At 38.7% G+C, this 60,948-nt stretch overlaps 2 protein-coding genes across 3 annotated transcripts; one reads left to right on the top strand and one right to left on the bottom strand.

Annotated features, from left to right (window-relative positions):
• Window positions 1-11,452: 11,452 nt before the first annotated feature.
• mrpl27 (mitochondrial ribosomal protein L27) lies at window positions 11,453-14,596 on the bottom strand. The gene is made up of 4 exons (XM_006796922.3): window positions 14,491-14,596; window positions 13,851-13,979; window positions 13,320-13,387; window positions 11,453-12,160 (listed from the first exon to the last, which is right to left on the bottom strand). Exons 1-4 carry the CDS (start codon window positions 14,528-14,530, stop codon window positions 11,954-11,956), a joined length of 444 nt encoding a protein of 147 aa, XP_006796985.1. The 5' UTR covers window positions 14,531-14,596; the 3' UTR covers window positions 11,453-11,953.
• A 3,942-nt stretch (window positions 14,597-18,538) lies between these two features.
• On the top strand, window positions 18,539-32,830 carry eme1 (essential meiotic structure-specific endonuclease 1). 2 transcript variants are annotated; one of them, XM_006796920.3, is made up of 9 exons: window positions 18,539-18,598; window positions 19,248-19,966; window positions 20,119-20,246; window positions 20,411-20,500; window positions 22,824-22,945; window positions 25,152-25,290; window positions 27,968-28,083; window positions 28,181-28,370; window positions 32,252-32,830. In XM_006796920.3, the coding sequence occupies exons 2-9, from the start codon at window positions 19,270-19,272 to the stop codon at window positions 32,426-32,428; spliced, it is 1,659 nt and encodes a 552-aa protein (XP_006796983.2). In that variant the 5' UTR covers window positions 18,539-18,598; window positions 19,248-19,269; the 3' UTR covers window positions 32,429-32,830. The 2 variants fall into 2 exon arrangements, with proteins under 2 accessions (XP_006796983.2, XP_006796984.2); XM_006796921.2 differs by lacking the exon at window positions 18,539-18,598 and adding an exon at window positions 18,874-19,008.
• The last annotated feature ends 28,118 nt before the right edge of the window (window positions 32,831-60,948 follow it).

Raw genomic sequence — 60,948 nt, 5'->3', positions numbered from 1 at the left:
TACAGTCCTGTGGTCTCAGCCTCAGATACTCAACTAATCAAAGTGATGTCATGACAAAAATGAATGACCAACAAAACATTTTTTCTCCTTCATTTATGTCACACAATCTCGCGTTTCTCGCGGTTAGTATCATGGTTGCTAGGCAACCTGAACAGCGCAACGAAGGCTAGACCGTCCCATTTCACAAGCCTCTCACTTCCTCACTTCTCGTACTTATAGTACGCACTGTATGTAGTACGCGTAGTGCGTGTACTTAAAGCGTGCAGACCCTGAATTGGGATACAGCCATACATACATGTTTTGGTTCGTGCAACTGGTCCGTCCGGTTATTGTCTCCCCAGAAACATTTCCGTTGTCTTTTTTTCCTATTTTTGTTGTGCTTTGTGTGCTTTTGCAGCGTTTTTCTTTTTGCAGCATTTTTCTTTTTGCAAGAGTTTTTCTTTTTGCAGCATTTTTCTTTTTGCAAGAGTTTTTCTTTTTGCAGCATTTTTCTTTTTGCAAGTGTTTTCTGACGTTGCAGTCCGTTTGGCCTCTCAGGGCCACCGTAACCTTCTCTTGAATATCTTCCCCACCAAAACAGCAGGCATTCTTTGATCGGCATTGCCAACAATGGGCACAATGCTGCCCGGAACTTGAGAACTATTGGACCAAGGTAAGGATAGTCTGTTTGTGTCAAACTGAGCTTCCTAGAAGGCTGTTCATCATCGGGATACCAAATAACTATCACTTAGATGGACATTTCCCACCAATGTCTTTCCATTAGCTTTTTCATAAGGAGGACAGGCAGAGACAGATCTAGAGCATGATCGGCCGGTACTTTGACCGTATAGGCTGCCATGACGAGATGAGCTGGAGATAATTAGCCTCACTTAGCATAAAGACTGGAAGTGGGGTCTAACAGCAAATCTGACCTGCTGTTGAACATCACAAAGGATTCTGTGCAGGCCAGTCAAGTTCTTCCACATCAAACCTGCTTATCCGTGTCTATATGTTGGAATACAGGCACTATCCCCAAACTGTTCCCTCAAAGTTGGGAGCACAAAACTGTCCAAAATGTCTAGGTGTGCTGAAGCATTAAGAATTAAGAATTCCCTTCACTGGAACTAAGGGGCCGAGGTCAGCTCCTGAAAACAACCTTACATCATATTCCCACTTCCACCAAACTTTACACAAGTACCGTTCTCTTGACAACCACCAAACCCAGACTCATTCCCCAGACTGTAGGACAGAGAAGCGTGATTTGTCACTCCAGAGTCCAGTGGTGGCATTACAATAGGGCATCTGACAGATGAGCAGTCATTGGATGTTCACCTGTCAAACCACACTTGGAAGGACAGCTGAAGACACACAATGGCAGAGTCAATCATATGCAAGGCTTCAGAGACCAACTTCCACTTAATGCACTGCACAGGCCTCAAGGATTATGCTCTTTGAGGAGGCTCTTCATCAAGCCACAACATGAGGGCACTTTCCATCTTTTGCAGCTGGTAGATTGACAACAGAGCCATCAGAGAAAGGAAAGGAGTTGTGGGAAGTGAGTACTTATGCTTTGAGACTGCTGATTGAGCTCTCTGATTCTCGAGTATTCTCATGATAATGACCATGACTCAAGCAGTACATTCCTTAATGATGTGAATGACTTTGTCATTGTCAGAATTGTCTATTCCTTTAACATCAGTTTCCAAATAGTAACTGTTCTGAGTTCACCAGTGACTGTTAGTTCCCTTTGAGAGGAAGGAACATGAATGCATGTTTGATCTTTAACTAGATCAAACATTTACCATAGAAATAAAAAACCACAGAGCATCTCAAAGATGCACTTTGAAACTTGCATGTTTTTACATATATTGAGAATGGTCCACACTGACCTGAACTTTGGGTATTCAGAAACTCTAAGACTCTTTATTAGGAGGATCATCTATATTTTAAATCCAAATACATATACAGTGCTATGCTTTATTTTATTTATTTATTTATTTTTTTTTTTTTGCCTGTCCCGTTTGGTTCTTTCTCAGAATTATTGTCTAAAGGCGAGGAAAGATGCCCAATGGATTTACTTTACCAAATTGACCATCCCAGCCTTGCCGTAATGGTCTATTTGATTCATCTTTTATTGTTTATTTTATTTATTTATTTATTTTATTTTCACTTGCTAGATACAGGACAGACTTGAATGAGGAAAAGAAAAGGGAGAAAGGAAGAGGGGGGAAAAACAGCAGAGAAGAGGGACGGGGATAAAGGGCAAAAAAACCCAAAAACCAACTAAATAAGCAGACAAAAAAAATACATATATCAATCACCTGGATCACCTGTTGAGAAAGAAAAAAGAAAACAAGCAGAAGAAAATGAGAGCAATACAATAAACAACATCACGATGATATATGGGAATATAACAGTAAATACTAAATATTAAACATTATTGTGCAGCACGTAAGATCGACAGCACAGTCTGCTTTGAGGTAGGAGCCAAAAACGGTGTCATTTGTGTGTGTGATCACCCGTGTGTACACCTGTGAGCATGGACGCGTTTGTTTTTAAAAGTTTCCTTTATGTAATGATCTGCTAGAGGGTGTGGGGGGCCACAGCCCCGTCCTCCAGGGCATGAAGCAGATATGGAGGAGATCAAGACTCCAGACATCCAGAGACCCTCAGAACACAAGAGACGGAAGACCAACAGAGGGGCAGCTGCGCCACAGTGCTATGATTTAAAAAGTAAACTTCTCTGGTGCATTGTCAGAGTAAGCAGTGGATACCAAAAGGTTGATTCTGTTCATCTGGATGTAGCGTTTTCAGTGGGAGAAATGTTTCGTCACACATTGTCTCATATGGCAGCATTCCAGCTCCTGTTCAGAGTACCACACATCACGTGTTCAGAAACCTCTAAAATACAGCTGTTCCTGTTTAACTCATTTCAAGAGACAAACTGTTTTCCTGATTAGTCCAGATTATTCACAACTGATCTGGCACAGAACATGATATTTATTTATCTGTAAAGATTTTTTTAAAATAAAAAAATTAAGATGAAAAGTCTTTGCATTGTAAATGCCAATGTATATAAACAAAAGAGATCTTTTATGCCCGTGTGCAGTTTAAGTACCAAGCCTTGTGTACATTGCTGTGGAGCATACACAAGATTGCATGAGTGTGTGGACAAATCTTCAGTTAGAGCCAGATAAGCCCCTTCATGTGATTAGTGAAGCACTTATGTGGTTAAAAATGAAATGTAGGATATGAAGGTGCAGAGATAAGCAAGCAAGCAATTCTAAAAATGATCATTGGGCTGTCCTCCAATGAGTGTTGAGTATGCCCAGAACACACTACCCAGGAAGTGCCCATAACCGGGCCATAATGGCAGCTGGCTTTTATGTGAAGGAATAACGTGTCTTGGCAAATGAGTAAAACTCAGCTGCAAACAATCCCAGTGCGAGCTGGAGGGCACGTAATCTGCAAAAAGTACAGATGAGATCCTGAGACCACCAAAGTGGAAGCCTTCTACCACTTGGCTACACCAGACAAAGCTCTAGGTGTGGGTGTAGTGAGTCCAACCTTAAAACTGAACAATGTTATTAATATGATGGAGGAAATATCTTCTTTTATAAGATTTAGAAACAAATATTAAAAGTATGAGGACGATGCATTGTTTCATTAGTTCCTGTTTTCTTACTCTCCTGTAAATTAAGTATTGAATTGTTTATATATGTTTATGACTGCACATGGGTTTGATTAGGTGGATTATGTGTAGGTGCTCGTAAGTCTGTAAATGGGCTAAAACAATAGTTAATCAGAATCAGAATATTTAATTTATCCCAGAGCAAATTATTTAAGCAAGAGAGTTTACATAAGCTTACATAATAATAAGCTCAGTTATTATTGTTGTTATTGAAATCTGGGTCTTATTTTAATGTTGGAGCTGCCAAGACCACAGAGAAATTTCATGGATGTAAAAAAGGAGAATATGCAGAAGACTGGTGTGACAGAAGTCAGTGCAAGAATAGGGTGAGATCTGAGTCATCTGCTGTGACTCAGATTATCTGGTCTGGTTTGGAGATGGTGAAATTAACAAAAAGACACAAATAACAAGAGCCAGAACTGAAGGTGGCAGAGTTAATAAGGCAAGGTTCACATGGTTTGGACGTGTGCACAGAGAGGACAGTGGATCTACTGGCCAACAGATGTTGAATATGGAGGAGGAAGACCTCAGTAAAAGTTAATAGATGTAGTGAGGAGGACTTGCAGGGTTGGTGTGACAGAAATGGAGGCGGATGATCTACTGTGGTGACTCCTAAAGGGAGCAGCTAAAAGAAGAAAAAAAAGTAAACTGGTTGTGCTATGTTGCATTGTCCATATTTATAACAGTTTGTACAGTCTGTGTGATATAGATGCACATTTATTTTGTACATTATCATGTGTTATTGTTATTATTATTATCATGTGTTATTATTATTATTATTATTATTATTATTTATATGGTTTGGCACTGGATTTAAAAATGCTTGGTGATGTCAAAGTGCCATTGAGGGAATAAATTCATCAGTTATTGAAGGACTGTGCAGGAAATGATACTGGTGGTGGGAGATCACTGGCTTAATTTTCTTAATTGCTTATCCAGTTGTGGGGAGGGCTATTGCAGAGTAAGACACAGAGTACACAATAGGGCCAATTTAGTCTCACTAATTAAGTCAGAGTATCCCCAAAGGGGCAGCATGCAAACTCCACACAGCAAAGCCCTGGTTAAGGTTTGAGTCTAGAAGGTTCTTGCTGTGAAATGAGGGCGCTAATGACTGCAGCATTGTGTTCACTTATTAGATTAAATCAGTAATTAAAAAAAAACACCACCTGCTCTGCTAATAAAATGCTTTCCCATAAGAATGAAACCTCTCCCTCCCCCCAAACAAACAAAACCATCTTCTGTAGGTCAGCAAAGATTGGTGCATCAATAACTGGTTTACATCGTGATTTGTTCAATTTGGACCATCGTGGGCTTAAATCAAAGTACATGGAGAACAGATTACTTTGCGCACAGTAGCAAAATTATTTCACAAAAAGTTACCACTCTCAAAAATACTAGCCTCCATAACCATAATCATTGTCAATCATTTAGTCTATTTGCTTTGTGCAGGCCGTTTGCTAATGTTCACTGGAGGTACTTCTTCACTAGGAGTGATATATGTTGTGGGTTGTTGTCATGTTGGAAGACAAAGTGGCCCAGACTCACTTTTCCTGAAACCTTATCATATTAAGGACATACTCCTTCACGGACTTGAGCCTGACTTTAATGTTGTACCCCCTTAAGTTTGACCTCTCATTCATTTAATTTTCTTTTAGTCTTAAATTAAACAAACAACATATGAAACAAAAGTAAAGCAAAACAAAACAAAACAAAAGAGAACTACAACACCATTACCAGCATCATTTCAGTCCTGGGTTAACCCTGTTTTCTTCATTAATACTTATTTAAAATGAGGTTTTTATATTTTAATTTAAACTGGTTTATGTTTTTACTTTCTTTCATTTCTTCTGTTAGACTGTTCCATAATTTAACTCCTGCAATTAAGATAGAAATAGTTTTTAAAGTTGTTCTAACACTTTGTATTTTCCCTCTTAATTATACCCACCTTCTCTTTCTATGAACAATTTACAGATTTCTTTTGGAAGCAATTTATTTCTTACTTTATACATTATTTGCACTGTTTTAAGCTTCACCAAGTCTTGGAATTTAATAGGTTGCATTTTGACAAAGAGTGCATTTGTATGGTCCCTGTACCCCACATTATTTATTAATCTAAGGGCCCTTTTCTGTATTATAGTTATTGTTTGTGTGTTACTTTTGTATGTGTTTCCCCAGACCTCTACACAGTAGCTCATATACGGCAGTAGTAAAGCACAGTGCTTTCTGATCCAACATATGCTTTGCTTTCCCCAGGACAGCAATGCCCCGTGCCAATTTCCCCAACATAAGTAATTTGTGGCTTCCAACAGAGCTTGTGGTCAATGATCACACCAAGAAATTTTATTTCATTTACTCTTTCTAAATATACATAGTCAACACATATTTCTACTTTGATGTTTTTCTTTTGGTTTCCAAATAACATAAATCTGGTTTTATCTAGATTCAATGATAATTTATTTATATCAAACCACTTCTTTAATATCGTTAATTCCTGTGTGATCATCTCCAAAACCTGTGGCAATTCCACACCTGAACACAGTATATTTGTGTCATCTGCAAATATTACAAACTTTAAAATATGCGATACTCTGCAGATATCATTTAAGTACATAATAAACATTTAGGGACCCAGTACTGAACCTTGAGGTACTCCACAAGCTATATCCATCAAATTAGATTTATATTCATTTATTTGTACATATTGTTGCCTATTCCCTACATAGCTTTTTAACCAGTCCAAAACCACTCCCCTAAACCCGTACCTTTCATTTTTTTTATTAGAATTTCATGATTAACAGTATCAAACGCCTTCTTTAGATCTAAGAAAACGCCGAGTGCATACCTCTTATTATCCATACATTCCATTATCTTTTCCATTAAATCTATCAGTGCCAAAGCTGTTGATGTGTTGCTTCTGAACCCATACTGACTATCTGTCATTAATTCATATTTTTCCACAAAACTGTCAAATATTTTTATGAAAGGTTTTTCCAGTATCTTAGAGAACTGGGAGAGTATTGACACTGGTCTATAGTTTGTAAAATGATGCCTTTCACCGGTTTTGTAAATGGGAATAACTTTAGCAACTTTCATTATTTGTGGAAAAACCCCTTTTTGAAACAAGTTGAATATATATTTTAATGGTTTTACAATACCATCAATAACCGTCTTTACTGTTACCATATCAATATCATTCCAATCTGTACTCCAATCACCCACTGATAGTGGGTTGAACCATCTGATGAGAGCTGAGGGGGGGAGTAGGTTGAATTTTCAGTTTGATTTGATTTAGTTAGTTGGGATATTGTTTAGCTGGGGGGGGGGGGGGGGGGGGGGGGGGTTTGTAATCAGATATTTGTGAGGTTTGTCAAAATAACCTCAGTATTTTACTGTATAGGTTTTTGTAGCTGGGCTGTGTCGGGGTGGGAAGACCTTTTACATTTTATTGGTGATGGTATGACCAGCATCTATTTAAGGAGGGGTTTGTTGAGAGGCTGGGTGGTTATTTCTAGATGTGTTGCTGGTGAGCATGACAAAAAACCTCTGTACCAGAAAAAAGAGAGAATATATTCAGAGCTTTGAAAACAATTGAAGGCTCGTGTGGTTGTTTTTTCCATTTGGTCCCCTTCACATTGCCTTGCCACCCCTACAATACAGTTTAATACATTCCATATATCTCTTGCGTTATCTTTATTGTGTTCTAACCTTTTAATGTAATACTCTCTTTTACAGGATCTCATTACATTAGTTAATTTATTTTTGTAAGTTTTATACTTCCTTTCAGTTTCTATGGTTCTCTTTTTTATGAATTCTCGATATAGGGTATTCTTTATTTTGCTGGCATTTTGTAGTCCTTTAGTCATCCATGGTCTTCCTACATAGTTGTGTTTCCTGTTGATTTCAATTACTGGGCAGTTTTTATCAAGTAATGTGTTAAATGTTCTTAAAAATACTTTGTAAGCTTTATTAACTTCTGTTTGTTCATATATAATATTCCAATCTTGCTTTAAAAGTTCATTTCTAAGACAGTTTAATGTCTTCTCTGTTCTTATTCTTTTGTAAATAATCTTGTGTCCATCGTTGTTCACTTTATAATGGCAATTATAAGATGCAGAGACTGGTAAATGGTCACTTATATCGTTGATTAATAGCCCACTTTTTATATTTTCTTCTATTATATTTGTAAATATATTATCTAATAGAGTTGCGCAATGAGATGTTATTCTGATCGGTCTTGTTATCAGTGGAAATAAACCCATGCTGTACATGGAATCAATAAATTCTTCTGTACTCTTATTATGATTTGGATTCAATAAGTCAACATTAAAGTCCCCACAGATAAACTTTCTTTTCTGATTTATATTTGTAAATAAATCCTCCATATTATCTTTAAATATCTCAATCTTAGATCCCGGTGTTCTGTATATACAACTGACAATTAGGTTTTTCCTTTTTTCCATACTTATTTCACTGTTAAACATCCCATCACTCCATCAATAACAGTCGTCATTCTTCCCATTCTTTCCTACTTTAGGTTTTTATCAATGTAAAGTGCCACCCCACCTCCCTTCTTGTTGATCCTGTCTACATGAAGGAATTCATATCCATTTATTTTAAAGTCTTCTTCTTTCCAGGAGTTATCACCTTGGCTGTTCAAACTGTGTTATGTAGTCTTTGATGGATTGAAAGTTTGCATATAAGCTTCGACTATTAAAGTGAACCATTGTTATACCCTTTTCTACCTTGATTTTCTTTTTAAGTTGCTCGTTTGTATAACAACTGCATTCATTTGTCTTATTGTTAAAGAAATTACAATCAGGATCTATGTCTATCTATGTTCAATATCTATATGAGTTGTTAGTTGAAAACTGTCAGACGTCTGAGTTGGTTGTGCAGCTTAGACGGTCCCATCATATTTAGCACTGCTTTGCATTCTGATTTATCAGATTTATTTCTATATTATATTATTATATATTTTCCGTCATCTCTTTGATGACTAGAACCTTAGCCTGCTCTGGTGTTCCATTTAACTTAATGAATATTTTACAGTCTGACGTCCAAGTTGACTGTATTTTCTTCTGTTTTCTTAATATTCTTGCATACTTCTCAGTCCAGTTCTTAGAAATGCTGCGATAACTTTCTATATCCATTTCCTGCTTTGTGAGCAGCAACAGTTTTTTGACTTGATGCTTTCTCAAGTTAAAGGTCAAACCCTTATTGGAGATTTTATACTGTATGTACGCTGATAACTTGTTAACTTGATTTTATTAGTCTGAGCATTAAAAAGCTAAAGTACATCATTACTCACTAGGAGGCTAAAAAGATTAACCCTAAAATTAACCCATTTTTCTGAAATTATTTTGTTATTGTGTGCAAATAGAAATAATTTATGCTCTCTAAGAAAACAAATAAACCACTATATTTAGAAATCCTATGTTGAAAGTCCCCTTGCTTTGTTGAAAAAAGCAGTTGGGAACATTTTAACCAAAACATGAAGTTTAATTGGATGTTTTATCCTCATCTGTAACAGGTGAGATAGATGTGCCATCTTGTGGTTGTTGTTGTTTTTTTTTAACTTAATTAGATATAAAAATAGAGCACCAGAAAAAAAATCAACCCTTCATTTCAAATCAGACCTCTTTGTACTTTTTAGTACTCCAGCTTCCATCAGACAGTAAACACTGTTTTGTGGAGTTTGCATAAAACTGATCCACCATACTTAAGATTGTTCCTTTCACAGTTTTGCTAATGTAAAGCTGTGCAAAGGATTCTGGGTCAGAAAAGCATGCTTCCTGCATTCTGCAAGTGTCCACATAAAGGAGAATATTTTAGGCATACTGTTATAAACATTTTAATCATTCTCTAGCATATTAAAGAGTATGTTTCTATGGGTAAATGAGTGTTTGTTTGATTTTATCCAATTCTAATTAACCTAGTTACATTTAAGCTATAAACATATAAACTATAAACCACCTACTTTCCACTTGTGACACTTCTTGGTTAATTAATTAATTATGCTGATCACACCATCACTAAGCTGGTTCTAAATTAGTGATACTAGGAATTGGGCATTGGATGAAAAGAAGTATATACAGCAAGTAAAATGAACATTGAACGTGTCACCAGATTTCCAGATGAGTATATTTGTAAATGTGCTATTGACTTGAAATTCACAACTCATCCAATCCATACATGCCAGGAAATCAAACCACAGATGTCCATAAATTAAATCATGTGTATTAATGAGAAATGACACTGGAAAAAAGTACTGATAACACTTACTGAAATGTGTTTAATACTAAAAGCGTATGTTGGTGATGACAGCTTTAAGATGCCTCCTGTATGGAGAGGTTAGTCCCATGCATTGCTCTGGTGGGATTCACTCATTTGTCCACAGTCAGGTTCTGTGGGCCCCTTTTATGAACTCTGACCTTTAGTTCTTTTCATAGATTTTGGATTGAGGTCAGATGTTTAGCTGGGTAATTCTTGCAGCTTTATTTTCTTTGTCTGAAACCACATAAGAGTTTCCTTGTCTGTGTTTGGGATCATTCTCTTGCTTAAATGTCCACCCTTCAGCCTTTCGTCAATTGTGCCATGGTGAAAAATGACCACACCATGATGTTCCCACCTCCAAACCTCACTGCTGATATGGTGTTTTCAGGGTGCTATGCAGTTTCCTTTGACCTCCAAACCTGGTGTGTGTCACAGCAAGCAGAGAGTTCAGTGTTGGTCCTTTCTGACTAGACTATATTCTCCCAGTATTTCACAGGTTTGTCTAAATGTTGTTCAGCAAGCTTTCAACCTGCTTTTTCTCATTAATGGAGTCTTGCATGGTGAGCATGCACACAAGGTGGTTGAGGTACTTACTGTTTTATTTCTTTTTTTGCAACAATAAGGTTCCAAAGATTTTGAAAGTACTCACTGGTTTTGCCCATCATGAAGCCTTGGTAACGAGATACCTTATTAAGGCGATCACCTGGGACTGAACCAGCTGATATTAATTTGCACTAAGTGGCAAGATTGTTTTTTAATCACTGATAGATTTCAGCTGGTGTCATGACTTTTCACACCTTCCTTTCTTTTCTCTTTGTTTAATACACTTTCCCTGTGTCATTTTTCCATTATTAGACATAATTTATTGACACATATGGTTTGATTCCTTTGTATGATTGGAGCGGATGAGCTGATACTGACGTCTGGTGAGAATTTAATGTCATTAAAACCTTTAGAAATATATTTACCTGGTGTAAGGACACTATAGTTGACCCTGTTGCACAACTATAACAATAGCAGCAGATCCCTTTGTCAGTAAACAGAAGCCTATTCACAATCAGAGAGTAAGAACAAATGCAGACAAGTTATATCTCCTATACGACTTTGTGCAATGTCTAGAAATAGATTTTTTTTGCCCCTTTAAAAACTTACATGGGTAAATGGTAAATGGACTGGTTCTTATAAAGCGCTTTTCTACTCATCTGAGCACTCAAAGCGCTTTACACAACTTGTGCATTCACCCATTCACACAAGCACATCTCTCTAAGTGCTTTATAGCTAACATTCACACACATTCATACTCCGATGGATGCATCGGAGAGCAGTTTGGGGTTAGTATCTTGCCCAAGGATATTTGGCATGCAGACTAGGCGAAGCCAGGAATCGAACCACCAACCTTCCGATCAGTAGATGACCTGCTCTACCACCTGAGCTACAGTACCTGTAGAGTGCTTTTCTACTCTGAAAACTCACAGCACTTAAACACAACAATGCTCTTGACACAACTCATTCAATGTAAGACTTTCACATAGAAAACTTTAATACACTAAATATATGTATATTCAATATGACAGCAATGATGCCTCAGTTCAGTCTGATGGGAATTTCTGTGTGAACTGAGTCCAGTTTACAATTATAATTTACTATCTTCACTTTACTTGTCGTGTACTGTACATTTATTTTCATCACACTTCCTGTATCATGGACTACTGGAATGACACCATGAAATATTGGATTCATAACATTTTTAACTCTCATCTCAAAGACTTATACTGAATGAAACAACAGATGTCTTTCTTCATTTCTGTTTTGTAAAGAAATTGTAAAATTCTGTGGGAGTTTGACCCAAATTTTTGTTTATAAGTCAGACTGAGAGAGTCGTGTAACTCCAGGGATCCCAGCAAAGATCTTTGAGGTCAGCAGCCATCCTCTTGAAATCCCTGGAATCCAAGTCAGGGTGAATCCTAAACAATCCTGACCAACATACGAATGAGCTCTATGTGCTCAGTTTTAGACCATGTCCACTAGCTTGAATTTACCCTCCTGCTTGACTGGAAAGACATTGATGAAGGTCTTGTAGAGGACGGCTCCTCTTGGCAGCTTGGTGATGACCTGAGTAGCCTCTGGGCTCCGTGGTGGTGGGACATAGACCTCCTTAGTGAACCTGACACAGCCATCCTCCAGAGCAAAGAGTGTCTTGTTGGTTCCCATTCCAACCTTCAGGGCAAGGAAAAAGGACCAGGAGTGAAACAAGATGAAAAGCAGTTACACCAGCTCTTCACTGTCTGCTACAGCTCACTAGGGATGGGTATTGATAAGATTTTCACGATTCTGATTCCATTTTCAATTCTGTTTAATCCAATTCTTTATCAATTCTTATTTTCTTAAAAGGAGAACACTAAGGTCGATTAGCTTAGAACTTTGTTTTATATCTTCTCTTTGAACAAGATAGAAATTTAGGAGTAACATGGCCTTACAAACCCAACAGTGAGATCTTAAGAGATCCAGCCTACGGCTCTTCAATGGGGTGTCACAGGATCCCCGGAGAAAAAAAATTGTAAATGTAAAATAATAAATAAATATTCTTCTGTAGCAATAACAAAGTATAACATAAATTATTCTGTAGCAATTACACAAGAATATCCAGTAATGTCCCTGCCTATAATTGTTTAATTGTAGGCTTTCACTTACTGAAAATCGGGGCCATCTGCTGTGGCAAATGGGTGCAAGCCTTTGACCACAAACTTAGTCTCTGCTCGGTGACATTCGTCTATCCTGGCCTGAAAGGAGACGCTAACGGTAGACTGCAGCGAGAACTGCCAGCATCTGAGCCAGAGTCTGTCTGTCTCATCATGGTCACCTAAATGCACAGTAATGGCAGCTGGCTGCTGCTGGGTTGAGATTCACGAGTCCGGAGCGGAATTAAAAACAGGACATTCATTTAAGGTCATCGCGTGTTTTGTGAGTAAATGCTTTTGCATATTCGTAGTGTTTCCTCCCTTAAATGAAATATCTACTTTGCAAGTATTGCAAGTTGCCCTGTTGTCATCCGTTCTCGTAAAGTATAATCAAACGTTTGAGCGTTTGAGCCGCTTAGGCGCCATGTTTCCTGCCAGGTAAATGACGCTCCGCAACGTGGTGACGTCATTCAGGGCGACTGGAATTGATAAGAGAATCGTTTGCAAAAATGGCAAACAATTCCAAGGAATTGAAACAGTGGGAACCGGTTCTCAACAATAATCGAGTTTCGATACCCATCCCTACAGCTCACAGTGCCACATGGAACTAACTGCTGACAGTGTGGTGTTAAGATGAAACTTTTAATTCTAGGCTGAAAGTCGATCACACCAACATTTTTGGATAGTGTGCAACTTACATGAGCTCCTGGGTGATACCGCATCAGCCTCTGTGTTGCAAGGATGTTACCAGCATGGACAAAGTTTCCTACCACACGGAAGAGGGGAAAAATAAATAAATAAATAAATTCCAGCCCCGACCTTTTATGCCAATTCTAGCTATTGTATACACTTCTTGCTTACACTATGAAAAGTCAAATTCAGCAATGCCACCAGTTTTAGAAGCCATCAGTACATACATGTGTCAAGTGTCTGTATTGCTGTATCACTGCATTCTTCTGAATTTCTCAGTCTGACAAATGCTGCTCATATCCTAATAACAAAAGCTAAACATGAAACCAATATAAACTAAAATGCATTGAGCAGACCCATTCTGGGGGAAAAAACACAAGCAAACATTAAAACTAAATGCTAATAAAAACTAATGGAAAGCACAAAAATACATTAACTGTCCCACATCCTGTTAACTTCACCTGCACATCCCAACACTGCAGGCTAGAACAGGTCCTAACTTGGAATACAAATATATGGATATAATTGTTTGCTGTTACCATCTTGTTTCTTGAAGCCATATCTTTTCCCAGGGCTCTTTCCTCCGAGGTTCTTGCTGCTGCCGCCGGCTTTCTTAGACGCAAACCTCACCGAGTCCAGCAGAGAGAGCTGACCAGGTACCAACAAACCTGAAATCAGAAAAACAAGCGCGTTCACTTGAGTTTTTTTTCGCTTTAAATTCAGTTTCGGCACGTGACACTTTAAAAAAAAAAAAAAAATCTATATGTAGGACATGATATTGCCCCACTATTATGCCCTGACCGTTACCTAGTGGTATGAGATCTTCAATCAACACACAGGGTTAGCTTACAGTGAACACGATCTACATTGCATTTATTGAGACGAGTCCCACGTATCTTAAATTAGCAGAACTGAGGAGAATCAATAAATTGCAACAACACTGTCAACAGTGAAGTGTACGTTAATATTTTTAAAGAACTAATCCTATTCGCTCTTCATTTGATCTCCATCGTGACATTCAGCGCTACCTCACATGCAGACACGTTAGGACACAGTGGTTGCTAAGTTACACTTCGACAGAAACACTTGCTCAAAGTTCAAAGCCACTCGGTGCTCGCGTGAGCAGTAATCTGTAATGTCCGTTTGAAAGTTTGCCGCACTCATTGAAATGTTTGATACCTGTTCTGGACTTGACCATTAACGACACCAGCGTAGCCATCTTGAGCAATGTTGCCTACGTCATTCACCTACGTCACATCCGTTTACCTTTGCTACGTTCATGTTCCTCAAGAAATACAGAATAGTCCGAAATAGAAACCAAAATGCACTACTTCTTCTTCCGTTATAAGTATACCTGTCCAACCGGCATTCCAGTTAAGATACGTGCTTTCAGTTGACAAATAGATGCATTTGTTTGTTTGTACATATGTTGAATAAAGGCTTGTTGAAAAAAAAAGAACTTATTCTTCTTCCTTCTGTTATTTCTGTTGGCGGTTTTCAAACAACGAAACGGTGCATTACCGCCACCATTTGGTATGGAGTGTGGACCGAAATTACTAAAAAAAAACCAAAAACCCACGGTGTGTTAAAGAGCACAACATGACCTGCTGAGACACTTCTTGAGCTCTTTTGAAATAAATCAACAAAGTCCAGTAATCCAATTTTTTGGATTAGCTGTCTTCTCTCAACCTCATATTTCCGATAACGCACTAAATCACGCTCTATGGTCTCATCTTCTCTATTGCTGTCATATTTTCCTGTATAATGCTATCCTATTAAAAATAATGTGCTGTTTAAACCTGTATGCCCAAGTCAAAGATGTGATCTTCTCTATGCTGTTCCTTCCTGTGCTTCTCCTCTCTCCTACTTTCCTTTGGATTTTGTAAAACCAACCTTCCTTTTTTTTTTTCATCCCATTGCTTTTTCCACCTCTTCTTCATTTTCTTATTATATGCCTTATTATGCTCTTCATATCTGTCATGCTGACACTGAGTGACTTATTGTGGCTTTCTTTCCTGTTCTATCTGTCATTTCAGAATCAGAATCAGAGAGACTTTATTAATCCCAGAAGGCAATTGAGTTGTCATAGCAGCAAATATACAACAAAGATCAAGCGCTTATATAAAATGAGTCATCATTTGGTAGAAACAGAGGTTTAATTTCCTTTAATTCCATATTGTGCTGGTAAACACAAAAGTAACCCTAAGTCCCATCAAACTGACTCTGTAAAGTGTTTGATGACTCTGCATTGTATGTGAGTTTAAAATAAAAACGCGTCCTTTTTCTTCTGACCTGATCCAGATTAAATTCAGTTGCTTTCCTACTCACCGTCCAGCCAAAGCTCTGTATTCCTCTTTTCTCTATTTCCCAGCTAATCTTGGATGATCTTGTTCATGTCCCTGTAGATTTGCCCAGTAGTTGAGTGTTAGCTGCTCTCTTCAGATTTTATCCTGCTGAATTATATGCTATACACCTGTAATCTAATACCTAACTAATAGTAATATTTGACTGTCTGTTAAAAAGACAGAAAAATACAAGTACAATTGACCATTTATACTAATTAATAGACCTTCTCTCCACATGATATGCTTTTTCTATATAAAAGAAAACTGCCAATACACTCTCTTTGTTTACCTGTGGCTTAAGGATGCTGGATCCACTGTACTTCTCCCTCTTCTAAAACCACTCTGATATTTCGACATAAATCCTTTATCCTTTATTTATATAGTATGTTAGTCTTTCATTTTTCATTCTCTCCATTATTTTGCAGACATTAGATGTTAAAGTTATTGGTCTGTAGTTTCCTGGTTTTGTATCATCCTTCCCTGATTTATGTATCGGTATAATCATTGACTCCTTTGGCTTTGTGGCAATTTCCCAAACTCCCAAACTCTGTTATATAATTTTAATAAACCATTGTATAACAAACCTGATCCTTTGTCTTTGCAAACGGTATATTCAAGAAATCCTTTGTGTCATTTTCTAGATCTGTAATGCCTCTAAGTATTTTCCCGTCGTCACTATTGTTATTTAAACTATGAACTTTAGCAAAGGTTTCTACTAGCACACCTGCCTTCTCTTCATGATTCTCTGCTGCAGCTTCCTTGTCATTTTTAATGGTTCTTCTTAGCCTGTGACCTTTTATGTTCAATAATATTCTGAGATTTCTGATTCCTTTTTAATATCTTAAAAGCTTTATTTCAGCTCTTAAATGCTTTATCACATTCCTTTGTTTCCTCGGGTACAATCTTCTTTTTGCTCTTATTTTCTTTCTACTCTGGTTTGCTGCTTCTTGAATAGCATTGCAGACAGAAGAATTTAAATCATCATTATTAACATTCATATGATTTTTTTTTGCATCTGCTGCTCACTAACAAGTCTAAATGTCTTCCAATCTGCAGAACTAAAACATCACTTTTTGTACGCCGCCTGTATCACACTCCTCTGTAGTTCTGTCATTTCCTGCTCTTGTTTCTTTAACTACCTGCCATGAACAAACACATACCAGTGAACCTGATACTAATGTGAGATCAACTGGTTATTCCGTACCATCGTGAACATTGCTTCTTGGGCGACCGTGGCTCAGGGGGTTGGGAAGCGTATCTGTAACTGGAAGGTCGCCGGTTCGATCCCCGGGCTCTCTGTCCTGGTCGTTGTGTCCTTGGGCAAGACACTTTACCCTACCACCTACTGGTATTGACCAGAGGGGCCGATGGCGCGATATGGCAGCCTCGCTTCTGTCAGTCCCAGGGCAGCTGTGGCTACAACTGTAGCTGCCTCCACCAGTGTGTGAGAGTGAATGAATAATGGCATTGAAAAGCGCTATATAAATCCAATCCATTATTATTATTGTACCACTTCCATCATTTAGGCATACCAGATTTTTCTTCTTCTTTAATTCTTCAGTTACTGCTCCTTTTTGATCATTATGTTTTATTTCTGATGTAAGTGGCCTGAAATGTTGAGATATTAAAACAAAAAGATACAGACACAACTGCTATTAAAAGACTTCCATCTCTAAGGATTTTAGATAGTGTGACCTCTCCTAACCTCTTTTTCAGTTCGTGCAAAAAAATTATTGGGCTCAACTGCACCCCCCCCCCCCCCCCCCATCGTCCTTGCTGAATTTTAGGATTATTTTAAACTCTTCTCTTATAATCTCTTTCCAGACTACACTACCTTCATCTGAACTATTTTCCTCTAAATTTTTGTTTGCTGCTCTGTGTTCCTAATAAATTTCCATCCACTCTTCTGTTTCTCTCTTCGTGACTCTTTTTCACCATAGACCGGCATCGAGTCTCCCTAATCCATGTCGTCCTCATCCTCTACCTGAAATGTCATTCTAGTCCAGCCACACACCAGCTTATGCCAAGCGCAAAAATCTGTGATCCAAATCAGGAGGGCGTATCGATCCAGTTATCGATACCAAAAAGTGTATTGGCATTAGATCAGCACTATTGCAATAGGATCAATACTTTGTTTCTGTCCTCCAAGTTCAGCAAATAGCTCACTGAATTGTGTTAAATCTATTATTTATTAGGAAATGAAAAAAATACACCTCAAACACGGACTATGAAAAATATCTCAACCTTTTTGTATTGACTGTCACAACTATTTCATAGCATATAGCACGTTTATACAGAAGCTGACCCAACGTGCTTTATAAACAGGGCTATTGACATTACAGGTCTCAAAGAACCCACATTTTGAAATACATGAAAGTTGTGTTTTGTTGTGTTAACTAAGTATTGTAGAAATTAAAATTCTGAGTGATTTAGTGGTCGATGACGATTCATCTCATAAATCATTACACACTGCACTTCCCTACATAAGCTGCCTTTATAGGTTAAAAGTATCAGCACCGACAATACTGGCCCTGTATTTATTTGATATCGGATCGATGCCGACATTTGCAGTATTGCACAGCCCTAACGTAGTCCAAAACCCAAAAAAAAACTATGATTCACTTTTGTTTGTAGTTTAAATCTCGCGCCGTCACGTTCTTTCCGTCTGCAAACCTCTACTTCTAAATGCACTACTACTATCTCTACTACTGTTAGGGCCACATTAAAAAAAGTTAGTTTCTATTTTGGGATTAAGGTCGATACTTCGAGTTTAGAAACATTATTTGAAAAACATTATTTGAAAAAGTTTTTTTTTCTTAATGTGGCCACAAGACCCGGCCTCAGTGTCCGCGGAAGTTTCAGAAAATCCTCGTCCTCGGGGAACCCCTGAATGCATCATTACCCGGGGAAATCAAACAAGTCTCGCAGTTCTCTGTGTTCGGGTAAATAAATAAATAATTTCTCGCTGTAGTTTGAAGTTAGAGCGAGTAGTTAATATGTTTTTCTTATCTATGCTGCTTCTTTATTAACTACTTAATTGCTACTGCCTTGTAATTTCAAAGAGTTAAGCGAACCGCAGTAAGCGACGCGTTAAGCTAGTCTGCTAACCTTCAGCTGATGCCTGCAGTCGGGTAAAATGTGCTCGGGTTGTCCTTCCTGATCGTTTTAAAAGAACATTAATGTCGTGCCAAACTCAATTTAAAAAGTAATTTCTTTATCGCCAGGTCCTGTTTGGTTAGACACAGCGTAGCTGTAAGTTGGATATTCAATTAAGTGAGAGAAGTCAATAACGTTACACCAAGCGACTCCTATAATTGGCCTTGCTTATCTTCTAACTCCAGAAAACACTACGGTGGGTGGTAACAAGCACTGCGCACTGTTTATTCAAATAAGAATTTCACTGAAATAAGGCTTGCTGGTTGGACTGTGTTCAAGTCGAATTTACGAAAACGCTTTTACCTGTTGCTTTAGGTTTTGATTTTCAGGTTTACCTAATAATTTGTTAATTATTTAAGAAGCATAAAGACTTTTGTTTCAAATCTTGTTGAGTGATGATGCTCTTGTTGTTCTTGTGTCACACAATATGGACAGTAACCTCCTTGGACATGTGAGCATGGGGAGCATGGCAGGAAGTGACTGCACCAGTGACCCAGATGAGGAGCTGCCTGTGTTTGACTTCCTCCAGCCAGCCTCCCACAGACGTGCAGAGAAACCAGACTTGGTCGACTTTGATGGTTCTGATGCTGCAGCAGCAGCTGTCTCCTCCCCAGGGAGGGGGAGTGGTGGCGTGTGCATGGGAATGGCTAATGTAATGATAATCAGCAGCAGTTCCGATGATGATGATGCACCTTATGTTCCTTTGGCACAAAGAATCAAGGCAAAGCGAGACAATGTGATTAGCGCCTCCTCCATCGTGACTAACGAGAACGATGCTGAGCACTGTTTGCCGCTCTGTCTGGCCAGCTCACAGTTTTCTGGCCAGAATGGCTTTCCAGAGTCAGAGTGCCCGCTCGGCTCACATCAGGTGAGAAAAATGAGCCGTGGACAGGAGCTTCCTCTGAACGGAGCAAGGAACACAGACACTTCTCCTTCCAAGAGGAAACTTGGCAAGCGAACGGTTGAGGAGATCCAGGCCTCCAGGGAAGTGGCTCTGAGTAAAAGGGAGGCTAAGAAGAGACAGCAGCCAGACAAGGATGTGCTCAGGGAGGAACGAGAGAGACAGAAAATGGAGAGGAAAGCTCTGGCAGAGGCAGCTAGGGCCCTGAGGCCAGAGGAATGTATGAAGCATATGGTGGTGGTGGTGGATCCAGGTACATTATACTTGGCAATGTAGATAAATGCAGATCATTACAAATTTTATTTTAAACTGCACATGCAGCCAGTCTTTCATCTGCAGTATTATTGAAGTCATTAAATGTGCTAATTGTGGCTGTAATTGTGCTGAGTGTGTTTGTGTGTGCAGCTCTCCTACAGCTGGAAGGAGGCGGCACTTTGCTGGCCTCGTTACAGGCTCTGGGTTGTAGCTGCGCCATCAAGAAACAATCCCTCCCACGCAGTGTGAGCTGGATGAGAAGAGCTCCCTGTGCGCAGGTGATAAGACACATGCGATATTTTTCTCTTTACCTCACTTTACTCAAAGTGAAGCATGAATGTGAACTTGTCAAATTTGCCGTAATTGCCATAACTGAATGAGAAGTGGTTTCAAGAGTGCTTATTTAGCAGTAACACCTTTTACTATCTTTGCCATGTTTCAGGGAGATGAAGGAGCATCTGTACCAGAGGCCTATGTTGTGATACAGATGACAGTGGAGGACTTCATTACTTTGATCCACAACTACGTTCAGGTTTGTTGTGGGTGCTGATGATATGCTTGAAGGATCAACAGAGCAGAACCACTGCTACTTCTACTGACTTCTAACTTCTTCTACTGTTTAGAAGAAGTCTAGATGAAGCATAACTGCATCTGATCAGAAACTAGGCGAGTTTAGGAACAACAGGAAGAAAATGGAGAAGGCAAAAGGCAAGCGCCAATTAGAAAATGACATTAGGTAATGTTAAAGGAGTTATGTATTTTGGCCATTAGGGTAAAAAAACACACAAATGATAAAAACTTCCATCGGTCCATTTAAAAAAAAAAAAAAGATCAGATGGTTCAAACCATAAAAATTCTCTGTGAGACAACAGTGCTAACCATAGAACAATAAAAAATGAGGATGAGTGTGAAAATATTTTGAGAAAAATATTTATTTATTCTTTACTTATTTAAGAGGGTGAGTAACATACTTCCTTGACCTACAACCATTCATGTAACTATTTAACTTTTTTCTCTGCTTGTTCTATCGCAGTGCTTTCCAACATTCACACACATTCACACTCCAATGGCTGCATTGGAGCTTTGGGTTACTATCTTGCCCAAGGATATTTGGCATGGAGACTGGAACAACCAGAGATTGACCCACCAACCTTCCGATTAGTAGCTTTATAGCTATTGCTAATTTCTACCCTTAGAAAACCACCTGCAGTGCTGCTTATATGTACAGCTAGTGTGAGCTTAAACATCGATGACATCCACGTTTTGTACATCAACCAAGAAAATTAGATTATGCTAAACATTAGGGGTGCAACGATACACAAAATTCACGGTTCGGTTCGATATTTTTTGATACAAAAAAAAGTTCATGCCTTTTTAATTTTTAATTTATTAAAATTATAAATATATATTTTAACTCAAAAGTACAGTTTTTAAATTTAATGTTGCTGAAACAACAAAGTAATAAAAAAAATCTATCTGAATTCCTCATCTTTGGAAAAGAGAGTTTATTACAGAGAAATGTCTCTTTCCAAAATAAAAGCTATACTATACGCTTCTTCTGGGCTATATTCTCAGCAGCATATTAAACATATCAGGTCCCCATAAGGAGAATCATGTGCTAACGGCTGTCTAAATGACTCGGCTAAAGTTTGTAGCATGCGTGCTTGTTGTTTTTGTCTGCTTCCACTTGTCTTTGCACTAGGATGATGTCGGAGTAAATGTGCAGTCATATTCGTTGTGTTCCCACTAGTGCTGTCAGCGTAAATCTCGTTGAAATGACGTTAACGCCACAACACAGCAAATCTCCATTAACGAGCTACCGCGGATCGCCCCGTGCGTGGGGCTGGACGGCCAACACGTTAACGAGCTAACTGCGCTAATGCACTAGTTCCCACCAATGTAATTGAGCATTGCGTGGCACATCCAACATACTGTTTTACTTTTGTCAATGATGCGCTTACCTTCAGGGTCATACGTCACATGAAAACCAAAATAGTTCCAAACGCCAGATCTGAATGAGGGTGGGGGAGGTTCAATTTGCTATGTTGCAACGAGCTTAGCTTCAGTCTGCTAGCTTGTCCTGCGCTCATTGAATCTGCGTTCGACTACTCCGCCTAGGCTGCACTGTCGAGCGCAGATCCACTGAGCGCTCAACACAGACAGCATCGTCAGAAGAAAAGTTGATAAAATAAATTACAAATTTTGTATTGTTTGATACATATGCGTACCGAACCGAAAGCACTGTATCGAACGGTTCAATATCGATACGAGTATCGTTGCACCCCTACTAAACATGTACAAGTGGTCAACTCCAAGCTAACGAATTCCCCATAAAATGTAAATATGTTTAAAAAAATTACAAATATAGTACCATTTAACAAAAGACTTACTACATTTCTGAAACAGGTAGTTTTAGCAGTAGTTTTCAACAAACCTTACTAAGACTAGGGTAAATTATGTATTTGTAGCCAACTGTTTTCACTAGTGGATTCATATATTCTTGGTGGTATAGAAGGATTTTTATTGCAGAAAGAAAGACATGTACAACACTGGAGCTTCACAGCACAGAGAAATGATAGGTATGAGGCTTTCAATATTCAATACACGCAATCATAAATTGTGTGTATTGAATATATTGTAATTGTGAGTGTTGTGAAAAACTGACTCAGAAAATTGCTTATGCAGGACATGGCAAACAAGAAAATATGTTATTACATGTAAGAAATAAAGGTAAACATTTACATAATTTTCATTCTTGTCATTAGTTGCATAGTATAATTAATTTAAAAGAGTTCTAATTGCATATCAATAGAGTTAATTTTTTTTCCTAATATCTACCTCCCTGTCTAATCCAGAATGAGAGGCATGGCAGATCAAACTGTGGGTCCACATTGACATCCTGGGTCCAGGAGCAGCAGAGGCGTCACCTTGGCAAGACCCTTAGCCTAGCAATTATTGAGCTTGAGAAATACTTCAGGTAAGGATTTGAAGGTTGAGCTGTAGAACATTTTAAAGGATAATTTGGTTATTGTTGCTCTATAGCATGTGCTATCGTTTTAGCCCCTCTATTAATGGGATAGTTGTTCATCTGGCTCAGGATCCATCGGATTTTAATTAATTTAATTATGAAGTTCCACAGGGTTCTGTGGTAGGACCGATTCTGTTTACATTACAAATTCCCTTGGGCAGTGTAATTAGAAAGCTCAGCATACATTTTCACTCCTGTGCAGCTGACTTTATCTATCTATGAAACCAGATAAAACAAACCAGTTAGATCTTCATGACATAAGGACCTTGATGACCTAAAATGTTTTGCTTCTAAATTCAGCTGAGGTCAATGTACTCGGCCACCAAAAATCTCAAAAATATTGTCTCTAACCAGGTGCTTACTATGGGATGGCATTACTTTGACCTCCAGTAACACTGTGAGGAATCTTGGAATCGGTTTTCACCAGGATATGTCCTTCAATGCAAGTATTAAAAAAATATGTTTGACTTTCTTCCATTCGCAATATCTCTAAAATTAGAAACACCCTATTTCAAAGTGACACTAAAAAACTAGTTCATGCATTTATTACTTCTAGGATGGACTACTGTAATTTGTTGTTATCAGGATTTCCTAAAAAACTCCCTGAAAAGCCTTCAGTTGATTCAAAATGACTGGGAAAGAGAGCATATTTCAGACGATATCAGACTGGAGGCTTACTTATGATTCCCAGACAATTTAAGTAAAAAGTAAGAAAGTAGAATGGGAGGCAGAGCCTTCAGCTTTCAGGCCCCTCTTCTGTGAGACCAGCTTCCAATTTAGATTCAGGAGACAGACAGCCTCTCTCTACTTTTAATATTAGGCTTCAAACTTTCCTTTTTGTTAAAGCATATGTTTAGGGCTGGATCAGATCACCCTGAACCCTCCCTTAGTTACACTGCAATAAGCCTAGGGTGCTGGGGGAGTCCCATGATGATGAGTTTTTCCTTCCCACTGTCACCAAAGTGCCTGCTCATAGGGGATCATACGATTGTTGGGATTTCTCTGTATTTCTTTGTATTTTTGTCTTGTATTTGGGTCTTTGCCTTACAATATTAAGTGCTTTGAGGCGACTGTTGTTAAATTAAATATATCACCAAATAGATAATCTCTCAGGCTTTATTACTTTTCTTTCTCACTATGAAAAAACACTTTTTTTAAATGATCACTGCCAGAAACAACACCACCCAGTCATGAAAGCTCTTATTAAAACCCATTTGATGTAAAATGCAAAAGAATATTTTTTTGAAACACATCTTCTTTAATGTATTTTTCAAAAGTATCATGATCCATTTTAAAGTTGCTGCCCCCCCAAGAAAAAAGGCTCATTTTTTAAGTTGAATAATTTAAAAGCCCTATGACTTTGACTACATCAACACTTGTGGTGGTATCTGTTTCTCAGGAGGCAGAAGGTCAGGAGATTGATTCCACATGCCCAAGTGTCCTTGAGCTACATGCTCACCCCAGAGCAATGAACTGTGACTGTGTGGGTCTGTCAGTGAGCTGTATGAATGTGTGTGTGAATATGAATGTGGCTGGTGGTAAGAAGCACTTTGAATGCTCAATTAGAGCAGGAAAGCTGTAAACACTAAAGTAACATCTGGAACTAAATAAAAAACTGAAAGATACTGAAATTAAAATGATAAATATTTACCAGAATTGGGAAATTAATGTGTTACAACTAACAATTAAATACAAATAAACAAGTATCGCCCAATTAATTAAAATCTAAAAATGATACAATAAGGAACTTAAATGTGCAATCAATATATGCAATGAGGTGGTAAAGACTTTCTGTATCTATCTTTGCAACAACTGAGCTAAAACGTGTGAGAGAACGAGTTCAGCTGCAAGAAGCGCAGAGAATGGTCTGTCCTTTACACCGGTTTTATGGTCCTACAAAGGTGTCTCTTTGTGTAACTTGCATAATAGTATAGAGTAAAGTGCTTCATAAAGTGTTTAAAAACAACAAGGCAAGCACTCAGAAACTGCATAACTGCGTAAACACACGGCTGTCTGAAAATATGGCAAGCATCACTGTGTAATCTGAAAAACCTCTGGTGGAAATGCTGTGAGGAATAGGTGTGAAGAGAGTAAATGCATCAATGAAGGTTCTGAGCATTAATGTCTAATATGACCAAAAATGTTTTTTCACAAGATCACAGAAATCACAAAAACAGAAGCATCTTCGAGAGGCTGTTGCAGGGGAGGAGACGCGGGGAAGTAAAGCCAAGAGGAGAAAGAAGAATGGTGGAGCTGGTGTACTGCCTGAGGTGTCGCGAGTTGACGTAGAGGAGGTAGGTTAGGTGGTTGACACAGCACAAGTTATGATTATATAGAAAAAATATAAAATTAAAGAGCTTTTGTATTAATTAAACAATTCCCACGCAACTGAATCAATATATCCCTTAAATATAATAGGTGTGTGAAAAATGAACGTACATGGCCATGTGTGGAAAAAGTGATTGCTACCCCTAAGAAATCACTTAAATGGAAACTGCATGACAAAGTGGAGTAGACCAAAAGATCCTAAAAAGCCAGACATCATGCTGTAATCCAAGGCAAGTCAGCAACAAATGAGAAATAAAGCCATTGAAATTCCAGTCTGGAAGTAATAAATGCATGAACTAGTTTTTCAGTGTCACCCTGAGACAGCAATATTGTGCAAATGGAAGAAAGCAGTCTAACATTTGTTTAATATGTGCATTGAAGGACATATTCTGGTTAAAAATGACTCCCAGCTCCCTCACAGTGTTACTGGAGACCAATGTAATGACATCCATAATAAGCATCTGGTATGATACCGTATAACTTTTAAGACCGAGTGCCAGAACCTCATGTAGAGCAGGGCGATATGACCAAAAATATTTATCACGATATACATTTGAAAATTTGCGATAACAATATAACTGACGATATAATTGACACTGGACAAAATACTTTACAACTCCACAACTTTATTAGTGCAAAAAAACCCAAAACAACAACATTAATGTATTTTCACTTAAGCAAGCAGCTGTTTTTTATGTGCATTAAAGTTATATAAAAATTTAACAGTGCAAATGCAAATTCCTTGCTGAAAGTTTAACCAAAAGGCATTTCCAGTGGAAACTGGCCGACATATCCTCAGCATAACCATGTATAATATCCACAAAACTTAAAAAGATGTTATACACACACAGTACGGTAATATTATGTTAAAGCACAGTACGTATCACTCTGCCGAGGCTCCTGCCTACGATAGCCGTAATGCTCCGACAATCCATCAAGCGGTGCGGGTTCATAGCTTAGCCAAGTCGTACTAAAACATTTGACAGATTTTCGAGCGCCGTGTACATAAAATCGTTTCAAGGTCAGTAAACACAACCAGAGTTCATACATAAGGCCCACGGGATTATAAGGGGCTCTGTCGATTTTCAGAAAAATCAAAGGATTTTAAGTGTGCCGTATTTTCCACAAAACACGGTAATAACGACGGCCCGCTAGCATGCTCTACCAAAAATAGTGCAGCATTTTTACAAACCAGTTCTGGTGCATCCGTTTCATTTAACGATCCGCTTTCGCTCTTCTCATTCTCCGTCGCCGCCATGCTTTTTCCGCCGTGTGTATGAAAACAAAGGCACGCGCGTTTTACCCATATTCTATCGCGATATTTCATTTTTCATATTGTTGCCCAACATTATACCGGTATTACCGTGAACGGTATGATATGGCCCAGCCCTAACCTCAGGGTTATCTGAATTTAGAAGCAGGAAATTAGAGGCCATCCAGGTCTTTATGTCTTTAGGACATTCCTGCAGTTTAACTAATTGGTGTGTGTTATCTGGCTTCATGGTTAAATAAACTTGGGTGTCATCTGCATATCAGTGAAAATGTGTGGTATGCCCTCTAATGATACCTCCGCTAAGATAGGACTGCCTTTAACAGTCTTGATCAGTGATGAACAGTAAGATATTATAGCTTTACTAGTTATCTGCTTTAATCTTTTAAATTAGGACTACGCTTCCTCCTCATTGTCATCCAGCCATCCTGTTTTCCTGGCTGCTCGGGACAGTGTTCTGGGGGAGACGCTATCTTTTGTTGCACCTGCGTTTTTCAAGGGTGTGAAGCTGGGTCTCAAATTCAAATATTGGCCTCCAGGACTGCAAACACACTACATTGATTACAAGTATCATTATTGCTACAGGAGACCAAGAAGTAAACTAAACATCTGACACAATGAGCAGGAAAATGCAGGAGGAACATGTGTAGAGGCCATGGTACTAGCAGGTTTGCTATGAGCTAAGCTAGTGAATCCCTAAATACACAGTGAGTGAATATTTTAAATTAAATAATTTAAAATGTAAAACTTCTTCGTGTGTTTTGGATAAAGTGTATGAAGATGACACTGTGAAATAGGATCTTATCTAGTTTTTAATACACTTGGCTATACAAATAAGCTACACAAAAACACCACTGTGTTGTAACAGGAAGTGATACCATACCGTAGAGAGAGCCAACACCAAGCAGAGCGCCATCCAGAGGAATGTCAGACTCACTGACAGCTATCGCAAATGCTCGATTGCTGCTAAGGATCGGCCAACCAGTTATTAGGTTTAGGGGGGAGTCACTTTTTCACACAGTGCCACGTAGGTCTGCCCCCCCCAACAATAAACACCTGCATTTTGTATTTACTTGTGCTATTTTTGTCTAATGTTTAATGTTGAAATTTGTTTGATGATGTGAATCATTAAGTGTGAGAAACATTTAAAAAAGGGAAATGAAGAAGGGTGCAAACACTTTTTCACACCACTGTAGGATGTTTATTTAGTTTTTTTTATATCGGTCTACAATTTCAAGGATCTGTGGCTGCAGTGGCAAACATGTTGATTTATACTGAAGAGTCTGGTGTGTTTTCAAGGGGCAAATTAAATCACGGTTATTATTTTGCTTAGGCTTATAGTGATTCATGTTTGTTTTCTAATATCCCTTCAGGCAATGGTGCATCTCCAGCTTCACACTGGTGTCTCAGTCTGCTTCTTTTGTACCTGGAGGGACTTCTCGGATCACATCACCATGACAACCAAAGCAGTTGCAGAGGCCCCTTTCAAGTGAGCAACTGTTTTTTTTTCTCTCTCATCACAGTTCAGCTTAACACCACCTCTGCCAGATCAAACAGTCATTTCCCATGTTTCCCTGTTTTTTCAGGAGAGAGAGGGAAACGACTGGCTTTTCCTTCTACCTAGAAAGTGAGTGGGCAGGGGGCCAGCGGGTGGATAGAGGTGGTAAGGGCCTGCTGCAGGTGTGGAAGAGACAGATCCAGCAGTTCAACAGAGTGAGCCCAGACATGGCTGCTGCCATCTTGGCAGCTTATCCCTCTCCACAGCTGCTCAAGAAGGTACAAGCTTGATTATAGCAACAGCTTACTGACAAGGCCATGGTAAAGAATATATAATTCTGCCTTTCTGTTTTACTCCTGCTTCTGTTTGTAATTAGAAGAATCTGATAGAACTGTTCTAACATGAAAAAATATTTTCTATTCTTATGGCAACAACAACCCCCCGATTCACAGCTTGTAGGACTTAAAGGATCCACTGCTAACCTCTTATTGCGTTGCTCAGAACACAGTTGCAGAGAATTAATTTAAGTTTTTCACTGAAGTTCCATATAACGGAGCTCTGCTATAGAGGTGGGAATCACCATACATCCCACGATACGATATTATCACAATTTTTAACGCACGATACGATATTATTGCAATTTTTAAAAATATTTTGCGATATTCAGATTCTGTACATAAAGGTAAACTTTATCAATATTCATTTTCTCTAATATCAAAGTCTCACACTCAGTCTTTCTCTCATTTCAGTTTTATTGTTGACAAACTGAACGGTTTGTATTACAGTCTAGTCCAACTGAACTGAATCAACCATCTGGTACAATTATAGCTATTCTGAACTATGCAGTTTATGAAAACTATGCAGCCCCTTCAGCAACTGAAGAATTTGAAAGTAAATTAAAACAAAATATAATTTTGCATTAAATAAAAAAGTTTTAAACTTAATTAAAATAAAACATGTCTTAAATTAAAATAAGTAAACTCTCATGTTTATTGCTGCCAAAAAAAAAGTTAAACACATTTGGACAGTGAAGGAATGTCAGGATTGTTGCTCAGAAAAAGGATCAACATGCTCTGAAGTCAGAGCAAAAATTTGTAACAAAATATCGATTTCTGCTGTTCCTGTATCGATACATTATTAACAAACAAAATATCACGATACTACACAGTATCGATTTTTCCCCCACCCCTACTTTTGCAACAGTCTTTATGTTAAGGAATGTCAGGATTCTTGCTCAGAAAAAGGATCAACATGCTCTGACTTCCAGCAGTCCACAAAAACTTTTTTTGTAACAAAATATCGATTTCTGCTGTCCCTGTATCGATACATTATTAGTAGGGATGCACCGATACCGATACCGGTATCGGGTATCGGGACCGATACTGTAAAATGTGGTATCGGTTAACTCGTAAAAGTTAACCGATACCACGAACCGATACTAACTTATTTCATTAATCAGAGGGTGACTTGTCATTTTTGTTGTAGTTTTTTAGATTGGCCACTAGGGGGACATCCCACGCTAAACAGGCACAGGGTTAGGCGAGTGAGACTGGCGGCTCCAGATAAAAAAATTGAAACTGGAGGCTGCTGTAGCTAGGCTAAACAAAATGTCAGCAGTGTGGATCGGAACAGCCAACTTTAACTCAGGTTTTGGAAAAGCGAAGAAAAATGTCAAGAGAAAATCCACAGGCAGTTAAAATAACAGAGGCTCTGACTCATTTTATCGCTCTGGATGACCAGCCAATGCCGGTCGTGGAAAACATAGGATTCTTCTCAGCATACTCGAGCTGCGATATGAAATTCCCAGCCGCCCACACATCAGGGAGATAATGGTGCCAAAACTTTCTGAAGAGGTAAAGACCAGCAGTGTGTGCGATGTCAGTCCTTGGTTTAACGGCACAGTGGACTGATGATCCACGGGCAGATGAGGAGTTCGTCAATGCCAAATACTTTCGTTATTTTGTTTGTTTGTTTACAATATGGACACTCTGCAACAATTTAAAAGTTTATTTTATTCTCAAACCTAATTTGTATTTATTTGATTCCAAACAGAAGTGTTTATTTATTATTCTGAAAGCTCGAGACAGTGCCAATAGTTCAGTGGTATTTTGTTAAATTACAATGTGTAGACTCTGCAATAATTTAACAGAAGTGCTTATTTTTCACTTAAAATTTTTTGTGGTCATTTTTATTAAGATATTATTTATTATCGGCAGAGAATAAAATAAAACCTGTCTTCCAATTCATTGCATTTGTGTGTGTGTGTGGTAGAAGTATCGTTTTTTGTACTCAGTATCGGCAAGTACTCAGATCCAAGTATCGATATCGTATCGGTTTGAAAAAATTGGTATTGTTGCATCGCTAATTATTAGCAAACAAAATATCACGATACTACACAGTATCGATTTTTTTCCCCCACCCCTACTCTGCTACAGTCTTTATGTTAATGCAGGTTCACATTGGCTGCTTGAAAGTCAAACAATGTAATGTAATATTTGATCATTTTATTTACAGACTCTGAGGTAATTTTCTTTTTAACTTTTCTTTGATGGTTTGAAGTCCTTCTCTGGATTATCTTCATGTTTGTCATTCATTGAGTTGAGTTATCTTTATCTAATATTAGAATTTGATCCTAAACATTAAATATGTTCAGTAGACTAAAATATACAAAAAAAACCCAACTTTTTCTGCATTACAGTAACAATCTTGTATATTTTTGATAAGCTACATACTTGATACTTGACTAGAGTTAGCAACAAAAGTCTGATGCCAGGCGTTCAATTTGGGGATGGATTGCTGCCTCAAATGGGAGAAGAGTGGAGTCGGACACTGACAGATGGAGTGGCGCAGTGATGCAGGTGCTGTACTGGTCTGTTGTGCTGAAGAGACAGCTGAGCGTGAAAGCAGAGCTTTTGATTTCAATAACAAAATTCTGAAAATGTGGTACTATAGGAAGCAAATGTATCAAGGTTGTAATTCTTCCTGAACTGATGAGAATTGCATACATATACAAGTCTTCTCATCTGTTTTTTTTAGTGCTGTCAGTGTTGATCTTGTTAAAACGACTCTGAACACACCATCCCCACTGTCAAATATGATGGTGGCAGCATCATGCTCTGGGGGGGGCTTCTCTTCAGCAGGGACAGGGAAGCTGGTCAGAGTTGATGGGAAGCTGGATGGAGCCAAATACAGGGCAATCTTGGAAGAAAACCTCTTGGAGTCTGCAAAAGACTTGAGACTGGGACGGAGGTTCACCTTCCAGCAGGACAACGACCCTAAACTTAAAGCCAGGGCAACGATGGAACGGTTTAAAACAAAACATATCCATGTGTTAGAACGGCCCAGTCAAAGTCCAGATCTAAATCCAATCGAGAATCTGTGGCAAGATCTGAAAACTGCTGTTAACAAACGCTGTCCATCTAATCTGACTGAGCTGGAGCTGTTTTGCAAAGAAGAATGGGCAAAGATTTCAGTCTGTAGATGTGCAAAGCTGGTAGAGACCGACCCTAAAAGACTGGCAGCTGGAATTGCAGCAAAAGGTGGTTCTACAAAGTATTGACTCAGGGGGCTGAATAATTACGCACACCCCACTTTACAGTTATTTATTTGTAAAAAATGTTTGGAATCATGTATGATTTTCGATCCACTTCTCACGTGTTCACCACTTTGTGTTGGTCTTTCACGTGGAATTCCAATAAAACTGATTCATGTTTGTGGCTGTAATGTGACAAAATGTGGAAAAGTTCAAGGGGGCCGAATACTTTTCCAAGCCACTGTATGTATGACAATATTACAGTATGTACCTATGCTGAGAATCCAGTTCATCCAAGCATCTTAAATAGAATACAAAGCACTATTTTTCAAATCATGTTGATGTGTGATCACCTCTATTTGCTCTATCCTGCATAAATTTGTGTCGGCTTGCATCTTTTCATAGAATTTGCAAGCAAAACAATTACATACAAACTTCACTTTGTGTTTGGTCTGTGGTCATCATTGCAGGTGGCATGAAGAGATTAGGCTTTTTTATTACTTTATTTATCACAATGTTAAGTGCAGCCTATAAGATTTCTCGGATGTGAGTCAACACATCACAAGGCACATCTGCAAACATGTCAGTTTATTTGTTAATACTTGATGTTTCCTTGTCTGTTTGTAGGCTTACAGCCTGTGCAGGACGAAACAAGAGAAGATCTCTTTGCTCTCTGACCTACTGATCCGGAGAGGAGAAGGTGTCACTTCCACCACTCGTAGGATTGGTCCGGAGCTCTCCAGACGCATCTTCCTGACAATGAGCTCCTGTGATCCAGAACTGAGTCTAGACTCTAATCTCTGAAATTTGAATTTGATTTTGTGGCCCACCTGCTTTGAGTTGGCAGTTTGTGGTCATATCTTTGAATTTAATACTATGTAATTAAAGTTCAGATTTTTAAAACTTTTATTTATGTATTAAAGTTTTATTCAAATAACAGTTTTGAAGACCACTATAAGATATGCACATCAACCATACTTAATTGATTCTGGGGGAAATTGTGTTACAGCTCACTTTAAGCGTTAGTGAGGTGACTGATTTTAGGCTACGTCCACATGTACCCGGGTATTTTTGAAAACGCAGATTTTTCTATGCGTTTGCACCTTTCGTCCACACGTAAACGGCGTTTTCGGTCACTGAAAACGGAGATTTTTAAAAACTCTGGCCAGGGTGGATATTTTTGAAAACTCCGTTTTTGCATTTACTTGTGGACGAGAAAAACAGAGAAAACGCAGCGTCAAAGGTGTGCGCATTTTTTGACGTCACACTGTGTTATTGTTTCGGTGAAATGAATTTCTACAATACTGTTACTGTTAATTGTTCTCTCTGCAGTGTTTAAATGCTTACATATACACACACACAGTTTCTGTCCCTCCACACATACGACTCGGTTCTGCTTCTATGCCCCAGCTTTGTTTACTATTTCCCACCGAGGCTTCTAGACTTCTGATTGGCCAACATTTCTACACGGTTAGGAATATAGCGCCACCTGCTGCTTTGACATGTTCCTAGCAGCGTTTTCCTTCATTTCTGCCTTTACGTGTGGACGGGATTATTTTTTAAAACGAAAACGGAAAATCTCCGTTTTCAAAAATACCCGTGTACGTGTGGACGTAGCCTTAATCTTTGGCACTGTTTTATTTACACATGTATTCCCTCCCTGCTTCATAGCATTGAAAGACACCTTCATTTGTGATAACTTTGAGTTATTTGAAACACATGTTGAAATACCCGTCATCTCACTTCAAAGACCAAACCTGCCATATCAGTCTAAATCATGTTTCACAAAAATGTAAGAAACATATTCAATATATTATTGTAAAATTAGAACAGTCACAATTTATCATCTCATCCACATCTGTTTCCAATCACTGGATCTTAAGCCTCACCCACAGTGCTCAGGTGGCACGCCCCAACACAATGATATTGACCAATCAGCTGAAAGGAAAAAATTTCTGGTCAAAATTCGTATTTGCAAGTTGAAACTCACAAACGAGGGAACTTGAGCGCAGAGTTGTACGCTTTGTATCTGTAAACAGACCTTGACAAAAAAAAATGTGTAACTTGTGTAATTTTTTTCATTTTCAAACACAAATCTTTTTTACACAAATTCTTATCTATATACAAAAATTGTATCTGTAAACAGATCTTGACAAAATGCACAAAGACACAATTTTCAGATATTTTTGTTTACAAGGTTACAAAACTCAGTTCACAACTACACAGTCTGATTTACAAGTACAAAATATTTATGACCACAATTTGAGCCCATTACGTGTGAATAATGTAGAAGTTTGTGGAAAATTGTAGCTGACTAAATGTCACTAGTAGGGCATAGCTTTGAGCCTTTGAAGCTTCAAATGCTCTTTTGTTACAATGAGAAAGATCCAATGCTTCATCTGCCCATCTGTAGTCCAAGTGGATTTGAGGTGTCGCAAACACCTGTCTTCCCCTTTGTCTTCTCCAGGAATTTTGGGCATGAGAATCAGAACAGTATTTAAGGGTTCTGAGAGAGACCAAGGAATAAGTTGGGTGGGGGTAATGCGTGGAGAGTTTGGTAATTATAGGGTTACACGGTCTTCTTGCAAATGGATTTACAGATGCTATTGGCTGATAGTTTTAATTATAAATTCTAATATATAAATGGTTACGGGGCCTAAATGGCTTTTAGGAAGTTTGGAAATACCCCCAGCATGTTATGTAAAGTGTGGCTCATTAGCAGCAGGGTATAAAAGGCTGCCAATTACCCAATTAGCGCTGTTTATATTTGCTGCTGATATAGGTCACTAGTGTTGCACAGAGCTGTTAAGGTTTGAAAATTAAACCTTTCATAAATAAAAATAATAAGACTTGGGTTGTACTAAATCCTGCCTCTGCCTGCAATAATTGTAGCCTGGCTGCTCGATGGTCATTCATCACACTAATATTTGTGGCATGCAATTTACTGCAAATTGTGCTAAATCTAATATGGGAAAAAGCATGTCTTATGCCTGTTGTGAAGCCCGTATCGGTTGCTTCTAGCAGTTAGGGGCAAATCAGAATGAGTGTGTAATTGCCATTTTGGATGGATGATTCGGAGCTGTTAGTGCAATACCAAAGATTTTGTCTGTTACCTTAAACCACTTCACTCATCCCCCTTTTCTCAGTGGTTCACACTCAGCAAGTCACATTTCCCTCTAGAATCTGTAACAAAGCAGTATTGGGGGGTAACGGAATACATGTACCGCCGTTACGTATTTAAAATACAAGATATGAGTAACTGTATTCCGTTACAGTTACCGTTTAAAAAGGTGGTATTTAGAATACAGTTACTTTGTTGAAATAAATGGATTACACGGCGGTACTTCCCTGTTTCATATTGTGGCGGGTCAGGACTGTTTGGGTTTTGTTTGACAGCTACGTTCTGTTGTTCCAGGCGGCAGCGTTTCGGTTGCCATGGTTACAGGGTGACGCTCTCTCTGCGTGTTTCCTGGGTGAGAGAGCGCCTGTTGTTGTTGTGCTAAGCTAATAGGCAGAATGCTACAGGTATAGCTCTAAAGAATGTAGCATCATAGGCAGTGTAGTCCGTGCTGCAGGGAGAATGGACTGCCATACACGTTATGTGTCTGTGAGCGAGGGAGGGAGAAAAAGGAAAAGTACGAGCTGTCATCGAGCAAAAACGGGAGCTGGAAGCATGTAAATATAATAATAACCACTGCAGCCAAGAAGAGAGCCTGACGAGCCCAGTTGTAAGTAAGCTATTAAGACTCGACTGTACACCGTGTACGTGTTTTCCTCTGAAACAATAAGTTCCGTTGGAGCAGCCTTTCAACGCCTCTCTCTGTTTCTCGCTAGCAAAGTTGACCCAGACAACAAAGTAAAGCTAGTTTTCGGCTACGAGCCCGACACGAACCCACCGTATTAGCCAGAGGTCCCTTTACTACGGTTCGGAGCCGCGGACCTTCAGTAACAGTAATAAATAACAGCAATAGTACATTCATGTAGTTGTAAACAGCATGATAATATATTAAGTAATCCAAAGTATTCAGAATACGTTACTCTCATTGAGTAACGTAACGGAATACGTTACAGAATACATTTTGGGACATGTATTCTGTAATCTGTAATGGAATACATTTTAAAAGTAACCTTCCCAACACTGCTTACCATAAACTTCCACATGTGGATGGGAACCATACACCTATTAAGTAAATTCTAAATGAAGTCCACCAGATGACTGTAGATTTGAGGCACTTCTGCATTGGCTTCTGGAACCTATACATTTTCTATATATTGCAATGAAGAAATTATATGAATGTTTTTCTTTTGTTAAAGAGACGTTATACATTCACAACTATTTTATGATATTACTATGAATGGATAGCCACACAACAGGTAGAGAGAGTAGCATTACAGGAGCGTATGTATTTTCTTAAAGATAAACCACATTATTAATCCATTTCCTTTTCTGTACATCTAAATTTCACTTCATTTCTTGCATGGCGTACTTAATGTGTGTGGACTATCACAACCATTACTTCTAGTGAGTTTACACAGTAGGACCAAAAATGTATCACAGACTGGGAGATCAGGAGGTCGACTTATTGTCTCAGGATTTTTCTTGACATTCTTTGAATCAGGAATGTTTTATTAAATTTTTCTTAAAGATAAAAAAGTAAAATAAAAAGGTTCTTGGACACAACCTTTCTCATGCTTCTATCAAGGACGACCAGGCAAGCTTTAAGAAACTTCCTCTAGCAGTATTTTTCAACCCAGAGTAAAGACTGTGAAATGGATCTGGTGGTTATTGAAAACCAAAATGTTTGCCACTTTACTCTTTTCTTTCTAAGTTCTTAAAGCTATAATTTATGGTCTTAGAATACTTGATGAAGATTTTATTGCATCTTTATCATTTAAAGTTTATTTTTCATTCCCACCCTTTTTCCTTTTCCTTCCTTGACAAAATGACCAAAGCAGTGTATGCCATAATAATGCAGTTAAATCTGTGGCTCACTTTTAATTTGGTTTAATTAGCCGTTATACGAAGCGCCTCATACCTTGTGTGTTTTAACCCTTGTCCAAATGAACTGCCTATGCTCTCTGTGTCTTTGCTCTCTGCTTTGTCTGTTCCTTGTGTGTTGAGTCTTGTTGTCTTGTTATAGTGTGAAGTGTTAAAAAGCCTCCACAAATGTGATCCACTTTGCTTTGCCATGCACACGGCTCATTTTAGTCGCATTAGCAAGACTGGAACCTGACCAAGAAGGGATGACAGAGGAACAGAGGAAAAGACGGGGAAAGAGACAGATGGGTAACGAACTGTTTAATGGGCTTAAGTGATGAGCAGCATTCATCACTCCAGGTCCTGCATGCAGAGAGACTCTTAGAGGTACAACAACTTAGGGGATAGGAGGTAGATTTCAGACTGACTCACACTGAAATATGCAGCATAGAGAGAAAATTGCGGTTTATTCATATCTTTGATAAATGAATAAAGAACAGTAAGGGGCTGTGCAAGGTAAAAAAAAAAAAAAAGAAGAAGAAATAAAATGATAAAATAGGAATCTTTCAATATAAACATCAAAAAACTGGTTAGTGATGAAATGGATTGGGCTGCCATGTTGTTTTTTCTTTATTTTGTTTTATTATTTTGGAGCCAGAATGGCTCATATTTGGGAAATTTGCTGGCGTGCTAACTTACCAGCTAAGAATAACAGGCAAAACAGATTATCTATCAGATAAAAATGATTTTTAATTTGGATAAATTTTAAATGTTAGCCAATGGGGATTGACTTCCTTTTGAGCCAGCTGTTTGAGGAACTGCAGTTTTTCGGCACTTTGCCTTCAAAGGTTGCCACTTGATGGGGTCATTTTTTAATGACCATGAGTGGAGAGTTTCATAATTACAAGCATTGTCTTGAGTAGATGTAATCAGTTCCAGTGGCTATGATGGAGATAAAATATGATGCAGCCATTGTGGGAATATTAGACACCCACCTAGTGCAGTTTTAATTTAGGCAAGGTTAAAAAAAAAACTGTTTGGGGATCAAAATAACTTTAATCTTTGACAGCCAAATTCTTATCATTTTATGCTTGAGTGGAAAGTGAACATGCCAGATGTAAAGTTCCCACTTTCCTGAATTATCATATGCATGAAAAGGATAGCCAAACAGACAAAATCTGAAAACATAATGCCTCCAGGCATGGCTGCTGCTGGCATAAAGGCATAAAAATACAAATATCAAACAAAAATGCGTAAAAAACAAACCACTTGCACAGCAATTGATATCAACACACAGTGATTGGAGAACAATTGAGGTGAAGCAATTTCTATCAATGGACATAAGTGATACACACATCATACCTACAGATGTGGGATGTCTTGATTATGACAGATGTTTTGCAACATAAAAATATTCCATTGCAAGCGACATTCTGTGAAGTCTGTAAAATAATGTATTATTACTGTTACTAAATTAACACAAATGCAGCATTTTTCTGCTCTAGCTGGTTGAAGTAAAGCTACTTTTACTATTTTATACAGGTTTGCTTTTATATGTTCAGTGGAAAGGCTGATTCACAAGAGTCCATCTTTTAATGTTAGTTCACCATATACTTTGCAGTATGCAGTATACTGCACTCATGTACTTAGAAATTAGGGCATCCAATCTGATGTTCTGTGTGTGAATTTAAAGACACAAATAAGATCAAACGAAATTCATCTACTTAGAAAAATGATAACGTTCACTGAGTACATAGTTCTGGAAAGCACAGGCAGACATGACAGGATGTAAACGCCAGGGGGCAGACTTGTGCTCTGGCTCAAAATAGTCAGATGGGGGAGGGAGATAGAAAAACATCAGGATGTGTCAGGATTTTGAGGCTGGATAAATTATCAGGCAGGCAGAAAATGAATCCTGTAAACTAAAGGATGGGAAGAGGAAGATAAATATACACACAGAAAGCTGCTGAAGATTTTGATAAATGGCTGAGATAAGTTTGGGAGGATTTCCTATACGCTAAGATAAGATTTCAGAGTGAAGGGCGTGTCAGTGTTTTATTGCTACATAGGATGTTGTCTGGTATATAAGTGGCTTTCACGGATTTTAGCAGTGGAGAACCTTGAAGAGAGAACTAAGCATGTTCATAGTGTGCAGTAAGGAGGGACTGTCATTGTGGATTAAGGTCATACAGGTTATTTAGCTCTGCTCTGTGCCTGATTAAAAATGTATGATCATCAACTGTGATAGAACGTCAGATTATAACTGTACTGTGTACGTGTGTGTTTGTGTATTTTCTGAATGTGTATAAAAACAAACTCCATAAAAAGCATTCATCATGGACATGCACACAACTTAACTTCAATTCATTTCACTTTACATAGCAATCACAAATCACAACAGCATTTGCCTCAAGCCACTTTATACTGTAAGGTAAAGACACTACAATAATACAGAGAGAACCACAACAGTCAGATGACCCCCAATGAGTAAGCACCTACACTTATTGACAGTGGGAGGGGAAAACTCCCTTTTAACAGAAGAAACCTCTGCTATAACCAGGCTCAGGGAGAGGCAGCCATCTGTCACGACCAGTTGGAGGTGAGGGGAAGGAGACAGGACAACAAACATACTGTGGAAGAGAGCCAGAGATTAATACTAATGATTAAATGCAGAGCTGTGCATAAAATCATAGAGATAAAAGAGGCATGTTAAGAAAAAACATTCTGTGCAACATGAGAAGTGCCCAGCAGCCTAGACCTATTGCAGCATAACTAAAGGAGCATCCAGACTCAACCGATTCACCTATAAGCTTTTTTTTTTTTTTAAAGGAAAGGTTTAACTTAGACCTAGTGTCCGTCTTTGCTTTCCTCATTCACACACTTTTTGTGCTTTCTATTTAACATCCACACTCCAATGAATGCATCAGAGAGCAACCTGAGGTTGGTATCTTGCCCCAGAATAGTTGGTATGTAGACTGGAGTAGCCAGGGATCAAACCACCAACCTTCCAATTAGTAGGTGACTTGCTCTAGCTCCTCAGCTACAGCCACCCCTCAAAACTGGGAAATATCTTTTCCCCCAAGAAAGGACAAATCAAGAAAAGTTTTTGAGATATTTATATCAGATGTAGCCAGTGACTTAACTTTAATTATTCCTGTCAACCACTGCAATTGAAGTTAATTTAGATAAGACTTCAAAAGAACTGCTCAGAGGCTTTTTAGCATAGCTACTTCTTGAAGGACTATGAAGGACTTCAGATATCATTCTTTCAGAGCATTTCTTTCCACCTGAAATAAACATCTAACAGGAACATAACTGGAAATTTCCTGCAGTTTGTAATCTAAAAACAAGTCTTAATGCAGCCATATTGAAAGAGCATCTTCTGGTCTCTGGTTCAGGAGTGGCCTGATAATAGGAATGCAACATCTGTAGCGGTGAATCGTAGTCAAAGGAGCTTGCAAAGAAAAGCGTCTGGACTTCTTTAAGTTACTTGAAGACGTTTCACCTTCATCCGAGAAGCTTCTTCAGTTCTAAGGTCAAATGGTGGAGAGTCCCAGATTTAAACCTGGTGGGAGTTTCCCCCCACAGAGGGACAAAAGGACCCCCTGATGATCCTCTAATCACCTGAGCCAAGGTGTGAAACTGGGTGTGGGTCCCAATCAGCCAGAGTTTCGGGTGAGCTCATTGTGAAACCTGGCCCCACCTGGGCGTTAAGGCGTCTGGGAACGCCCACTCACATCCTGGACCATCTGACCTCAGGAATTCGCATGATAAGGTGGGGCCAGGTTTCACAATGAGCTCACCCGAAACTCTGGCTGATTGGGACCCACACCCAGTTCCACACCTTGGCTCAGGTGATTAGAGGATCATCAGGGGGTCCTTTTGTCCCTCTGTGGGGGGAAACTCCCACTAGGTTTAAATCTGGGACTCCCCACCATTTGACCTTAGAACTGAAGAAGCTTCTCGGATGAGAGGTGAAACGTCTTCAAGTAACTTAAAGAAGTCCAGACGCTTTTCTTTGCAAGCTCCTTTGACAACATCTGTAGCCCCTTTCCTGACATTTGTGCATGTTGGCTCTTCATGTGCTGGCAGTCCACTCCTTTTGCAGCTCATGAATCAACATTTCTTGATAATCTTCTCAAGGCTGTGGTAATTGGGCAGCTTTTATTACTATGCTTGTCCCTCCCAGCTAACTTTTTATTAATATGATTTGATACAACACAGCCAGCCTTTTTACCAGCGACCTTCTGTAGCTTAACCTCCTTGTGTAGGTTCTTGATGATTCTTAAATATTCTAATAATAAATGAGATGCTTGTGATTATCATAAGCCAGAGTCAAATTTCAAACATAAAAAAAATAACTTTACATATAATAAATATTATTCTTAAGAAATAAATTAGCCTTTTCACAATAAGTTACAGTGAAGCATGCTGGGTGGTTCATTGGGGGTCTTTTCTAAAGCTGCGACAAGGAGACTTGTCTGATATGAGTAAAAAATGAATCCAGCCACAAGAGAAGTTCTTAAAAAAAACCCAAAAGCTGCTCCAGAGTGCAATGACCTGAGACTGTGTTGATGGTTCAGCTTTCAGAATGACAAAGACCTTAAAAAGCCAACAGTGTGACTTCAGGACAAGTGTGTGACTGTCCCTGAGTGGCCCAGCTGAAGCCAAGACTTAAAAGCAGCAGAGTTTCTGTGCAGAGACGGCACTTCACAGATGCTTCCCATCAATTCTGACAAAACTTGACAGAATCCGCCTAAAAAAATGGGCTTAACTGTCCAAATCCAGATGTTCCAAGCCTGCAGAGACTTACCCATGACTGGAAACATAAGGTTCTGAATGATTTTTCAGTTTTTGATTTTTTATAAATAAGCAAAGTTTAAAATAACACTTTGTTATAACAGGTTACTGAATGTCGGCTGAAAATCCAATTTTATAAAGCATGGCTCTAAATACTTTCTGAAATGACTTACATTGAATAACAATAAGTGATGACAAGACATGAAACCTTCTGTTGCTAGGCAGCAATTAGTGCCAAAAACTAAATTGAACAAGTGGCACAAGTTCCAGTTTAGCGGATGAAGTTATAATAGATGTGTAGGCCTCATCTACCTGCACTTTTTTTTTTCAAAATTAGCACCAATTGTCTTTTTTGCTGTGAGACGTTCAGAAGACAATCTAGCACTAACTATCAATATAGGTAGGCATCTATATTGTGCAGACATATTTAAATAGCTCTCCAATCAAAATTTGTAGGCCCTACATTGTGCTACAAAGGTAGAGCCTTCCATTAATTGATTAATTGCCTCCTTCAAAACCCCAGAGAAGAGAAGAAAACAAGAGGAGACAAACTGAGAAGAACAGAAAGAAAAACAGAAGAGACAAAGTGAAGGGATCTATAGAGAGAGGGAGAGAGGAAGGATGGACAGACAGACGTACAGATGTGGGCGAGGAGAAATTTATAGTTAAGTTATCACTTATTGCTGTATTGAGCAAACTCAGTGGAAATAACTGCTAGAAAAAGATTGATGTGAAATAATTAAGTGTATTTGTCAGAGTTTAGATCAATGCAAAGAGGCAAATCTGCAGTTTTCACAACAAAAACAAGATGGACAGAAAGACAAGGACAATATAGATATATATATATAATATAGAGAAGTGGAAAGCTGATAAGCATTTAATTTTCTCTGTATTATTGTAGGGTTTTCCCCTTCAATTATAAAGCACTGTTGCTGTGATTTGGTGATATTTAAATAAACCCAATTAAACTGAATTGAAATAGATATTGGAGTCCCTCCTCTGAATGAAAATGTGATCATTTTTATGCATGCATAATAACTGTAGAAGCTTTGTACTGGGAGTAACGGCATCATTGTAACTGTAATGCAACCGTTGAATTTAGCACAGTAATGCGTTACGTCACTGCATTACTGAAAAACATAATGTAGCATATTACTTTGTGAGTCTTTACACCCCAAACTGCTCCCGGGCTCATGAAACCTTCCTCCGGGCAGTAGAGTTGCCAGCTGGGGAATTTTCTCCATTGCCAAAAGTATAATGCTACAAAACAACTTGTATAACTTGACTTAACAAGACTTACAAAACCAAAACTATCTCAAGTAGCATAAATCAGCTATTTCAGCCGGGGGAGTTATCAAAATAAATATAAAAACCATCTATGCGAGCTGCTGTAACAGGCTGTGACTCAGGACCATGGTGGCAGGGGGAACTTTCTGCTTTGTATCTGCACATGTTTAAAATGTGCAGATACAAAGATACATGTTTCTTGTTCCACTGAAGTGCTTTTGACATCTGTAACATTACCACACATATTGTTAGCTCAGATTTTATCCACAGTCTAATTTTTACTTTACAGTGAAATATCTTTTTTTCCCATCCAGACATAGTTTTTCATTGAAATTCATCTGACAGATTTACAAAATCAGATTGGTACTATTGGTATTCCATTACTCGTGACTATGGGTTTAGAAACCCTTCCTGACCCTGATTTAAATTCATATGATGTTAAATTATATTTGTCATCCTCTTGCTCTCTGTAGTCCTTTTCTGTTCAGGGATGCAGTTATGCTTAGAGAATTACCTTTCACCAGGAACAGGACTACTTGAAATACATGAGGAAGTTGCCCTCTGGCATTTTATCGGAGGTCAGCTTATACCCTTAAGTCATAATCTAAGCAGCAGCATGGGGGAATCTTAAATCTGGCCTTTGAGGAGCTGGTCTGCTGGTTACCATACATCCTGCCTCTGAAATCAGCAGTCAGGAAGCACATAAATCTACACTGGTCTACTCATTCTTCATCACCATGCTGTCTGATCCTCTTCTGTTTGCTTAGAATTCACAATACAAGCCCCCAGTGGAGAAACAGAACTTCATCAAAAATACACAAACAGTGCAGCTCTCAGGGGTTTGGGAATATCCCCAAAGAGGAAAGCAGAAGTTGGCTACCCCTATTCCTCCTTCTGCTGTCTGCAGCTTCAGCACTTAAGCATTCACTCCTCACTGGTAACGTTGGAGACTAGGGCTCCCCCAGGGCACCGTTTTTAACATTCCACTCAGCTGCGTCTTGGTTGCGTGATCCACACAAACAAATTGGGAATAGCCTTTGATTCAGTAGTTGAAAACGCTCTCAGGGAGTTCACAGATAGACAAGGAGCATGATTTCCTAATCGCACGCTGGCAGACATGCACAAATAAATGGAAATAGGTGCAGATATGAATGCATTTTACATACACATCCCCCGAGGTGCGGGCACGTGCGTTTCCTTATTGTTGTACAGGCACACAGGCTGTTGTGCATCACCTTCTGGCTTGGCTTCACCAGACTAACTGCCATTCACAGAATTCTATTCAAAACCTGCACCACAGCTCCTTGGACATGAATTGTCCTGCTCCCTGCTGTCCTCAACATGCAGAGAGTGACAGGCCCTTGAAGTGTTGTGCAAAGGCTTCTCTCTATGTGGCTTCCAGTTGCACTGCTGCTGGACGATGTCCCTTTATGCTGCTGTACAATAACACATGACAGGAAGGAGACAAGTGTCTTCTTCCTCACAGTGAGATAAAGAGACAGCACGAAACGATGACAGGTGGACAGAGAGAAAGAAGGAGAGGAAGAGGGAGAATTTGTGTGTTGTGTCACTCATCCACTGGAATACCTCCCTGGTGAACCACACAAAAGAAAACACACAGAGGGAAAAAGCCAGGATTCATGGCTGAAGTGATCCTCTGCAGTGTTTACAATGGTCCTGCTAGCTTCTGATAGTTTAACCACTGCATGGCACATATGAGTGGTGGATGATACGTGCAGAAAGGAAAGTTGAAAATATCAACATAATGAAATAACACACATGACTTCAGGTCTCCCAGGTAAACCACAACCCTAATCCAGCGTTAGTGTTTTGTATGGGTTAACATCCTCTCCTTTTATAGAATTTTTGCCTATTAACAAACAAACAGAAAAGCTTGTAATAGAAAAAATAAAAAGTCAAAAACATGAGAATTTATTTGAAAGGTAACACTTTCTGAAAATTTGTGAGCGTCTAACTTGAGACCAACCTTATGTTATACTGGTCACCAGTGACTTGGCGGATTCTAAGGGGTTAATTAGGTAGCAAGAGTGTAAACAAAGCATAAATGAAAAATATTTAATAACTTCATTCTTACCAAAATCACCCACTAATGGACATCTGATGGATACACTACTAACAATTACATTAAAATACAGAACTTTCTTGGTAAATGGACTGGTTCTTATATAGTGCTTTTCTACTCTGAGCACTCAAAGCACTTTATACAACTAATTCATTCACCCAATCACACCAGCACTTTTTCTAAACTGTTGGTGCCTATCTAGAATTCACACTCTGATCGGAGAGCAACCCTGAACAACCCCATACCCAAGGATACTTGGCATGCAGACAACAGGAAAGCCAGGAATTGAACCACCAACTTTCCAATCAGTGGATGACCTGCTCCAACGCCTGAGCTACAGCCCCTTCTTTTTCCAATCTTCTAGACTGACTGACCTTCATGTCACTGGGTAACTGACTTGGATAGTTTAGTGGTTCTCGTTATACAGACTATAGTGAAAAGAAGACCTATGCTGCAGTAATATATATTTTAGTGGCATGGCTCAGTTAAGCCCCTCCATTATACATTTTTGAAATAAAAGACGTGCTGCAAGGAAAGCAGAAGAAAGATCCCAACAACAGACATGAAAATCATTAAGCATGAAAGGATGAGCTATCTATCTATCTATCTATCTATCTATCTATCTATCTATCTATCTATCTATCTATCTATCTATCTATGTTTGAGTGTGTGTGTAAAGTATCATAGCTTCTGACTGGAAACTGACATAGAGTATGCTGGCTTGCACCCCTCCTCCAGTTTAACATCTCTGTTTAGTCCCTGAAACTATGAGCCTAATGAGTCAGCAGCTTTTGTCCAGCAACCTTGCACAATGTTTCCGCTTCATATAAACTTGAATAAATGGTATGCTACCTTGGGCCCTTGTGTTACTCTATCAATGGTACCTCTCCTTCAGCCCATTTACTCCTTTGTCTCCACTCCATTACCCACGATGGAGTGAAAGATGCATCGCTCCAGTTGGCTGCTTTGTCAGCTGACAAACTCTGGTAAATAATGCCAAAGAAAGTATTATGTCAGAAATCATTCAGAGGATTCATACAGTTTAGATACCGTTCTCACGTGTCGTGTAGCAGGATAATCAAGCAAATGCAGACTTGTTTGTTGCTGTTGTTAAGTTATGGAATGTCTCTGCTGGATAAAATTTGCTCATTTCTAGTTATAAAAATCACAAGTGGGTGTATAAATAAAAGAAAGTGTGAAGCATTTTTCTTCTGCCCTGTCTGGCTGAGTGCTATGTGTGACCAGAGAGAGTAATGTGGATTGCCAGATAAAGTCAGGCTTCAGTGGCACTTTTGAAATGACCCAACTCTGATAGAAACGAAATGGCTGTGTAGCATGGAGAAGCTACCTCAGCTCTGGGGTGACTGAAGACTTTTACTCCAATGATTCCTTTTTCCTTTATTTCTGATGCTGTTCATTGTTGGACAAACACATGAGATTATGGTAAACAAATGTAATAAATGCTCATTTTTGGCTGAGAGGTATTTTGCTTTGATTCGTGTTTTCTAACTGGTAAAAATATGTTTCTTTTTTTCTTTTTTACAGCCATGCAAGTCTCAGGTTTTTATGATATCCAAAACCCTGGTGGATCCAAATGGACCAGAGTCACTCTCGCAATCTAAGGTGGATCTCTAATTTAATTCTCTAATTTGGATCATGCCTAATTTTCCTCATGTCTACTCTGGAGCGCTTTGTGTACACGCACTGTGTTCAATCATAAATTCCAGGCTCTGGCACACAAACCTTTATTAGGTAATCCTTTCAAATGCTGTTTTATCATCCATATTGCAAGCCTTTGGGAATGACCAATGAGCCCTGCCTTAATTCAAAATTTTAATTTCAAATTCAGTCACTATTTGTGGACTGTTCTTTTAGCCCATGTGAAAGTTTACTACTTTTGGAGCACCAAAGTAGAAGAAAATAATTGGTGCAATAACAACAGAAAAGAGCCGGTGTCCATGTGGAATATGTTTAACTCCCTAATTCATTGTTTTTCCTTGGTTACAAATGATCATGTGGCCTGACCTTGAGATAAATATCTCAGAGATCTTGCTGCTATTTGAAGACCATTTCGCATGTTGTTCAGCAAAATTACAGCTGATTACGGTGGGGAATCGGGATCCTTTTCACTGTGTTTCTGTTTATCATCCACCTAGCCCAAACAGACCAAAGGATGCACACTAGAGCTTGTTTTTACTCTGGGTAAATATCAACATTTGATCGTATTTGTTTTTATTTCCAATCATCATTGTATTTTTCTCAACTTGTACTTTTCTTGGTCTTCTGTCTCCACTTCACCCTGTGGTTCGTTCTCGTACCCTAAATTCTTCTACTGCTGTAAAACCTTCTGATGCTTTAATTTATTTATCCTCTCATAACAATGTTGATGACTTTAATAATCTGCTGCTGCTTACAATAAAGGCCTTCTTCCACTTCTCTTGCCTATGGTGTACCACAAAGTCCTGTTTTGAGGCCCCTATTGTTTCTGTTATATTTGCTCCCTTTTCAGCACTTTTTGAGCAGTTTTAAGAACATTATGCAGATGACATTGAGTTATATATCTCTTTTAAGCCCCAAGAATGTTCTAAGCTACAGATTTTGCAGAAGTGCTAAGGCACTATTAAAGGCTGGATGACTAATAACTTAATGGAAAAACAGAAGTCTTTGTTTGTGCCCCCAACCGATTTGTACCTAAGGTAATATAAACTCTACACTGTAAAAAAAAAAATTGTAATATAAAAGTATTTTACTGTGTATTTTACAGTTTTGTACTGTTCTTCTAGAATATCATTAAATTCACATCAATAGACTGTGATTTTACATTTCAAATGCAAATTAACGTAAAATCAGTGTAAATGTAATAAAACATAATTTTCTTGTTTTTTAAATATATTTGTCTGTCCATATGCATATTTAGATTCTGATGCATTCACAAATGCATCATAATTTCACAAATATTTGTCCGTTATTTGAAAGATTGAACTGTTAAATTCAAATGTAATGCTATGGAAAAATATATAAAATGATTTGTATAAACTTTTTTTTTTACATCAAATAATAATTGTTATTGCTATTTAGGGCGATTGTGGCTCAAGAGTTGGCATTTTGCTTTGTAATCAGAAGGTTGCCGGTTCGAGCCCCGGCTCGGACACTCTTGGTCGTTGTGTCCTTGGGCAAGACACTTCACCTACCACCTGGTGATGGCCAGAGAGGAATTGTAAAGCGCTTTGAGGGTCTCATAAAGTGCTATATGAATGCAATCCATTATTATTTAAACCAACTGTTAACTGTATATTTCTGTACATTTAAGTATTATTATTCATATTGCCGCATTCAATGACCTTGTTTATAGGTAATTTCATTGTTTAATCACATTAAATTGTTCCTAATTTAATGTTTATTTAATGTAAAATTAGGGCAACAAACTGTATTGTCATTACTGAAAATAATCGTATTTTCATGAGAAAGTTATTTTCTGGTATTTTCTGGTATTATTTTGGCGGAATATTACTGTTTTTTTAGGATTTTTTTTATTTTTTATTGTGTAGGTCCCCTTGCCACATTTTCTAAATCTTCTATCAGGAATCTTGGGTTCCGTTGATGCAGGTTTCACTTTAGATGCTGATGTTAAACCTGGTTCACTCATGTTTTATTGCTTAAGAAAAACTGCAAAGTTCAGTTCCATTATATTAAATTGTTTGTCATGCATTTTTCTCATCCTGTCTGGATTATTTTAATTCATTGTTTCCTGGTACAGGAAAGCACTGGCTTTTAAGCAGAGTCCACAGATTCTCTACAGAGTTGGGGTCAGGGCCATACCAGAAGCTTGCCTGCTTTATCCATTCTAAACCAGTTTGAGGTGTGTTCACGATCATTGTTCTGTTGGAAGACTCATTTATGTCAAACTTTCAGTTGTTTAGCTATTGATCTTTGGTGGAGGTTGGAGGTAGTCCTTCATTATTCATCCACTTTTTGCAATGTACGAGTACAACTGACAGCAAACAACCCAACAACATGATGCTACCAGTATCCTTCAGTTCAGCTCGTTTTATTTTCCCTTTTGGAAAACTTGGTTTACAAACAGGCTCTCAAAAACCATCAACAAAAAGAAGAAGAATATAAACAAAATTGAGCAGGTGACCATATGCCATATGCAGAGTGCAGTGGCCTGGATTTGAGTCTGATCTGCTCCACTGTCAAAAGGCAAAAATGAGAACAGATGAGAAAAGCTTTAGCAGAGAAAATTGTGTCAGAAAGGGCTGTGACGTCTGATACAGCCCTTTCTGACACAATTTTCTCTGCTAAAACCTTTCTCATCTGTGATGTGTCGGAAGGTTTTCCGACACATCACAGATAAGGGCTCTGGGAAACTTGGAATATTACATTGATTCCTGTCACAACCAACTATTTATGTCACTGAGTAAAATAAGAATTGAATCACCAAGCTAAACAGGGATGGAATCCTTGCTGGCAAGCAGTGGTCTCAGGACCTCTTTGCAGAAACTCTTTAAAATCCTTTTGGTTTCTTGGCTGCTGCTCAGCAGTTTGAAGCTTCAACAACCTCGACAGATTTTCTATGTGGCTGAGTTCTGGAGACTTGCTAGATCACTCCACGACTTTAATGTGCTTCTTCTCTAGGCGTTCCTTAAATACTTCAAACAACAGGAAGAAAGACATCAAATTTATATATAAAAGACACCAAACTAGAAAAACGATTTTGGAAGAATAAATTAAGTTACTAGAAAGCACGTACAGAATAAATCCTTCTGAAAAGGTGCTGTGTGATTTAAGAAAACAAATCCACGTTTTTGGGGTGGCTGTAGCTCAGGAAGTAGAGCAAGACATGTAGTAATTGGAAGGCTGGTGCGGTATTTTGAATGCTGGCTGCTAAAATATCCTTGGGCAAGATACTAAACCCCAAGTTGCTCTCAGATGCTCTATTAAAATGTAAATGTTAAATAGAAAGCACTTAGTAAGAAGGTGTGATTGTGGCAATTTGTACAGAAGGCTCAAACACAGTAAAAAAAAGCTCTATATATGAATCTTCCCATAATTCTGCAGTTGTAAAAAAATGTTTTATATAAAGTTCTCTACCACTGACCATAACCCAAATCTGGAAGGTATTCACAGATTCCCCTCATTTAATGGGCCAAGATTTTAGATGAACCCATATACTCCAGGAGAACAATTGTACACTCTTAATAAAATGTCCAATAACGAAGCACCTGGTCCAGATGGCTTTATTTTTTTCTGGCTTATAAACAAGGGAGTTGTTTATAAGAATGTTCAAAGAATTTATGACTACGTTCATAACGTCTCTTTCTGATCTTTCTATGAATACTGCAACGATCATCCTGCTGTCAAAATCAAATTAAGATTCTCGAGCACCTAATTTTAGACACTTTCTCTCGTAAATGCAGACGTTAAAATTCTAAGCAAAGGTCATTACAGGACTCATTTATCCTGACCAGACAGGTTTCTTTAAAGTGAACATGAAACACTAGATATATAAATATAAATATTGGGGCGATCGTGGCTCAAGAGTTGGGAGTTCGCCTTGTAATCGGAAGGTTGCCGGTTCGAGCCCCGGCTCGGACAGTCTCGGTCGTTGTGTCCTTGGGCAAGACACTTCACCTACCGCCTACTGGTGTTGGCCAGAAGGGCCGATGGCGCGATATGGCAGCCTCGCTTCTGTCAGTCTGCCCCAGGGCAGCTGTGGCTACAACTGTAGCTGCCTCCACCAGTGTGTGAATGTGAGAGTGAATGGGTGGATGACTGGACGTGTAAAGCGCTTTGGGGTCCCTAGGCGGGACTAGTAAAAGCGCTATACAAATAAAGGCCATTTACCATTTACCATAAAGATTAATTTACATGATGGAGCCCTACTCTAGAAAAAACAAGTGGAAAAACATAAAACACTCTCATATAGGCTGGGCTGAGTGGTCGGTTGCTGCTAGTAGACTTAATAGACTCTGGTGAACAAGTGGTGCACCTGATTCAAACAAGCTCTCCCCCACACTGTTCTTATTTAATAAATGCTCTACAAACCCTATTACAGCTGACAGGTCAGTTTTCCCATTTCAGTTCAGCTATCAAACAATGAGGAACCACTTACTGCTTAAGAAACACAGAGTGAAAGTGGACAGTATATCATCATTTTTCTTTTCCTTTTTTTTAAAAAAAACATAAAAACATCGCTGTAGCCAAGGCCAGTACACAGATGCCCCCCTTAGACTGTTTGTAGAGTTAGAGTTCTTTTTTCCCTACGAACTAATATAAGTGGAAAACAAGGACTTACCAAGTCTACTTATATATAGAGAAAAAGAAGGTCTGTGGGTTGAAAGAAGGAGTTGGAGGCCAAGCTAATCACAGGCAACAAAACACATGGTTTATTTTATTAATGTCATACTAACTAGAACTCAAAACAATCTCCAACCAGTAAATCTGGTGCATGTCTGTTGCTAAACAACACACTATTTGAACATCCCACCCAATGGGAGTAATGCAATGATAAGGAGTCCTCCTCTCACATCCACACTCAGTGCACACACTGCCAAACAGCTCTTCTGGTTCTTCCCCTCTTCCTCTTCATAAACTATGCCCACGATTATGAGCGGAAACACCTGCAGTTTGAGGGAGGAAGACAAATTGTGCAGAGGAAGGGGAGAGCAACACACACACACACACACACACACACACACACACACACACACTGCTGTAAAAACCACCATCCTGCTATCTGCTCCTCAGAATGGAGCTTGTAACTGATAATTGTTCACGCTTCATATTTTTACAGGATTTGAGCTCCGTGTAAGAACCCAGATCTCTCCCCCTTGAGATTCTTGTGAAAATATCAAATTTCTTCTAACAATAAACCCAAGATCGTTCTCAAATATCCCTAATATACCTATAAGGAAGTAATGTGTCTCTGCTGTATCGTAGGCTACTCAACACATTCCAGAACACTTTATATCTCTCACATGAAATCCGTTTAACACTCCTTTAGGAGTGCAAGTATCTGATTATTTCTGCTGTAATAGGTGTATGATATCCTTCTAACAATTATTACCAGGGACTGTAATTACGTATTATAATGGCTTTCAGACAAAAGGCGACTGCAGGGACAGAAGGGGAGTAGTTTGCCCTGAGATGTATTTGAGCTGATCTCTAAAGCCTATATCTCTATTAACTGTGAGCTTCCTCAGTGGCACGACGAAAGATAAATGCTAATGGCATTTACAGACCTGACAAGTGATGACAAGGTTATCATAGCTTAGGTCAACACATGGTCCTCTCTGATTTAACTATTTAACTATTGACATAAAAACTTTATGATATTATTCACTTAAAAACAACGGTCAAATGTATACTGTCTGTATAATGTCTAATGTATGTCTTTTGTGTGCGCTATAGTAAATCAATAAATTTTTTAAAAATCAATCAAATCAAATCAAATCACTTTTATTGTCACATCACATGTGCAGGTACACTGGTACAGTACATGCGAGTGAAATTCTTGTGTGCGAGCTTCACAAGCAGCAGAGTTGTGCAAAAATAAAATAACATAAAACAAGCAAAATATAAGAATGGCTAAATCTGAGACTAATAAACATATGTACAATATATAATAGTATATGCATTACTGGATGTGTATACTAAATATGTTTTTCTACGTGTGTGTGTGTGTGTATACAAATTTTACAAATAAATTATTTGTTTATTTTACAAAGATATACTAAAAGAGTATGGACAGATTTGTTGGTAGCACTAAAGAGACCAATCGTTGCATTACAGTCATGTTTGAAACCAAGTGTTTAAAGTTGTTTTCATGCTTTTCATCCATTCAGCCTGCATCAAAGGAAACAAACATCCTTAGGTTGGTATCATTGTGTGTTTGAGATATCAGAGGTTGTAATCACAGACCTGAGGTTGTACGTAATAAATAAATAAATATGAGTAAAATTTGAATTATAAGTTTGCAGATATCTGTATACATGTGTAAATCAATCTACACACTTTTGAATAATTTTTCTGTATCTCAAAATTTAAAATTTCACAAATGTGTGTGAGAATTTCAAGATACAATTTTTTCAACACACTCTCACTATTTCTACAAGCTCTCATATTTTGCATTTTACCTTCATAGTTTTCTGCTGCTCTCCCATCTTTCACAGCTCTACTCTGTGGGTGATGAGATTAGGAGGATAAATGATTGATTGACGTAATGTCTGTCACATGAACACATAGACAAAAACAAAAAAACCCAAACAGAATTATGTTTGTGTTCAATCAAATTAATTTAGAACTTTTATGCAATATGTTCTTTCTGTGTGTTTGGCTGATGTTTTGTCTGTCCATTAAAATTAAACTATAATAAAAATACTGTTCATTTCTTTGTAAATGAGCAAACTTACAAATGCATCAGAGGATCAGGGAACCCATGGAAACTTTTTAACACAAAATAAGAAATACAAAAATAATAAGAAAGATGCACACTGTGACAGGAAAACTATATGATGAAACACACAACAACAGAAATATAATGCCTAAAGTGACCATAATGAAACAGGAGACATGACAAAGATGCAAAAATGGCCTAATGAGAAACAACTGAGAAAGATAGAAAATAAGCAAAGACATGTCCCCAATGTTCCCTCTAATTTTTCATGTGTCTGAGCGAACACACAAACTCCCTGAGCGTTCCCTTGGATCACTGTGAGCGACATCAGACGTGTGCACTGTGCACTCCAAGTTACATGTTTATTAAAATAATCAAATTACAGCATTTACATTTATGTTAGACTACTTTTAATTAACTGCTTTAGCCCACTTACAATGAAAATTAAAAAAAAAAAAAAAAAATCTAGTCATTGACCAAATAACTTGAACTTCAATTTTGAAAACACAACTTACTTTTTTCTTTTTTATAAAGCTCTGACTTGTATTATGAGTCTGTGGTCTGGGAGAGAGTCCTGTCTGCAGCCAAGGCATTTTTAAATAAACATTTCAAAATATTTACAGAACAATCAGCTGTTCTGCATCAAATCTGATGCCACACAAATTATTTGTACCACTTCAAAAAATAATTTCTGTCCACTATGAGATGAAGGAGAACAACAGCCTGATACCTGCAGGCCTGACAACAGGAGATGTATCACTGCTGTAACACCTGTAACATTCAGCAGTCGCCTCATTGTTCTGACACACACAACAAAACTAGTGACTACACTACACACTAACTACACAAGATTTGCGCTAAACGTCTCAAATCTCTCACATCTCAAAACGCCGCCGTCACTCCTAAAACTTCCCCCCATTTCTTAACAACTAGATGCCACGTTGCCATATTATTTTTTGATTGGTCGACATGGTACATTTTTGGACGAATAGGAAAGGGAGAGGGAGTTGGAGTTTGTTTTTGCTCACAGGCTTTCGAGTCTTTTTTCTTATAAAACGCCGTTTTTACCGTTTCTTCCCGCAGTAAATATAAACAACGATAGCATTCAGGAAGAAAATACGGAGCCCCGCAGGGGACATGGGAGAAAAAAAAATCAAGACGGACTTTTGCGAGATCTCGCAAAACAAACTCAGGATCTCGCAAAACTTTTGCGAGATCTCGCAAAAGTTTTAGCCGCATTCTTCCCGTTAGCTCGAAGCTAACGGGAGGTCGAGACCCACTACAGCCGGGAGGAACAGCGCTTTCCCGGCACATCGTGCCTCGACCTCCCTGTCACTACCCGATCCGTACCGGAAACCCGATCGGTACCCCGCATGCGCGAAAGGTGTCTACTTCCGGTCGTAGCGTTTTACGATAGTTATGGGTCAGAGTATCTGTTAAGATGTTAAGAATAATAAGTATATCTTAAAATGTTTGCAATAATGAAGCGTTTCAGTACAATGTAGACAAAAACGAAAAATAAAAAGATAGTTACGGATCGGGACTCCCCGATCCTTACTGCGCATGTGCAAAGTCGGACCGTACAAATCGGGTCTACCCAATCCGTACCGCGCATGTGCAGATGTTTTCTTCTTCTTCTGTTCGTTCAATGGCAGTTTACTCCCCAGTGTACGAGGATACTGCCACCTGCTGACCGAGCGAATGAACCCTATTGTAAACTGAATTGGCGTCATTACAAACGTGTGTTAAATTTGATTTAGTGATAGTCGAGTGTGATCTCGCAAAACTTTTGCGAGATCACGAGTTTGTTTTGCGAGATCTCGCAAAAGTCCGTCTTAATTTTTTTTTCTCCCATGTCCCCTGCGGGGCTCCGTAAGAAAAACAAACATTGCATATATTTTTTATCGTAATTCTGGTTTTACGTGGCCGATCAACACAATTTAAAACTGGTATAAAGTCCACACTTTTTCCGTCAATTGTTCCGTCTGTCCTGCTCACATCTCCAATGGTTGTACACGTTGTCATTAACGTGGCTTCACTCCACATCAGCCACGCCGCTTTGCTAGCTAAAACACCGGTGTCGGCACATAAGGACGCTGTCATAGCCTGTCAACGACATTGATTAGCTGCATATGTGCGAATGTAAATCGCATTATTGGCTGGACTATGGGATAAGGTGGCATCTTTCTAATCCCATATGGGAGCAGCCAGTCACTTACTGACTAACACTGCAAAACAGAATTGTTAAAGCATTAATTTTTATTTCAATTCAGGTTAGATTTTTTTGTGCACAACGCAGATTTTCTGTGCGCAGAGACCGTGCCAGCAGTGCGCAATTGCGCACGTGCGCAGCTTAGAGGGAACATTGCATGTGCCTTTACATCCAATTACAACAAAGTGACTGCATGACTTGTTGATTACAGCTAAACTAACAGTGATCTAAATCACTCCTGCTGCTCAGCTGTACATTGGTTGTGAGCCAATGATATCTAATGTTTCCACAACTTATATAAAAAGTCATATTCGCAATTAGAATACTTTTTATCACATTTTCGCTTCTGCCGTTTCTCGTTTGGATTTTTTGTGTTGTCATTTCAATCCTTGGCCGTTTTGCACTGTATTTTGTACACTCATTCCTGTGAATAAAATCATAATTTCAGCATGCTCTTACTTAACCTTTTTTGTCTTCCTGTGACCCTGCTACAACTACTTTGTGATCTACAGGTTAAGAAGTATTTTTTAGACTATAAAGAAGAACTCAATCAGAACTTTAATTACAGGTAAAATGTTGAATAAACTAACCTTTTTCAGTCCACCACACAACCACTGTCTCAGCAGGCAGTATCAGGCAGAGCATTTTCATGGCAAATTGCCCTCGCTCCCCCTGTGCACAAAAACAGGTTAGAAGCTAAAGCATCTCAGGCAATTACCACTGCGCTGTCCTAAATTTCACAGGTTCACGCTGTGTGCTAATTTCACCCTTCAACTGACTTAATAGCCATGACTCAGTACCCTCACACTAATTTAATACTAAAAAGAGCTTTTGACCTATGTACTTGTGGTACTCATTATTCTGAATGGCTCCATTTATCTTGTCATTGGTCTGTTAACTCCAGGGGAATGAGCGAAGAGCACAGGCAGCATTTCACTAAAGATTTTTGACCTAGATGCTTATTGATTAGTTTTGCAATCACTGCCAACTGATTAGACGCTCCTTGACAGGCCATCCATCTATCCAACCATCCATCCATCCATCCATCCATCCATCCATCCGTCTTCTTTCTCTTATCCAATTTAGGGCTATGAGGGGCTGGAGCTTATCCCACCTGGCAGTATGTGTCCCATACATCAAAGTTAAAGATGAAGGCTTTTAAGTACAAGTCATTGGTGACTATGGTCAATACTCATGAACAGCTATTGACCCACTCATTGCTCCTGACAAGATTAAGTTGCTGCAAATGTCACCATAACTCTGAAGTGTCAAGTCCTGTAATGAGACCTTGTTCCATGAAGAAACATCAGTCAGAACTTCATAGGGGGATAGCAAAGGGAAAGCAACCTTTTTCAAGTTAGCTTTAAAAACATAATATAGCATAAAATAAAAAGAACTGTTACAGCTGCAATCTGTAATATATAAGCACACACAAAAACTAAAAAAACAAAACAAAACTGAAGAAGATAAATGTTTTAAAAATGACTTTAAAAGTAAAAAAAAAAAAATAATCTAAATTTGGACTTCAAGTAAACTTGTAATTATTTACTTAAAACTTTAAATTAAATGAAAATCGTCCAAAAAGATATTCCACAATTAACTGTAAATGTTGTTGCTTTTAGAAACCACAGTAACTCATACTGTGCATATACTGTGTGACAAAGCAGTAAATAGATTAGTAAGTCTACACTTTATTCACAGTACGCAGGCTTACTTTCTATACAAGACAAAGTCTGAACATGCACAGAAAGCATTGCAGTGAACATCGAAGACAAAGCTTATATATTGACAACACCAAACACGAGTTGACATTTGTTACTTTTAGCTGTTCAAGGGAGTCGTAATATATAACACCATCTCTTTGTGTTCTTAGCACAAATGAGTTATGTGTTTTATATTGCATGAAATCACATGAAATCCTCCCGACAGGATTTCTTCACCTTCTTTTGAGCTCTATGTACCTGTAGGAAAATCTAATCTAAAAATCTAAGTAGCTTTACCTGTGGCAGCAAAATACACAAGGCCAGAAAGATATTCAAAGTGGATATCTTTGAATATCTTTGTTGTAAAAGTATGGTTAAACCTGGCTAATGTGAGCTTATTGCTCATTGTTAGGCAGAGGTGCTATTTTTGGGTCATTATGCAACTGTCCTGTTTATCAGGTTGGGGAAACCTGCTGAGACTCAAGAAGTCACTTTGATAAACTATTAAACATTTCTCCCACTGCATCCAGATGAACACAGTGATCTTTCTGGAACCAGTTCTGTATCTAACTGTAGTAGTAGTCTCTACTAGATCCATGTCCTGAGATTCTTTAGCTGATATATGCTCTGTTATGTTTATCCATGGTCACCAACTAAAAAAGATCTGCTCCTGAGAGATTTTTTTCTGGTTCTAGAAGAAAACACTTAGGTGCTGAAACTGAGCCAGGTCACTGTAGGTTTATCTGTGCGAGTTACCCTTTTCCATATTATGTGGAGTTTTTAATCACCGTCAATATAAAAGTTTGAATTAGCACAACTTTCACTTCTCGTCACTTAGAGAGGATATTAATTTTTGGATTAATCCTTCATTTTCCATCTGCCATTCCCTTATTCTACCATCTGCCACAGTGCGAAAATGAGCAGAGGAATGACCTTGTGCTGTTTTGGGTTTCAAAGCATCAGATTCTCTGGCTAGTGCAACTGATTTCAGGTCTCCATGATGCCAATTATGACTGGCAGTCTCTGCATCGTTTGTTTACAGTCCTGCCAGCGAAGAATAAAATACAGTTTCACAGCAATATTGACCTGGGAACATATTACACAGATTTCTTAGCTGTTAAGTAACAATGGTAATTGCAGTTGGGATATGATTTACTTTACAGGTTTTACTGTGTTCTTATTCTACCTGAAGACATAAGACAAGAAGTGTTTTCCAGAAAACCTGCTTGCCTGGATCTCATTTCATCAAAGATTTTGATGGGGTACAAATGCAAATGACCAGGGATACTGTTTAAATAACACAAAAGGAATTATTAGAAGATTTAAAGTTATTTGATTAATTCAGTGAAGCAAGTATTGATGAAAGAATCGTCTTATTGACTGAACCTTAGCTCCTTTATTCTACACTCAGCAAGTTTAAAGATTATTTTGATGTAGGAATTTACCCTCCGGTGGTCCTCCTTGGGCTCTCGCACTCTGGGGCCTCTGGATGTCTGGGGCCTGGATCTCCTCCATGCCTGCTTCATGCCCTGGGGGCGGGGCTATGGCTCTCTACATCCTCTTGCAGACCATTACATGGGGAAACCATTTGAATACAAGCGCGCCACACAGGTGTTCACTGTTCGTAGACTTAAATCACACCTTTCTTGGCTGCTACTTCAAAGCATATTTTTCCCCCCTTTCTCACTGTCCCTCTCCCCTTCTGTTTTTCTTTTCCTTCCTCTTTCTTTCTCCCTTTCCTATCCCTCACTCATGTCTGTACCGTCTGTAACAACTGAAAATAAAATAAAATAAATAATAAAAACAAAGGTCGATCAAATGGACCAATACGGCAATGCCATGATGATCCATTTGGCAAAATAAATCTATTGGGTATCCTTGTTGGTCTTCAGACAACAATTCTGACGGCTAAAGAACCAAATGGGACAGGCAAAAGAAAAAAGAAAAGAAAAAAAAAAGTAGGAATTTAGATTGACCAACATATTTAAATACAGTATTACAAGTCATCAAACAAATGCAGACAAACAAATAATAACTGCATTGCCTATTGCTTTTTCTTATGAGCTTGCACCACAATCAGCTGATTTCAGTTTGTTTGCTGGAGAAGGAGAATAGTGGCGCAGTCTGCCTTGTGAATATGGACATTACTTTTCTTTTTATTGCACAAAAAGACAAGAGCGCAGTCTGTCAACCAGTCTTGACAGACACATTTACACCGCGCCAACAGCAAAACAAGAAAGGTATCCTTGCTACTTATGTGGAATAGCAATTTTATTCCCTAATTCTGGCTCAATGAAATAAGGTTGCAAGAATATACATTCACCTTTTGTTTAATGTTTTAATATTCAGTTTCAAATCTTAATCTTTTTGCTTTATTAATTTATTTTATTTTATTATTCATATTATTATCAGAGTGAGTATCGTGCTGGAAAGGGTGAAGGGCAGGTTGGTGAAAGATAGCAGAAGAAGGCGGAGGAATAGAAAAAGAAAGTGGACACAAAGAAAAAGAGAAAGTGATGAAGGATGAAGCCAACAACATGCCGCTGGATCGCCAACTGCTGCATCTGTAACAAAACACACTAAAAAAATTATAAAGTGTCTGAAAGACAAAACAAAGGGAGGTGCACAAACAGGTGTGTGTGTGTGTGTGTGTGTGTGTGTGTGTGTGTGTGTGTGTGTGTGTGTGTGTGTGTGTGAGTGACAGAGAGAGAAAGCGAGACAGAGACTGTGCGGGTCTGTGTTTGAGCATTTTTCATGAATCACACCTATGAGGGTGAGAGACTGCTACAATGCAGTCTGGAGAGCCAGACCCAGGAGACCTCGGCCCATCCACAGCCCCTGAAGAGTAGCGAAGACCTGAACTCACACATCTCGATGACAACTGTGCGTCCACCCTAGCAGAGGGAAGAGGGAAGCCCCACATCGAGCACCCACAGCGAAAGGGCAGGAGTGCCAAAGAACCAGAGGCAGTGGGCAGCCAACCCTGGTACGTGCGAAGGACGGGGTCCAGGGATCCAGGTACCGCCCAACATCCAGTGGAGCCCCCAGTGCATGATAAAGAGGCCCAAGGCACCTCAGACCACAACCCCCAGGGGAGCAGGCCAGCAACCACAAGAGAAATGCCTAGCAAGGCAGGACCAAGCAAGGAGCAGCAGGGAGGGGAACCCCCCCACCCTCAATAACTTTTTTTTTTTTTTTTTTTACCTGTCCCGTTTGGCTCTTTTGCCATCAGAATTATTGTCTAAAGGCGAAGAAAGATGCCCAACGGATTTACTTTACCAAATTGACCATCCCAGCTTTGCTGTAATGGTCCATTTGATTCACCTTTTATTCTTTATTTTATTTTCACTTGCTGAATACGGGACAGACTTGACTGGGGGAAAGAAAAGGGAGAAAGAAAGAGGGAAAGAAAAGCTGTTGAGAAGAGGGACGGGGGAGAAGGGCAAAAAACAAAAACCAACAGAATAAGCAGAAAAAAACAATTCATATATCGATCACCTGGATCACCTGTTGAGAAAGAAAAAAGAAAACAAGCAGAAGAAAACGAGAGTAATAGAATAAACAACATCACAATGATATATGGGAATATGACAGTAAATACTAAATATTAAAAATTATTGTGCAGCACGTAAGATCGACAGCACAGTGTGCTTTGAGGTAGGAGCCAAAAAGGGCCCCACCCTCAATAACAATGTTCCAGAAGGACCAAAGCTCAGCAATCCCAGACCCAGAACAGACCCAGGCCCACACACACACACACACACACACACACACAGAGAGAGAGAAAGTGATCATACAGAATCGCTGAGAGCCACTTGCTACAGAAACAGTATCAGATGATGATAAAATGTTAATAAAAAGTC

This window comes from Neolamprologus brichardi, chromosome 8 (assembly GCF_056152115.1).
Source record: "Neolamprologus brichardi isolate AB-2024 chromosome 8, ASM5615211v1, whole genome shotgun sequence".
NCBI lineage: Eukaryota > Metazoa > Chordata > Actinopteri > Cichliformes > Cichlidae > Neolamprologus > Neolamprologus brichardi.
Note: the sequence above shows the minus strand (reverse complement) of the source record. Positions and strands in the feature narration are given on the sequence as shown.

Bases quoted from the DNA above. Each gene is read 5' to 3' on its own strand.
- mrpl27 (XM_006796922.3), bottom strand. From the start codon at position 14,530: ATGGCTACGCTGGTGTCGTTAATGGTCAAGTCCAGAACAG. The intron at 13,980-14,490 runs GTATCAAACATT...TTCTGATTTCAG, and splicing joins AATGGTCAAGTCCAGAACAG to GTTTGTTGGTACCTGGTCAG. The intron at 12,161-13,319 runs GTAAGTTGCACA...CTTGCCCTGAAG, and splicing joins GGTATCACCCAGGAGCTCAT to GTTGGAATGGGAACCAACAA.
- eme1 (XM_006796920.3), top strand. From the start codon at position 19,270: ATGGGGAGCATGGCAGGAAGTGACTGCACCAGTGACCCAGATGAGGAG. The intron at 20,247-20,410 runs GTGATAAGACAC...GCCATGTTTCAG, and splicing joins GAAGAGCTCCCTGTGCGCAG to GGAGATGAAGGAGCATCTGT. The intron at 22,946-25,151 runs GTAAGGATTTGA...TTTTTTCACAAG, and splicing joins GAGCTTGAGAAATACTTCAG to ATCACAGAAATCACAAAAAC.